The sequence below is a fragment of the Haemaphysalis longicornis genome, unplaced genomic scaffold (genome assembly GCF_048455015.1).
Source record: "Haemaphysalis longicornis isolate Haplotype H1 unplaced genomic scaffold, Haemaphysalis longicornis Haplotype H1 scaffold_8, whole genome shotgun sequence".
Lineage (NCBI taxonomy): Eukaryota > Metazoa > Arthropoda > Arachnida > Ixodida > Ixodidae > Haemaphysalis > Haemaphysalis longicornis.
The window spans coordinates 35,065,759-35,137,847 of NW_027526445.1; the positions used below are offsets into that span (position 1 = coordinate 35,065,759).

Sequence of the window (72,089 nt, forward strand, 5' to 3'; positions counted from 1 at the left end):
AGAGCAAGCGATCGCACGTACGTTGTGGGGCGATGCGAGTAACGAGGCTGATTGGCTCCCATTGTGGCGTAATATGGGGCGACACTGTTGCGTGCGCATCCATGCCAGGAGGGGGCGGGGAGCTCCAACAATATATCTGTAACCTCCAAACAGGGTCACATGTCATAGTTTATCGCTGGCCAATCCCCCCTAGTGGGGTGGGTACCTGCCAATCACTTCAAGGGCATCATCGTTATCATCGTCGTCATTAGAGGGTGAACGCGTTTCGGTGTAACCCGCCAAAGACGCCGCAAGTCAGCCAATACAGCCTTCGATCGAATACCCCGTCGTAACTCTTCGATATATATGCAACAGCATGTGGAATTCCAAGCAACACACCTAAAGGGGTGTCGGCGTGCAGCAAAATGCTAGACCAGAACAAAAAAACTGAATAGCACCAAACTATAAAGAATATTCAAATACATACCTCGCAACAGATAGGCCTCGAACAGATAGTCCTTTATTTTTTGAAACCGTACTGTTCTCAGGAGAGCGCCGTGTGGGCCTGTCGGAAGGAGGGGGGGGGGGGGGACAAACTATTGATCGTCATAGTCGATATCGTCTCCGTATACGTAGAACATTTTGGCAGAAAATTAGATGAGGAAAACGCGCAGTTAAAAAACAAATCTTTACGCCCCCCTAGAGATAGGAGATTGATGGAGCGGGGGGAAGGTGCTGTAGTGGGTGAGGCGTACAGAGATTGGTAGCTGTCCTGGAAGAAGCAGGTTGTTCAGACTGATGCACTGGGTTAGCGTGTGGCGAAACCTGACTGCTTTCATTGTTTTTAGACCCCGTTGGACAAATAATTAAAACAGAAAAGCTAACAAACTATATAATTGCCACAGTCCAATTCTCCGGCTTGTTGGCCGATGGTAAGCGAAGAAGTCATTGCCAGTGCGGTCGTTATCATCGAGCACTACGGCAGCAATAAAAGGAAACAAACGGAAGTTATAATAAGTGGAACAGAAATCACATGGGATGTCGTGATGTTTATCTGGGACTTTAGGGGCGGCGTAAAAAGGACGTGTGCTGTTCTGCACATCGCAGTAAATGTTTGCGCAAATTGAAGAGCGTCAAATTCCTCAGGCGTTAACTCCCAACCCATGTTCTCTGATCATCTGCAAGTCCATCTCTTCCAGACGAAGTATTCGGTAGAGAAGAATGACACTTCGAGAACCCTAACTGCGCCCTCAAGCGCTTCATTTCCTAGTGACGGTAACCTCGCTAGCCACAAACGAACCGCCTTGTCATTTTCATAGGTGCGAATTGTGACGCGAGAACTAGGGTAAATACTTGTCGAGGACGTGTTTGCACACCATTCCCGAGAAAAGTTACTAGGGCCACAACACGTGCATGCTGACATTTTCTACTGTGTTCTCCACACACGTTCTCTTACATTCTGTTGAAAAATAGGTGACATCGTGAGTCGAAAAGGATAACCGAACTGCAGAAACGTACTTTGGCATGACTCAGTGTTAATATTTCCCAATTGGTAGTAGCTATTCGTAGCCCGACATTTTTTTTCAAGGTTAGGTGGTTGGCATGGCCTTTCTAAGGCGTGGCCATGGCTGAAAGTGTTCGAATGAACGCAGATGCATCGAATGAACGCAGACGCAGATGAACGCGGCCACCTCTCCCGTGCTCCGTTTACTTCTGCGTGGACCTGTACATCACATGCAACGGGCCCATTCCATGGGCCATGGTAAATCCAGGTTTACGCGAAACAATGGGATTTTTTTCTCAAATAATAAAAAGACCGCAACAAATTGGTAATTATAATCAGCTTTCTTTCGTCTTTTGCCTAAAAAGTGGATGTACCGAAAAGTGTTGAACGCCAAATACCGAGCCCAGACTTGCGGTTCCGATTGAGTTTAGCTGGAAGGGATCATTTGAAAGTAAAGCGATGTGGAGACGGAACTGATATAGTGAAAGCTATTCAGGCTTTGCAATGGGGTAGGAATATTTTCGGATTCGGGATTGTCGACAAAATAGGAATGTTTTCTCTTTTAAATCAAATAAGGCACTACATTAAAATCAGCATCGGGGTTTCCTTTAGAAAAGCTTGTGAAGTCAATTTTAGTTCTGCAAAAAGCTCTAATGGAGGACCTTCGCGGTTGTCTCAAGCAGCTTCGACAGCCTTCGCCCTGGTTAAAATATCGCCAAGATGGTTGCAGACGCCATATCAATTTGGATCTGGGAGGCAGCGAGATGGGATAGGCGGATCTTTCTCTTTCTGTTCTGCCTACCCTACGAGGTACAAGTTATGGCCGCGACTGGCTTAGAATAAAGGGACTGAGTTTTGGACTCCACGCCAGCTTAACGGTTGAATGTCGGTGTAGCCGATTTTTGGCGTGCATGTATGCACGCCCGCCGCAGCGACGATGGAGAATCCAGGTACTCTGGTCAATTTCGCCTGTCGCTGTCATGTAGGAACAGCAGCAGCAGCAAAAAAAAAACGGGGGCGTAAATTCCCATCCTTTTGAATGGCAGTCGTAAGTACGACATTAGGCAACGCAGTGAACACGACACTGCACTGTGGCAGAAAAAGTCCTCGCGGGACGTGGTAAGCAGGGCCAATAGCTCCAACAGTGACATTCATCAAAAGCGTTTGAATACGCATCCAGAGGTTCTCGCCCGAGTTGTAAAACAAAAAGCGTGTATATTTCAGGACTATGGAATGGAGGGGCATGCATTTATTGTGCTTATGATAAGCAGTCCCCGTTCCCTTTTGCGTTAAACACAAAGATAGACCGCGGGGTATGTTATGGTAATAAACAGAACTTTGTTCCTTAGAGTCACGGCCTTGCAGCTTTAGAAAAGCTCCGCAGAAAAAGTAAATGTAGGTTCCGAACCCCAGCAGCATCTTCCGAGCAGTATGTTTCGCAGAAGCAAACGCACAGACGCCGGCCTCTCGGACACATTACACACGCCCCTTGAGTGTCTCAGCAACTGCCGTATGGCGGGTGCTGAGCCACTCTTGGGATGGACAATGTAGGTCCGAAATTCGTCCGAATTTCGTCCGAAATTCGACTTCGGTTTTTCAGGCGAAGTGCAACGGGCAGAATTTGCACGGTGAAGGCTTCCAAGGTGGCTGATTTTATAGTTCCTACTTGGGGTCCCACTGAAGAAAGCCCAACAGAAGCGTCCCCTCCCTTGTATTGACATTGGGATCGCAGTGAGGAAAATAGAAAAATTCTTATCACCAAGGTAAGCGGAGGAACAAGCAAGCCCTAATGTAGCAGTGGGGATAAGGAAGAGTTCGAAAGGAGGGAGAGCTCTTGCGGTTTGGGGGGGAAGAGGGGTCACGTGCCCCTTTGCACCCCCTTGCCGATACCCATGCTCTTGTATAGGTATTGTACCAGTTTTTGCCATCAGTACGCTCTACATATATTTCGCGCTCTTTAAGCACGTATGAGCTACTGCTGTAGTCAAGTAAACAGATACGCACCTCATGTTTTACCTGCGTCAAGAAGTTAGAACCAGTGATAGAACGACAAGCATGCCAAAAATTTAGCTTAAGGCTCTGCGAAGGAATACTATGTTTCATGTCGCTTCCGGATTTTCACCTGAGTTTCACTACAGCACCACCAACACTCCCCAATCGACTAATGCAATAGACATGTACAACGGAAAAGTTTATCTTGTCTTTAACCACACTTTGCCCATTTCGGTATACTGCCAAAAAAAAGTATAATAATAACTAATGCAAAGACCCTAGCAGCCATATATTAGACGGCTCGCCAAAAATAACAATACAGTGGACTCTCGTGAAACGGGACATCTAGGGACCGGGAAAATATGTTCCGTTTATCAGGAGATTTGTTTAGAGAGAGAATAGATCCTGCATTGTACAATCTTCTTCACGCCCCTTGGTCTCGACGCGGCGGTCGTGCGTGCAATCTAAGCAATGAGGAGAGCGATATATTATGGGCACAAACTTTATTGCACAAAAGTCCCCAGCGAACTTTTTTTTTCAAAACCTACTACTGGGTTTAAAAAAAATTGTCAATAGTTGACTCACTCATTCCCACTGTAAGTGGTAGATTACCTTCATCTTCCTCGCAACACAAGGGCATTCTGCGGTCTTTTCTGCGCTGCCACCATATTCTCTCTTTGCGACGAAATGTCGCATACGACACCGCACAAGGTCAGAAACAGTCGCACGAAGGTAGGTACGCCGCACAAATTCCGAAACAAACAGAAACCGCAGGAGACGGAAACCTGAAAATATTCGGGACGAGAGGGGCGGACCAGTGATGCCTACCGTGATTGCGCTGCATGTGCCCAGACGATTGTGGTTTCAAGTATGTTTTCGGTTCCGTTTACGTGGTGAGCGGAAAATCTGAGTTGCGATTAACGAATTTTTTTGACACTGCCTTAATACAAAATCAGCTAATTGTGAAGTGTTTGTTCCGTTTAAAAGGTAGTTCCGTTGAACCGATTTCCGTTTACCGAGATTACACTGTAGTTTAAATGAATGAAATCCTTAACATATTTTTGAGACAGAAAACCCCGCTGAACATCACCACCACTTATTAGTAGAAACTACTACCCCTATTGCTTGCTAAAATTGGAGCATTGACTAGGAAATTCGGAGTTGGAAATGTACACTTATATAACAAATATTTCTGCCATTGTCACATTCATGTCGAATTATTACACGCCATGCTTAAATTTATTAATTTTTGTGCATTGCTATTCAAATTGCTACAATGCCAGCAAGCTCTGCAGCTTTCTTTTAACTTACAATACGCATAAAACTATTGCTACAAAAACACTATAAAAAACCGATGTAAAGTAAACCTAACATAAAGCGCGGTCCCGGGAATTACGTTCCGCCTCGCGGACGCGGGTGCAGAGAAGCCTTCTGCTTTTCTTGTTTATCTGGTGTATAGCGCCTTCTTCGCTGTTTTCTCAGTGATCGGCAGCTCGCTTTTCATGGGTACCATAGCGTGGCCTTGACCTGTCTTTCCATAGTAATTACGTAGGCTCCTCCTCAGTAAATGGGAAGGGGGAGTTGGTGTGGTGTTCCTTCTGTTAAAGAGAAGTGGATCATGACTGAGAAGCGGAATTTCTGGGTGTCTTTCCGTCAGCCCAGTACAATACGAGGAAAAACCAACTTTCTCGCGTTGCCCAGTAACTCTCCATCTAATGTAGATATCTTAGAAGAAGTGATACTAAGATTTGCCCCTACAACCAGAAGCCGAAGTTCCTTTAGCGGTCATAAGTACCTTGAAGGTGCAAAAAATTACGAATTATTTCCGGCTGTAAATACATAAGCGTAAACGGGAGATTTGCACTTACAAATAACTGACGTAACTCGTGTTTACGGCATGATTCCGAAAGAAATCATACGACATTGCACCGCTCAAACGACGGCATAGGAACAATAAACGATATCATATCAGAGACTGTGTGTAATACTATTAGTCGTACACTTATTTCAGATAACACGTAACCAGCGTCTAATACGGAGCTGTTCTTAAGCTTAAGTTCCAGCAGTGCCACGCGTCACTCGGTAGTCGGTGCGTCAAAGTGGAGAGGATATACATGCTATGCCAAGAAATGTGAGGGGAAGACGCGAGGAGGTGTGGATCCGGAGAGTAGGTGTGCGGTGTGCGCATGGCAGCACAAATCTTTGAGTGGGCAGAGGCACGTCGGGAATCGGCTGCGCCTACTGACGTCGTACACTCGGATGTTCAGGTGTTAGACTAGTTGATAGAGACCGTGTGCACTCTGTGGCATATCAGTGTCGGATCTTGCGATAAGATTGGCGGTGCGAAATAAGGCTCTGTCCCGGATATGAAGGGGAGCGTCGGCAAAGGAACTCGAAAGCCGATCGTGTTACTGTCAAGCGGCATCACTGTAAGCTATTAAAAAAATTACACCGTCTTCCCGCGTAGGAACCCTGAGGGGATTCAAAGGCGCGGAGTAGTAGCGTGTAAATACGTTGTTAGAATAAAGACGCGTGTAGTAGCGTAATAAATGTCTTCTTTATTTTTCGAGTAGTGGGGAGCGTTTTGCGGCTTCTCGTTCTCGAAGCAAAGAATCCGCGGTTCGGCGCTGCCGAACAGCGCTGTTTCGAAGCGTTTCGAATCCGCTGTTTCGAAGCGTTGTCACGTTCCTGAACGCCATCTGGATCAGCTACTCTCCGCTGGCGTTTCAAAGCGGCTTATCATTGTCGAAGGGAGGAATCCGCTGCTCGGCGCTGCCGTTTACGTTCGGTGTCGCGAGCTCTCCTCCGTGCAGCCTTGTCTTCGGAGCTGCTCGCTGTTGTGACAATGTGCTGGCTGGCGCTAGTGGAAGGTGTGCCAGCCAGATCACTGACGGAATCGTTGGCGTCCATTTGCAGTCATCGGACGGCGCAGTACCGAAGAAGCAACTGAGCGGAGCGCGGACGGGTTTATTTGCAGAGCAGAGGGAGTGGAGAGGACGAGCAGCGTGCATGCCCTTGATTTGAGAGCTGGTGTGCAAAGGGGAGAGGAGGAGCAGCACGCGCTAGCGCACAGGTGGTGTAGAGAGGAGGGGAGAGAGAGCGGCGTTATCACAGCTGTTGTGGAGAGGAGGAGAGGTGCGGACGCGGGACGACGAAGGGTCGCCTAAGAGATGCTTTGCATCTAAAAGCAACTTGAAAGATGGTGAAGACCACCAGCTCCAACGTTTTCTCTGTCTTCGCATCTAAAGCGCCAAAGAGGCTTGACTAATTCATTCCGAATTCATTCCAGTTCAATCACAAAGGTGCGGTGATAAGGTATTCCCGACGTTTGCTGCTACGGTAAAAGAGGAAACCTTCCAAATTCACTAGCTCACTAACCAAAACGTATGCGAACTGCGGAAAACAAACTGCCGTGTTTGCTGCAGTCGTTAGGACCGCGCCTTGACAATCGCATTTCGTGTCTTGGACTCGTTTGCTTCGCTACCCCAGAACGTTCTCAGCGTGGATTGGGAACGAGGGCTGGGGCCTAGTAGGCGTTGCCAAGTCTTCCCCCTCGGCTAGGTATCCCAGTGTGACTCCTTCATCGCAACTGAAGGTGAGAGCAGTATTGTTACACCAGCAGCAATAATGCTAGCGTTTTTTTATGTCTACCCGTGATCATTGTCAGTTACGAAATGATAATAATGGTTCATATAAAGTAATCCATTTTTCGCATCTGCCTATTCATTTAGCTGTGCGAAACCGAGTCCAGCTTGCATTCCAATAGAAGTGAACGCTGGTACTTTCGGATAATTAATTTGCCTCCTAAGGTGTCTTTTGCGCTGCAAAGTGGGGACCTCTAGCGACCACGCTGGAAGATGATTTTCCGCGAAACTAATGTACTCGTGGCCAATTTTATGTCCTAGTGGCAAGTGGTTGAAGAGAGTGAGAGATAAAAAGAGAGATCATGCACCAATAGGGATTAAAAAAATTCAGGGAAACACTTAAAACTGATGGTGTCTGGGATTACGAAAGCCCGAAATTTTTACCGTAAGCTATGCGAGTTTGTATGTCTTATGATAGGCCTGTCGTTTTTAAGTCAACAAATATGTGTCTGGAATGTAATATTTGGTTTGGAATGTTCTCAGTGATGCAAGCTCGTAATTGTTTTAGCTATTATTGAGGGAAATGTGTCAGGTATACTGACGTGTCTCACGCATGCGGAGGTGTTATTTACGTGTGTTACTGAAGTAGATGTCTCAGGGTCCATTGCAATAGAGACGTCACCTTCCGCTCAAACGTATTGTGTGGAACTCTTGTGTCCGGTCATATCTGCAGTCATTACCCATTTTCTGCTGCATCGCCTCCTTCACTCTGTTACTGCGACTGACAGGTTTGGCCAATAGCCCTTTTTGGCCCAAGAAATATTTGATGCGGGTAGGCATGCCTTGCAACTTTCCAAATTAGGAAGCTCCGAATACTTCTGGAGTCATCCGCTGGAGCTATTGTCCTTTCATTACCATTGTCATCCTTTTTTTCCCTTAACGTCAATGACATCACTAGAGGAGCACGATGAATTAACGGAAGCTGACGCGTGTGCCAGTATGCTTACTGGCGTATTCCACGCCGTAAGACAAAGGAACGAAACCGAAGAAAGACGCAAACTCGGTCGATCGGAAAAGAGACCACTCGAAGTAATTCGGTCAAAAATAAAACGACAAGGAAGAAATCCACGCAAATACAAGGTAGTACCAAAGAAGTTGTTAAAATGGGTATCGCAAGGTGCTCGCCTTCAAAGCATATAAGCAGACTAAAGTGACCCGAGGAATCTTCTTCTTGGGCCTTAACGCTGCTACTTTCACGCATAACAAAACACCGTGATTCGAATTCTGCTCACCAAACGGACCAGGTTACCGTGATCAAGCAATATACATGTCAACATTAGTCGCCAGCAATATACTATGGCAACTGCTTCATGACTTTCCCGCATATCCCTTGCGTGCGGTCCTTTGCTGCTGATGCGGACAATGAAGGCCAATTGCATTCTAGTGGCTTCGCCTTGAGTGACAGAACAATGGAGGCATAAGAAATATTTAAAAATAACATGCATCAGCTCGCGCCACTGCGTATAGCAGGTTTCATTCAATTGAAAAATAAATAAAATAAAACTACTTTTAGAAGGATACGAGAAAAAGAAAGGGAAAAGAATGAAAAAACTACAATCGGCGAAACCCAGCCCAGCGACAGGAGGATAATCAGCAGCTTTTATTGTGAAACATTCATAATAGTCGTGTATTGAAGCCTTGACTTCATCACTTCTTACTATATATGTGCTGTTGTGTTTGGCGTTACCTGATCATGGTTTTTTTGTATTAAATGAGAAAACAATGGTCAGGGGGCCATCCACAAAAGGAAACCATAACACGCTGGGTGGAAATTTTCCGTGACTGCAGAAAGTACTACGCTTAATTACTGAGAGCTTCACGCTATATTTTATTCTTACTCTTTTATTTATTTCTTTATTAAAATATTTCATTCTTCATGGTTTCTTAACCACAGACGCGTTCATAGGTATCGCCGTTTGAACGTTTAGGTTGATTGAGACGTCCACGGAGCACGTTGTAAAGGTCGTTGCAGTGGAGAAGAAAAAGCAAACGGGGTATAATCATACACAACGTACAGGTTGCCCACAGTTTCGCTACCGTTTAGCCTTATGGGTTAGTGTAAGCTTCCTCCACTTTGTGTAGCGTACTTCCGGAAGTATCATTTAAAGGTTTCGTCCACAGTCTGTGGACACGGAAGCATCGTCTGCAAATCTAAAATGGCTGAACTAAACGTTCACGCCGGATTTTATATTGTTGAAGGTTCAACCTGTAAATAATAAGGAGATACGTTTATGCGCGGTTATGCTCCGAGGCTTGGGCGTTTTCTGCGTGGTATCGTCATAAGCACCCCCCCCCCAAATTAAAAAGCAATGAAACTCGGTAATTAAGGTATGTACCTTGTACGTGCGCCGGTTCGCTTTGTGGTCAAGCTCCAAAAATAGCGGAGGGGGCATCGGGATCAGCGTTTGCTCAAAATTTTTGAACTAGTCAGGTGGCCACCGTTTGGCTTGTGGGGTACGGCGTGTGTGACGCTAATTAGACACTAGATTAACGTTATCGCAGCTTCGCCTGTTGTCTTCTACAATTTCAATTCTGGCATTGATTACTTATGTACAGCGTCAAAACTGAAACATTTGCGATAACAAGCGATATAGCGAGCCACTCCACGAGACGTGTCGAAGCCGTGTTTATACCAGTTGTATCGCCGTCTCCCTCCGATGCGTTTCCAAGGCCATGCTCGGGCAAGTTGTGCCACGCCGCCGACTGGTTGAGACACGACTCGCACCCAAGTTCGCGAGGAGAAGCTACGGTAAATCTGCCGCGCCGGCGCGCGCGATGACGTCAAACCCCCGCCAGGTTTCTCTTTTCTGCGCACGTTTGTCTGCCCAACCACTAGCTCAAACAGCCTTCCTATTAAAACATTTTCAATGTAAGTTGGTATTGGGTCTTAACAGCTGTGGCTAAACCATACAAGTTCCAGGGTTTCAACGTCTCAAGAGAACCGCCATGAATGCAGTTTTCCATTGACACATACGTCTTCGAAATTCTTATGCACAGCTGCCATCAGACTTTTCAGTGAACATCGACTCATCAACGAGGACTAATTAGCCCTCTTATCTGATAAAAAATGGGCGGCTTTACAAACTAAACTTCCGGCAATTGTCTTTTACGATGCCTCTCCTCCACCCGTCGTACGGGACCTCCACACATCTGCCTCATCGGAAAGGAAATGTTGCTGTTCAGCTTACGTCACACACAGCGTTGAGATTAGAACTACCGTCCTTGATCGGTTGCGACGCCACGAGAAATGCCGATGCGGGAAATTCAACCAAAGAAGAAATCCGAGCCGACGTCTTCTGTAGCAGTACTATCGAGAGGTCATATCTCAGGCCATCGAGTGTAACTGTCAATGATGGTGAGGCAATGCTTGAAATCCGGCTTGGTGAAGGGGCTAATAATATCGATGTGAACGTGTAAAAATTGTTACCAAAGCAGGGGAACGGCCGGAAAGCGAAGTTGTGTAACACGTAATTTTGCTGTGGTGGCCATAGAGGCAAGTGCGTGCCCATGCAGTAGCGGCAGTCACTCTGCACAGCGTGCCAAACAAAGCGGTCAGTCCCGACTCCCGAGGCAGGTACACGTTGGAATGCCGGGATGGCTGAGGTAGGGTAAATGGTTGGCAAGGCTGCGGTCAGCGAACCCATTGTAATGTAGTAGTTGACGCACTTACTGGTCTTCCGAAAGAGAAAATCGTCCGTTCAAGTTCCGTGTTAAGATAAGATACCTGTTGTTAACCACGCGACTTGCGAGAATATCGTGGACTTCGGTCGCGTAGCGTGGGTCAGATGGGCGGCCACGTAATCGTATTACGTCCGCTCCTGAGTGATAAATTCCGCAGAAATGTGAGCCTCTACTTGTTCGAACCACACATCAGGTGAGTCTGCGAAAACGGTGGAAGCTTGACGGTGACGCCACAGACGATCGTGTTAGCGACGGCCGCAGGCGTAGCATCGCAGGTGTTGACAGGGACCGTTCTTCGAGCGGGGCCGTGCAGAATCGTCGGAGGAGTGCAGCTCATAATGGATGCGCTGCTGCTGTTCTTGAAGCTGCTGGTCTGGCTGTAGCCCGAAACAACCCATTATCATTTAAACCTGTACCATTTAAACCCATTCCCAAAACGCCCTTCCAGTTTGACCCGTCCCGTGTGCATCAGTTCGAAACGACCTTCTGGTTTTTGCGCTTCCCGTTTCAAGCCGCTCCCAAGATGACGTTCCCATTTGGACCCGCATCGTTTCAACCCATTCAAATGCATTAAAATATGCGTTACCATTTCTGAAAGCGTTCCCCAATATACGCATCCAGGGAAGGGTCATGCATTGCTGTAAAAACTTCTATGCAGCAATTCATCTCTATTTCAGCATATGGCCGACATATCCGGCGGACAAAAGTTTGCGAATGCCTGAGGCCGATACTGTGCCCTTGAAGCTTTTCTAAGGAGGAAAATGCGTTCGTCTTGCTTCTGTACGGAGCCAAAAGTTTTTCAGGCACTCATGGCTCTACTCAGACACGGAACAATCGCGTTGAAACAATTATTATGCTCTCCAGATACCTTTTTCTAGTACCTGCAGTGCTCCTAGCGGCCACCACGGAGAAATAATCAGTCAGGGCTTCACTCTTTCCACTGTCAAAAACCTTCTGAACGAAACATCCTCCATCGATGTGGGTTCAAATCCCTACAGTTGCACGGTTGTTTTATAACCAAGAAGCGGGCACTCACGTGCAAATGTAAATACTGCAAGGCCCATTCGACGAAAGTGCGCGCATTTTATGGGATGCACGGGATGCACGTGTACGTTGTCAGTCAGACAACCACGATACAAGCACTACAATGCACTACGCACCTAGCACCTGATGCATAGGCCCGTGAGTGTGTGCCCAGCCCGTAGTCGGGCTGGGCACACGCTGACATAGCTTTTACTTTTCACCAAACCGCACCTGCTGGGTATACCAGCCTAGGAGCGGTAAACCTCTTCTCCCATTCTATTCAGCTCACTCAAAACTTCTTAAAAGGGGCATTGTGAGCTTCTGCTTCCGCAATGCCCTACATAAGTCGTGCCCCAACCTAATGGTCAATAGTTTCAACGAGCAGTCTTGGGGCTCTCAAATGCTGGTTATCCCACGCATATAGAGATATCGGTACCGGAAGCTTTGGTCAATAAGCATATGTCAAAACAATATCTTCCACAAGAAACGTCATTACCCCCGGCTAAATTCGCCGTAGTTCCGCGTATTCATGGCGTACATCACACAACCTAAAAAAAGATTAGGCACGTGGCAGTGTAAAAGTAGTCTTTTCAGCGGCGAAAAAATTCGCCACCTCATTCAAGATGAAATCATCAGACGCAAAAGTAAACCGAGGATGTTGCAAGAAGCACAAAAATTCCTTAGTTTCGTGTGCACAAATGCGGTGTATCAAATCCCTCTCTCTTCTGGTACGCAATATGTTTAGACAGACCGGGCGCTGTTTAAATAATAGGATCCTCGAACACGCACGCAAAGTCATGAATGGTCGCGATAGTTTCCTCGCACCCCCCTGCAGCGCATGTATTGTAAAGGGTTGTAAGCCAGATTTTCAAAACACTTTGTGATCGGGAAAGCAAAAGGAGGCTCACGTGCGAAATTATTGAAGCGGAAAAGATTTGTAGAGTGGGGCCGGAACGTGTCAGCCCCCCCCCCCCCCCCCCCCTCGCCTTTTGTGATAAAGAGGTGCAATTCCTGAGGCTATTGAATGTTCGCGCATGGCTAGCGTGTTATCTCTTTATGATTGTGTGTAATTTTTAACTTTTTTGTCAACGGGTATATATTCGTCTGCTTCTCGAAACAAACTTTGTTGGAAGTTAGCGCTCATCCTCGCCCGATCTCTTGACTCGTCCTGTGTCTGCCTCGCGCTTTGCCTACAAGAATGCATCACCAACAAGCCTAATTTTACACTCTCGTCGGGCAGCAGTTACCGTCCGCCTGCGTTGGCCCGCCGAAGCGCTAGCTGATATAGGGGAAGGGGGATCTCTGTGGCCGCTACACATTTCAAACCAGTGGACTCGACCGGGCGGCATCGGCGCTCGTCCGCTGATCCAAGACGCAGCGAGCCGTCACAGTGCGGACGCGGGGGCAGCCCACCAAGGAGTGGAATATGCCCGCGGAGACTCGCCGGACATCCTAGATAAACGCACTGACGCAAATCAAGACACGGGGAAAGCGACACGGCGAGTGCTGTGACCCACGGAAGTGGGAAACAACGGCCAATGCAAGAAACGGCCAAAAGTGGCCGAAAGGTATTTACGTACCGTGCGATCGCTGCGCGTCCAAAGGCCGGCCTCCCCGGGGAGTCTCCCGCGCGCATCCTCCGTCACCTCGTAGGGAGTGGAGGGAGGCGCTCGAGGATCACCCTCCACCCACCAAGGAGGAGGACGTCGCTAGCGCCTCCTCACCCTAATTGAGGCTTGGACCCCACATCCCTCTCTCCTCAAACGCCCACGCCGACGGGAGATCGGGAGCGGCATTTTGCAGGGGTTCGCGGGAGCTTTTGTCGTCTCATCTGTTGTTTTGTGCGTGTTCAATTTGTGTGTGTCGTAAGTGAGTTACTAGCCGTCGGTTCGTTCGCCGCCCATTCAGGGCCGTTAAGACGTTTTCCTCCGGCCAGGTGCACCGGGGATTATTTCTGTATTTTTCTAGCTCCTCAGAACTGTGTTTAATACCAGGTATTCCACGGAACAGCAACCAGCCCTTGTGTAACACTCCTAGCCCTGGGGCAGAGAGGAGGGTACCCGCCGACCGTACGCTTCAAGCCACAGAGCCTGACGCGCAGGGCTGGTCATCGGCAGCTGTTGGTCCAGTGCCGTAAGCCACCGAAGCGCTGCGGGTGATGGGCCCGGCTACCACCAGAACCGACCACCCGATTGACTGAGCAACGAATAACAACTCAAGTCCCCTGCGGAAGCAGGGAGCGCAAAGCCAGAGGGTGCATGCAAATCGGACTCCCGGTACTGTGGCCGACCTCACGAAGGTGAGAAAATGGCGGCCGCTGAAGCCGTGGCCAGCGAGCAGCGTTCGAGCACGAAGTACCTCACGGAGCCGGCACCCAGCCAGTCTCAACCGGGTGAGCCGAAGCGCGCGCCCACCGCCGCGAGCCCTTGGGCGTCATGCCCCACGTGGTCCACGGACCGGCGCGCATTGGTCAATCCGTACCCCATTATAGGGAAGGGCGCGAGGGGCTATCCTCGCCTCTCTGGAAGAGGGGATCACAGGCTAGCGTGCTCGCGGCGCAATTGGGAGTAGCCCCAATTATTATCCCCACCAAGCAATTCCATAACGCTTCGGGTGTTCTTAGCGCCTAGATATAAGATGCGTGCGAACCATTTCCTCCAACAAAACATTTGAGCTTTAAACTTCAATGGCCACTTTTTTACAGACATTTTCATATAAAGTGACTGTTAGCCCCTCATTAAAATGGATAATAAAACCACGGGCTTGGTCCATAAAGATTAGGTTTCCATAAAATGCCTGTTTTTCAGCTAGCTAGACATTGTATCTGAATTCCGCGATATTTTTGTGCCGCGTAAACGGTAGCCTTTTACTACATAATAAATTATTGTATTTGTTGAAAGAGGCTAGTTCGTTGTCGGCAAGATTCGAACGCTACAAACTGAAATTTCCCCCACGGAAAGAGGTTGTACTTTGTTAATTCCCGTATTTTCCCCTTTCTTTTGGGTGTTACATATAGAAAAAAGTGCATGCGTATTCGTATATGAAAAATTTAATACTTTGAAACTCCCATGCAACCCTCGCTACTTGAACCCGCACCGCTGCCGGAGTACGCATGTGAGCAACACGCTCAAGGCATCTCGACCAACGAGGAAGCACACGAAAGGATGCGGTTTCTGCTATAATTTACCAACGCTATCGTATACCATGGCCGACACAACGCAGAAAAATACGTGTTGTTTTTTTTAATCGACGCCAGGCATTATAAAACGAATATGGCCACAAGTGTATGTAAATTAATAGGTCATGTCAGTGTGGTGGTTTCGCCAACCGTAACTTTTTAACAGCGAAGCTGCGTAGCACACCGTAATTTTTGTGTCCGCTGTTAAAAATACAAAAAAACTCGGAGCGCATGCACGTGAGCGCGTGCCTCACGGCTACCGCCCGGCAGTTAATAAAACTAAAAAAAATTCCTAGCGCTCCTGTGTTCGTGCCCCACGACGACAGCACAGCGTCCCTGCGCAGATTGTCAAGCCAAGCATACCCAGGGAAAGGAGATGGCCAAGATTGCGGCGACTTCCTGACAGTTAAAAACCAAGAAAATGCCACGCACCCGTTTGTGGGCTTTGCGGCGACAGCCGAGCGTCCCTGGCGCACGCTTGTCAAGCCAAGCATACCGACTAAGGCAGAGTGGCTAAGACTTTTCCCAAAAACTGCAGCGTTCGCCGTAATCGGTGCAACACTTGCTCGGGACGAAAACGACACGTCCTAACGTATGACATCCTAGGCGATGTCCAATAATAATCGGTTAAAAAAATGAAAGAAGCTCACACTTTTAGCAAAACTGATGGAATAAAGGTCGTTGCGGCAGCGAAGAAGCAGCAAATAGGTTGCAATCGTCGAATTGAACCTCCGTGAAAGTCGTGAAGTTAACGGAGAGCTTAGTTATCTTCAAGTCTTAGGAGTTGGTGTGAGCTTCCTTAATTTTTTTACTGCGGAATACGTTTTACGTACCTTCAATTTATTTTCAGGTAATGTCAGACGTAAGTGTAATTTTTTATTTTGGGTCATGTCGGCCGTAACTTAAAACATTTTGCTGAAATACACTAGGTCATAACTTTAAATTAGAAACATCGCATCGCACGCATTCGAAGAATGAAGCCCGAACCGGCATTGGCGGGGTATTAAATAGCAACTAGGCGAAACCTCTGAGATCGCACAGCTAGCGCTGCTAGGCTTGTCGCCACGGGTTGATCCTGTGATCATCGCTTCAGGGGATGGCGTGTTTGTTAATTAGTACGCACTAAGCATGCAGGCGCACAGACAGGTAGCCTCCAGAAACAGGTAAAATTTCTTCGGAGCTAAAACAGCTACTCGTAGCTAGATTACATTTTTGGCAGCTAGATGAGTCCAAAAGGAGCTAGATCTAGCTACAAAATAGCCAAATTGGCAACACTGCCTGCCTCGTACGCCAGTCATTTATTTTACGTGTTGAAGGTTTTCGAGATGTGGTCTCAGCTGACACATTTGGGCAGCTGGGCACCCAGTGCTTTGAGTTTCACAAATCCCTTTTCTGAAAGAGAGTTTCTAAACTAACACTGAGACAACATCAAAATAAAAAAGTTTATTCTGCATAAATATTTATTTTACCAAGCCCCGACCATCTGTAGGAAGCCTCGCCATTTCTCTCAAGTACAATGGTAATGCCCGTCAGGTGCCCTATCGAGGGGGCCGGAGCACGTACAGCCATCTGGGCACCGTCCGTCGTCGCATATCTAAATGGGAAGCAATGGGTTGGAAATGTGATAAAAATAAAAACATGTTTACAAAGTGCAACATAGTTTTGCATTGCTGTTGTAATTCGGGATTGTTTTTACGCTCCCGTTGCTTTAACTAAAGCTACATTTGATTGCGCGGAGTAAATTCTTGAGCTGCACCCTGAAGAGTTCCCACTTTACGCTCTTTTGCTCTAAGTAATTCTTGTTTTGAACTCCCGACAACTCAAAACTATGCCTAAGCTTCTGTTCACAACTTTTTTGTTTAGTTGTGAACATGCCTCATCTGCCCACACTATCTGCACGCAAGCTCTGCTGGTCCCATTCCCTGGAAAGGATGCGGCAATTCTCGCCTCATCAACCGCATAAAAGCGCTGATGTCTTTCTTGACTGGTGCAAAGCACCTCTTCACGTGATTGATCCTAAGTGCACCTTTAGAATGCCACCTGGGCTCAGCCAGCGTGAGGAAGCTATTCTGCATATACTTCGCTTGAATGTGGCATACACGGGGTATTTCTTGTACAAAACGCAACAGGCTTATTCAATTTTTTGTTCCACATGTGACTCACGAAAAGATGGGCATCATGTTTAGGCGCGTGACGGAAACTACTATTATGTTTGTGCCGGTCGCTTGTTGCGGGATTTGGTGCGGCTGTTTTCGGTCCTCAGTCGGGTTTCCGTAAGGCTACACGTGCAACGAAAGCTTTCTTGGAGCTTCTTCGGAGCAGAGAACTTGTCAGATATTTGATTGAAAATATTGGTCACATAAAATTATTACAGGTTTTGTTTACTTTATTTTCTTTTTGTTTTACATCTATCATCTAGTGTACCAAGCCAGCGCGATGGCTCAGCTAGCATCGCTTGTCGCCATCAAGGATGCGGAACACCATCAACCTGGCCTTTTTTTTAAATTTCACAACAACAATCGAACGTACCCACTTCCCGTCGTATTTCACTTCACAAGACGGCGACCATGATAGATCTCAGCGAAAATGTTTGACATTATGGCCTCTGCTAGCACAAAAAATATATTCGGGGATTACATAAGGTCCTCGCGGGCATTCCCACAGTAAAATAGCCCCAACTTATACTTTGGGTGAGCTGGACGCAGTGCCGTTCCAAATAAAAGAGCGGGTACGCGTTCAATGGTGAATATATGAGATTTTAGGGGTATACATTTACAGAATACGTATTTATAGATTTATTTATTGAACACCTCTGCATAACCCTTTGTCGCCACTGCCGGTGGCGCAATTGAAAAAAAACTCGTTTTTAATTAAGTCATTTCCTTTAGAAAGTGGTTCGCATGGCCCTTAGGGGAGCCCTCTTCTTCATGTCTGACGCGGCGTTGTGTGGGTGCGGCTTCCACTCGCCTGCTCGCATTACAAGATCGCACCTGGCGCAGATCGGTGGCGCTATCCACCGGTAGACAAAGCGCTATGTACATTCGGCCATCCTGCATTACCGACAGCCCCGGTCGGAACTTTTGTCTTCGTCCGATTCGGAGCTTTCCGAGTCAATGTCGTTTGTCCAAAGTATACGTTTTTTAACTGGAGCTATGCTGGCATATGCTCTTCGTGTCCTCCGGCTGTGGTGGACGTCTCCGATGCGTTGGCGGTAATTGGGAATGTTCTCGGCTATGGCGTACTGTGACTCGTATATGGCTTTAGGTTTTCAGGATTCTACGTGGGCACGTGGGTTCTCGCTCAACTAGAAATATGTCTCCCGGCTGAAACTCAGACGGTTAAGCGCGTTTCTTGTTGTAACGTGTTTGCTGCTTACGTTGGGCGTTACGGATGTTTTCCGTTGTTGACGCCCTCTTCTCCTCCAACTCTTTATCGAAATGTTCCGTGAGGGCGTCTTCCCCGCCGTCACCCGTAACGCTCCATGATCTGAGTTCAACAGAAATACAAACGGTATCGTCTTCGTCGCCTGGTGCACGGTGTTATTAATACCAAACGCATAAGAGGCAATGTCGATTCCCTATCCTGGCCGTCTTCTGTTTTGGTCATGCTTGCTATCGCCGGCTTTATCATGTGGTTGTACCGTTCCACTTGACCGTTTGCTCGTGGCGTGGCACTTTCGGTCTTCGCGTTCGGGATTCGAAAGCTTTCACACATTGCCCTGAACTTCACACTAGTAAATGCAGTCCCTGTGTCTTTTATTACTACATTTGTCGGCCCAAAAACGCTGGCAGTGTCCTCAAGAAACAGCGCCGCTGGTCCAGCCGAGGTGTCACGAACAGCTCCCAACATGGCGAACTTCTCGAAGCCAACAACCGCCACAATTATGTACGCGTTGCCAGACTTGACCCGGACAAAAGGGCCAAGGTGGGCGATTTTGATCATATGAAATGGCTTGCTTACCTTCTCGATGCTATGAAGCTTGCCTGGTTTTCTTCCGGCGGGCGTCTTGTGGAAAAGCCAATCAACACAAGCGCCTTTGTATCGTTTAGCGTAGCGCTTTATGCCTGGAAACCAGTAGGTCTCTCTTAATATTGACAGCATTTTGTCCGATGCGAAATGCTCGATGTCGTCATGACAAGCCTTGACTACCCTTTAACGTGTCTGACTGGGGACCACGCAGAGGAGCCATTCCTGTGAACCTCCGCCTTCAAACTTGTTGAACACCTTGCCGTTATGCAAATCATATTCGCCTTGCCCGCGCCAATATTTTTTCGTGAGGCATCGTCTTTTTTTTTATGAGCTCTCCTACAGTGCAGTTATTTTCAGATGGTTAGTCAGAGCGATAGTCGGGCGGTGTTCTACTTTCATGCACGTAGAGAGGATCTGGATGCTGCCAATGGCATTGGTTTCTTCGGGAGCGTCGTGGGGTTAGTGGCTGAATGCGTCGACATGCGCCATGGCCGTGCCATTTCGACAGTCAATATCGAAGGCAAACTCTTCCAGTCGAAACCGCCACCTGCCGATCCCAGGTAGAAGTGTTCTTTCTCTCATTGTTGCCCGTCCGGCGTTGCAGTCAGTCGCCACTTTGAAGTTTAGTTCTATTAGGTAGGACCGGAACTTCTCCAGCGCCCACACCATTGCCGATGTTTCCAGCTCGTAGGAATGGTATCTCTCCTCACGCTCGGTTGTCCGTCTGTCTGGCATACAGATGGAATGAAGCTCCCCGTTCACTTGCTCTTCTAAGAGAATAGGCCCGACCCCTTCTCTGTTGGCATCTGTGTGAACTTCCGTTCTTCCGCCGAACGAGAACTGAGCGAAAAAGTTTTTTAAATAATCACCTTTTTAGCTCAACGAACGCGAAGTCTTGATCTGCAGCCAACTTCCATGTTTCGTTCGTGGATGTCAGTTTCGTAGCGGCTTAGCAATGGTGGTGAAACGCTTGACAAATCGTCGGAAGAAGCTTTCGAGTCACAGGAAGGATTAAACTCTACTCATGTAGTCAAGTGCTACATGGTCGGTTCCCTTGGTGTACTCCACGGTAAAGGAGTATTCCTGGAGCAGCGGGATCCAACGCAATACACGGCTGTTGATGTGCTTAGCTGACTGCAAGTATTTAAACGGGAGGTGGCCACACTATCCCAGTCGAAAAACACAACAGTAATTTCTGTCGCACAACAGAAATTTCTGTCGCAAGACGGGGATTTCCGTTGGGACTACAGGTTGGTCTGTCGTGCGACAGGAATTTCTGTAGTACAACTACCGAAAATCTGTCGTACGACAGGCATTTCTGACGCACGACAGGGATTTCTGTTGAGACTACAGGATGGTCAGTCGTGCGAGAGGAATTTCTGTAGTACAACTACAGAAAATCTGTCGTACGCGAGGCATTTCTGTCGCACAACAGGAATTTCTGTTGGGAATGCAGGATGGTCTGTTGTGAGACAGGAATCTCTTTAGTAGGACTACAGAATGTCTGTCGTACGACAGACATTTATGTAGTACAACACACGTATCTATCATGCGACAGACATTGTGTAGCCCCACTACAAAAAACATTGTAGTAGAACTACAAAATGTCTGTCGCATGAGACTTTTCTGTTGTACTACAGAAACTTCTGTTGTGGAACACCCTGTAGGCACAACACAAATTTCTGTTGCACCACAGACTGTCCTTCAGCCACTACGAGGAGATTCCGTAATTACTATTATTATCTGCCATGCAACCGAACATTTTGTAGTCCCTGCAGATTTTTATAGTCTAAAAGAGAATTTTAGATTCATTGCAAAATATTCACATGACAGACCGTTCAGTATTGCTACAAAATCTCTGGCGTACCCTGTCGGAAAAGCCCGAGTTTTCCAGCATTAGGAGAGCGATGGAATCTGCTGGAAAGAACGGAATACACTAGAAAACGCAGAGCTCGACAACGTCAACGCGGGGACCATATTTTATCGAGAGAGCGATGGAATACGCTGGAGACAACAGAAAACATGGGAAAACGCCGCTCTGAACGACAGCAACGCGGGGTGGTTGATGGAGAGCATCGAATAACACGGGGCCATTGCCTATGAGGACAGAGCTTCAGACAAAGCGAACGGGATAGCGCGCGGGAATGCCGCGCGCTGCTTTATGGGTGAACTGTTTGTGTTTCAGCGCCGCGATCGACGCAGATGCTCCGAATCTTGGTGTTTGCGGCCCGTGCGGTGGCGCAAATGTCCACTTTTTTAGCGTGCGCTGCACGAAAACAATGGTGCGTGCGAGTGACGGTCATCTTGTTGAATTGCATCGCAAGCGTCTGTTGTAATGAACGTTTGTTGCATTACTGCCATTATCATTCCGGCCGTGTTTAAAAAAGCTTCGCTACAAATTTGCAAATAACAACGCAACTTACCACAAATCACTGTAATGTTGTAACATCTAAAGGTAGCCCCATAACCAAAAAAATGGATACATAAAGAACTTCGCAAATTCCTTTGGTTCTTTGAGAGAATTGCAATTGCATATATTGTACTGCGGACAATCTTTGATAAAAGAATGAGGCAATAAGGGCAGCCCCTCGGCAAAGCGGACGCATAAAGGACAAGCAAGACGTGCTTTTTGAAGGTGTGGTGTAATAATTGCAGTGCACATTGTGACACGTATTTCTGGGTGTCTTTGAGAACCCCATTGTTTCAATCTGCGTGGTGTTTTATTTTTTTAGCACGCAGTTTGTTTATTTTAATGCGAAACATGTGTCCAATCAAGCCTAAATAGTTAAAATAAGATTTAAAAACAGCGAACCAGCTGCCGCTACCTGTGTGAAAAAAAAAGAAACGGTGCCAGTGAACTCGTTGCATTACCGAGATGTGTTAAAAAAATAAATGTAGCAAGAAAGAAAACGCCCGCCTTCCCTCTAGAGCCGCCCTTCAGAAAAAGTTCGGGGAAGCATCGTCCCCACTGAAGGCATGTCTCGGCGCGACAGCATTCGCGGGACGGATGACCACAATACAAAGAATCGAGAGGGGTGAGGAGGGGTCGCGAAACAAGTTCTCGTGATCGGCCGGTTCCCTCCTTACCCTCCCTTTCTTCCCTCCTGCTTTGTTCCCTCCTGCTTTTCGTCTTTCGGTCAAAACTTGGTGGTAGCAGCGTGGCCGAGTGGCTCGTTCACTTTTCACATCGGCGCTTTGCCTAGTTGAAGTTACGCGTAACTTTTTGTAAAAGCGTGCATCTTAAGTCTTAATGGCACTTTGATGCGAGTGAATACGACGAATCTTTCAGGCAGTGTGATTTAGAATTCGTGCGATGTGCTTCGAGAATCGACTGAACGTGCAATGACCCCTGCGTGACTGCGGCAGGTATCGTGCGTGCGTACTCTTCGAGATAGTGCAGCACCACAGAGACGTGCGCATTTCGCTACAGGATACCCTTCCACGCCTTGCTCTGCGAATGCATTGTCGACGGATCAAGGTTCACCAAGGCAAGCATTACAGCTAAAGATTGAGTTTCCATTTTAATTCTCTCACTTTCTCTCACGTTTTGCTGCCTAAATAAAACAGGTTCAAGAAACATTTGTTTACTTTTTTTAATGGCCATAACTAATGCAACGAACGAACTTTTGAATGGTAATTGTCCATGTTCGTTTAATATATTTCTTTTTCTATCCGGGAGAATAAATTTGCTTTCATGAGCAGATTGAGCGCCACTGACGGAACGTGATGATGGAACGCGATTTGGCCCTGCTTCAGAAGCACGGCCAAATCATCTCAACAGTGCCGAAATTAGTCTGGCTAAATTTTGTAGCGCTATTTAGGTTTCTCTGACAGAAAGACTTCTGTATTTCTTGTTAACAGCTACGCGGGTTTGTAATTACACGACTGTTAAAGAAAAAAGGCCCAGCGCAAGCATTGGCCACGCTATTCGCTGGAGACGGCGTGGTCTCCGGCGAGTTCCAGCGTCACGTTCCAGCGGCTGTCGGATCCACGAGTTTCCGCGTGTGCAGTGTGCATGTGCACGAGTTTACGCGACTGCACCTGCATCAGGCATGTGCAGTCTGCGTAACATCAAACTTTTGTATTGCATGCATGAATGTACCACTCGTTGCATTGCTTACATCGCACCGCAGAAATTTGGGCTAGTTGGTGATACGACTTCGACATGGTGAAAGGCTCACTAGACGGGGACATACGAAAATACAGTGACACAGTACGAGCGCTAATGACACGGGATTAGCGCTCGTCTTGTGTCACTCTCTTTTCTTGTGTCCCCGTCTCGTGCGCCTTTTACCATGTCGAAGCTTGCACTCCCTTTTGGTGCAGCTTCCTGAAATCAGTTATTTCCTGAAAACAATTTAAGCTTGTTCCAGAAAGGAAAGAATGCCCCCAAATGCTTATGTTTGTTGGTCATATTTTTATTAAAATGGTTACGCACATCCTGCATACTTCATGTACTTAATAGAAAAACATCACGGGAAGTAAATTTTTTTTGCAAAACAAGTTGAAATTCTAGACATGACAGGATTCACTACAGACTACAGAACGGGATTTACTACAGACTACAGAACAGGATTTACTACAGACTACAGGACAGGATTTACTACAGACTACAGAATGTCCCATTACCTCACAGGATCATTCTGTCGTATTTTTTTGTTGCGTTTTTCGACTGGAATATGATAAAAGGCTTTTCACATAGGTAAATATGAAATTTGTGTACCACCCGAATTAGAGCCAAGCACTCGCGCTCTATGGTGGATTAGCGCATCACTCTCGGCAATAGGTTGCGGCTCTCGTAAGCAATAGGGTGCAAGACATTTTCGTTGCGACTTTGTAGAAGAACGCGCCTAGGCTCATGCGGGAAGCGTCCGTGTGAAGTATGGAAAGCTTGGTAAGATCAGGAGCTTGCAAAATTGTTGCGGACGCAAGAAGCGTTTTCAAAGTTATGATTGCATGTTCTTGTTCTTCGCCCCACCACAACAGTGTGGCTTTGCATCTTCTTCGTCAGGTTTGTAAGTGGTTTTGTGAGAGCGGCATAGTCAGGGAGGAATTTCCGGTGGTACCCGGTTAATCCCAGGAAGGACTGTACCACTTTCTTCGTGCTTAGCCACTTCGAGTCCAGGATCTAGTCCAAGGTCTTCAGGAGGGGTTTAACTTTAAACTGTCCAATGTGGTGTCCTAATAATGAAATAGTGCGCTCTCCAATTTCGCACTCGGTAGGCTTGATAGTAAGGTTGGACGTTTTGATTTTCTCAGACACTGGCCGGAGTGTGTCTAAGTGCACTTGCCACATGTCCGTGGCAACGATGAAGTCATCAAAGTATATAGTGGACATTTTTTGGCCTACCTAACACAGCTCCCATTGGACGTGCAAAGACGACTGGCGCTGCGTTTATACCAAAAGGAATATACCGGAAATGTTACATCCCTGGAAAGCTCAAAAAGGCGGTCTTCTCGCGGCTGTCAGCAGTCATTGGAACCTGCCAATGGCCTGTGGTGAAGTCGAACTTGGAGAAGGAATTTTTTTCTTGCTGGCGAGGGCAAGAACGACGTCAATGCATGGAATTGGCTCACGATCAGAGACGAGAACTTTGTTGAGTCCCCTAAAATCAATACAAAGCTGGAGGGTGCCGTCAACTTTCTTTATAGCCACCATGGGTGTATTGGAGGGAGACAGGGATTTCTCGATGATGCCCATCTCCAACATTTCTTGAACTTCGTTTTCGATCGTCTTGTGAAGTGCGAGCGGAAGCGGATTTTGTGAAACGTGTACAGACGTGTCGGCCATTAAGTTCGACAGCCACTGTACAAGGTCTGTTTTCCCAGGCAGGTCTCAGAAGGTCAGGCTATACTCGTGTACTATGTCTTGCACTTGCGCCCGTTCGTCTGAATCGAGGTCAGGTGTATACTTGGCGTCTCTCCAGGACTGCGTCTGACGAAGTGGAAGGGTGGGTTGGATGACGACCATTGGTTTGTCGTCAAGCTCGTCCGTCGTATCTGTGGTGTCATCAATTGTAGCGGCAACTGATGCGTGCGGAGGTGGTGAGGGCTGGCGTTCTTCGTGCAGCTTTAATACATTTATGTTGAAAACCTGCCTCTTTGCGCCGAGCTGATCTCCTAGTCAACGTCATTTTTCTTTCCGGTAACCTCAAACGGCCCCTTCCACGTAACTTTATCACACCCGTTACGTCCTGGCTCGAGGCGATGGAAAACGGGTGTCGGTGTTTTAGTACCGTGACTACATGAGACGAGATACGACGACGATGACGATGGAGACGCCGACACCCCAAACCCGTAATGGTCTTCGCCCGTCAAATTCATCGTCCCTTCATATAGAAAGTAGAAAGAAGCGCAAAAGGTAAATGTGTGTGCTACCTTCACTGAAGCTGCTTTCAATCGTTCGTCAAACTACGAAGTCCAAATCGTATACGAGCAACGAAGCCATGCGACGACTGTTAGCGCACTAAATAAATGCATATCTTAGAGCGATGCAAACGCATACGGATGCGTGGTTTATGAGACTGCGGTGTACTCTTGTACTCATTATTCATCATCGATGCGTGTATTGTTTTATCTGCAACAGTTCCTCTTTGGCGAATTTCGATTCACCATTTTGACATAATGGTAGCCCAGTTATGCGCATGCGCCATGGTTCCGTACACCGTATCAGAGCTCATCGGTCGTTCTAGCGATCTGTAGGGAAACGCACTAATTTTTTTGACAGAACGCCATCGGTCATACTAACAAAGCTTTCTCTTTAAAATATTGTGCACTACAAGGCTGCTTCGACAGCAAAACAGATCACAGCTGTAATTCGTCAGTGAAATGTTAGCGGCCACGTTGATTCCTTTGCAGGTACCAAGGCCGGGTACACACTGTTGTCGGAACTTTCGTAATTTCCTTGAACTGATATTGTCATTTCACATCTCAGCCAACCGAACTGCGTGAAACGCCGCTTTTTTACTTCCATAGCGCCCGATTTGGCTGTTGCGTGGTAGCCTGAACAGGACATAACGGCATGGGTACCCAGAGGAATGCCGTTCATGGTGCCCGCGCTGTTTCTTTTTCCGCAACAGATGCTATCCTAGCCTTCTACGAGAGATTTGGACGTTATTTAATCGCCCAAGGAAGCCAAGGTTTTCCATCTCGTATTGTTTATTTTTCGTGGCGCTCACTTTGAAGATTCGGGTCTCGCGAAGTCTCGCTGTCTTATGCCAGGGATGAATGCGCCAGTGGGAACGAACATAAATGGTTGTTCGGCAACGCCGTTCTGCTAAAGTGTGCACCATCTCTAACAAGGTCGTAGAAAAAAAAAGGCCCATCTCCCCGCGAGGGGGACTGGAGTAAATGCGTCGCATAGGGGGTGGGTGTATTGCGTTAACGTTTAGTGTTTGGGGAGTTGGTGGTAGTTAATGCGTTGTATCAGCAGCTTCTTGACGTAGTTTAAATGAGTCAAGGATATAAGGCGCGTTCGTAGCCTTCCATTCTGTGTCGGCTTTGTGGCGCAATGGGTAGAGCAGCATGTACCTTGCGTTCCGCCCGCAGGGTCGTGGGATCGAAACCAGGCGCCGGTAAGTAATATTTTTTTATATATTGTAGGGGGAGGGGTGCGGACCTGCTGTTGAGAGCGAAGAGGGTAGCGTGATGCGGGAGAGGAGGAGTGGGGGAGAGCGCGCACCTGGAATGGCTGTTGCGGACGCCGAGGCACGCCAACGCCGGGTGACATCATGAGTTAAAGAAATGCTCCGCATTTAAAACGAGTGTCACGTGATACAGACCACACCTTGCTAGGTAGCCACACTGTAGTCGCTTTGCTGGGCGCCGGCGGCAGCGACCTAAACCGTGTTGTTCTACCGGGCATAACTAGGTAAGCATCAGTCCCCAACCTATAATTGTGAAGATGGTAACTCTGCAGAGGAAGCTCCGCCCACGGGCGTGATGCGGTCGCCTTGGGAGACTTGCTGCGATTCAGATGTTCGCTCCGTAATGATAATGTTTTTTTGCGTGTAAATGATCACCACAACCAAGAGAATAATATCCCAATCGAATTATTTTTTCGGTATGAAGGACTATTACGTTAGAAGGTACGCCCACACAACAAAAAACAAACTTTATGGAAAGCATGGTGCGGTAGAAAAAAACGAACCTAACTTTAGGCAGAGCGTGTGTAATTGTATTCATTTTTTAGTTAACATCACTGCATAACGGAATGTTTTTAGCCATTTTCCTTTAAAAAGGTGTCTGGTAAGATAAGCGCCCTTTAGGTCCTGCGTCAGGTTTCGACGCATACTCGTATGCATAGTGTGCCGCCAACACCTCTTGCAACGCGCGTCCCCCCATCGGTTCTTTGATTGCGCTGTGTGGCTTTTCTTCCGTGATGGATCCCCACGTGGTAACATCAGCATGCGATTGTTTCTTGCCTGGTGAGTCTGGTGGGGCTTCAACCGCTACACCGGGGACCCTAAGCCAGAACAAGAGCGGCAATTTTCTCAACAGCACTGCGCGGAAATTGATCTTGCACTGCTACGAGTTCTGGCGGGTCAGGGAGCCGAAATGCACCATGGAAGATACTGCCGCATTTGTCGCCGATATGCTAGGAATGCGATGCCGTACCGTGTTAGCGGTCAAGAAGAAGGCACAAGCCACTAGTCGAGTGCTGTCAACGTCGTCTCGCAAACGACCGCGGAATTCCGAGAAAAAACGAAGCAGTGCCTTGTACGACAGCTTCACGTTGAACGCGCTGAGGTCTTCCGTGCACGACTTTTTTCGCCGCAACAAGATACCGACGGTGGCAAAGATCACAAAGGAGTTCTCGGCGCCTACAGGTGACCCGTCGCTAAATTCATAGACTGTTCGTCGTGTACTTCGAAAGATCGGGTTCAATGGGGAGAAAAGAAGCCCGAAAAATCTGCTGCTTGACCGGGAAGACATCCTCGCATGGCGGCACCAGTACCTGCGTGATATTCGGTGGTACCGCGCGGAAAATTGGCAGATTTTTTACTTGGATGAGACCTGGTTGACGGTAGGACACACGACCTCGACTGTGTGGACTGACACCACTGTGAAGTACAGTGCAGACGCCTGCAGGCGCAGCCTGGCGACGGGACTGAAGCAGTCTTGAGGTAAAGGTCAGCTTCTCATTGTAATGCACATAGGCATCAAAGATGGCTTCATTGATGGATGTCTGGACGTGTTCCGTGGCAAAAAGCCCGGGACTACCACGAAGAAATGGACGGCCCCCACTCTGAGAGCTCGTTTGACGGTGGGCTGCTGATGCTCCCAAGTGGTAGCGTCATAGCGATGAACAATGCCTCCCACCACTCATGGCGTAACGAGGCAGTGCCAACGACGATTTTCCTCAAGGGAACGATCACAGAGTTTTTGTACAGCATAGGCATACAGTAAAGATCGAAGCTGACCAAGAAGCAGCTGCTGGATATAGTTGCGCGAGTGAAGCCACGTTTAATGAGGTACCGAGTGGACACGGCTGCACGGAGGGCAGGTTTTATCGTAGTAAGGCTGCCTTCCTTATTACTGTTAGTTCAATCTTAGTGCACCAACCTGGACGCTATTGAAAAACGCTGTGGCAGCAGCCAACACGATGTTCAACCTTACACACGTGGAACAGCTGCTGAAGGATACGGTTGCAGAAGTCACAACCAAACATTGTTGGAAGGCTCTGAGGCATGTGCAAACAGTGGAGGCAAAGCTAAAGCAAGTGACGTGCAGTAGTGACCACATTGACCCAATCGTCATCACGCTTGAGGAAGACTAGCAGAGCACTTCCATCGACACCACCACTTTTGGCAGCGAAATTTAAGGTGTTTGTCCTGTAAACAAGCTTTGAAGCCGATTACGACAGCACTTCCAATGGCACAACCGCCTTCGATGTAGTATGTGGTTGATGGCGATTAACACGCCGAAGCAACACGCGGGCTATGAGGCCCGCTGTAGTGGAGAGCTCTGGAATAATTTTGACCAACTGGGGATCTTTAACGTTCGCCGAAGTCTTGACACATGAACGTTTTCGCTTTTTGCCTCCGTCAGAAAAGCAGCCACCGTGGCTGTGATTGACCCCACAATCCTGGGCTGTAGCGTGTCGACGTTTCCGGTGTTTGCCCTCATCAGCACCCGACCATGGTGAAACAGCCTTTTTAAAAGGTACGAAAATTTTGTTTGGCGGGATTGCGCCTTGGTGACACCCATTCCTGTCTGCTCTCAAAAAATTAATGCTCTAGGACCTAAAAATCACACGAAAAACCGTGTCTTATAAAATAGCAACAGGGTACTTTGATACGCTTTTACACCACAGAAAGGTAAAAGATAACCATACCTCTAGTTGAAGAAAAGGGTGTAATATCTAGACATCTAACCATGGCACTAGCAGCAGCAATGCCAGGAGTTTGGGCTGTGATGGCGCGAAGCACAATGCCTTAACGGTGTGCTGAAGTGTAAAAGCAAGTTGCCCTATATACGTAGTAGCAAAGCGTCGTTAAAACAAACATACCACTCACAGCAGCAGCAGAATCATATCATCGCAGAAAAAGCAAAAAGCAATAAAACTGGTATTACACTCGTGCGCTTCAGTTTAAGGATGGAAATCTCAGCTGCTAAACATAAAACAGGATGCCTCAGTCCAAGCGGTTAGCGTTGTTTCAGTTTTTTAATGCATTTCGCCTTGCATACAAGCACAGCCAAAAGATGCATGCATGCGGGTCAACGTCAAAGCCTACTGTACCTATCTTATCACTGGCGCACACGTGCAATAGAAAGAAGCAAAATAAAACTGACTGCAATCAGTTCGAAAAAATGGATGGGGAATAGTAGAGGGAAACGTCAGGTTTAATTGCCAAAAAACAAGTTCTTCTTAGTGATAAAATAACAGCTGAGAGAGATATAAAAGGTACGATCTTTCAGTTAAAACACAAAAATATTTACCGTTTAGTGCTTCTTGAAAGACAATCAATGGCGTTTTTTGTTATTTGTTACTTATTATTTTATTATTATCATTTATCATTTATTACATTATATTGTGTAGTAAATTGCCTCTCTCTCATGTGCGAGTCCAGAATAGTTCTGAGCAGTTCGCGAGCATGCCAGGCCTGACGGTTGATCTCGCAGTACGTATTCCAAGGTCAGATATAAAGTACGGAGCTACTGGATAGTGAATAGTCCTGAATAGTGTTTACCTCTCACCGCTGTTTCACGGCCAGAAGCAAGAGTGTGTGCGTGAGAAGCAGCTGCTTAACAGCATGAAGGCCTGAATTCATTTTAACGTATTATACCAGTGTCTTCAACTCTCATTGCAGCTTCACGGCCAGATGCAACAGTGTGTGTATGAGACGTAGGAAATGAAGGCGTGATTTCATTTTTACGTACTACATAAGAGCCCTTCATTCTTGCGTAGCTTTCTAGCCAGAAGCAACAACCCACCCTTGCGAAGGAGTGACACAGCAAATACCTTAAAATGTAACATCTATACGTCGCAACTAGCTAAGCAAACGTTTCCCATTTTTACATCCAGGAACAAGAGAGTCTGGTTGAAAAGCAGTGACATGGCACTCCGAAGGCTTGAACTGAAACCATCTTGATATGCTGCATCGCTGTCTTCTATTCGTAACACAGCTGTATAACCAGAAGCTACAGTGAGTGCATGGAAATCAGTAGCATGGCACCCTCAAGGGGTGATGTAAACCATTTCTCTCAGCTACAGATGTCTTTGTAATTCTCCCTACAGCTCTTCAACCTCAACAACCTTCAGCCACTCTATGAAGCGTATCCCGCTCTTGTCACCATTTCTGAAGCACTAACAACATTCAAGTGTGGGGAAGAGGTGTTGAATCAAAATGAACAAAAGCGCTATGGAAAGTCTCTCGAACATGTGCCCCACCCTGTAGAATAACAATGGTCTATCATGACTCAGACATTAGGAGTCTCAACGTCTTCCACTATACATTGTAAACACTTTTGTCTTGAATGTAAACTCTGTAGAAAAACTCAGTAAAATAATTAATGCAGGAGCACCAGAAAGTACGCATTAAACAGCCATCACTAGGAAACCAAACTGCAAGAAACAAATTTTTATTGCAGGTGAAGGCCATCCCACAAACTCTGCTTAAAGATAATGACAAGATAAAGTTTTGGTTTACTCCTCTGAAATCCGGAATATATGGAGCAATTTTAAAACGGGTTTAACGGCTTACACTTCTGCGAAATTTCAACACTGCAGACACAATACAAGGCAATTTCAGCTCAATCCACGCAATCGGTTTCTTTGATGCCGCTTTGATTAGCAACGGTCCCATTACAGACCAACAGCACATAAGAGCACATGAGCATTTTTCGCAAATAACTGAAAAGACTGAACTCCTACCGCGGGGTCAAACATTTCCAACTTTCTACAATGGCGGGCTTCATTATTAGGCAATGTTACGTTGCGAATGTTTAGTTACCCTATTACAAACAGCCGCAATCCAGTCACTGCATTTGATTACCTGATCAATATTGCCGCTGGTGCATACTATTTCTTTTTGGCTGTAAAGCTACACAGTTTCAGACGAACGTGTACAAACATCTTGTTCTTCTCACGTCTCTCCAATATTGCTTGAATCATGCCTGCTCACGCTAAGTAAAAAAAAAACATCATTGTAAAAATAAATCGTTGCTCCGTCTGTAAACCAACCAGCCAGAGCAACATGCGCAGCCGATGCGAGTGAGTAAAGAACGGTACCTTCCGCTGTTATTAGTAAAGTATAACGCGACACTCAATGACGCGAAAAGCTGTACGGCCAGCCGCGCATATGCGAGAAAAAAAACATGCAACACAAGCGAGAAAAACCTGGCACGGCGTCTGGCCAGACGGGCACAAACTACGTAGGCCTAGCGCTCAACATCGGGCGCAGCTTACGCTCACAGCACAAAAAAAGAACCCTTGCAACTGGTCACCCCTACTCTCGTAGAAGAAGGGCACTGATATTATTACATCGGAGCGGTTGCGTTATGAATTGCTCAGAATGTGCGGTCGAACCAGTTAATCAAGCCATGCCAAGGAAGCGCAGAATGGACGTGAAGCTGTGCCAAAACAGGCGAAAGCAAACGACAAAGTCATACCGCCACCGCGCCCGCCTCGAACAGGTGCCCCCGCGCCAGGAAGGCTGGGTAAATTCGTCACGCATTACACAGTGTGCTCCAGGAGTGAAACCCTCTGCTCCCCCGACCCTCCCGCCGCCACCGCCTCATTTGGAGTTTATTGTCCCACACGCCGCGAAAGAACCGTTGGCTGGTAGACGTAGAAAGCTTTGCTTTAAAATGCACTAACAATTACAATACTCCCTAATGCCAAATTTGCGCGCACCACGAACTGCAATCTTTCGGGCCGCGGCGCATATTTGCGGCGTCTCCGGAAGTCATCACGTGGTAAGCGAACGCACGGCGGCGTGCTCTACTCTGCTGTTATCTGGCAGCGCGTTGACTCCACCGGCCAGCGTATTGTTGTCATCCGTGTTTTAACTTTCCTCCAAAATGTAACATGGTTCGGATGAGTGGCGAAAGGAGCAGCTCCTGCGCAAAGTGTGAGGAACAGGCTGGTCCTTGGATGAGGCGTTGCTCCTTGGCGTCGACGTATGGTGAAAGTGGAAAGGGGAGGCAGTGAGAGAGATGGCGCCGTAGCCGCGCGTGCCGCCATCCCCGTCACTTTCGTCAAAAGCTTCTGTCCGTTTTCTTTTTGCCTTCGCTAATTCGTTCACTCACTCGGTTACGCAGACGGCGAAAGGGGCCACCACCGCCGTTAAAAAGAGGTACCGGGAGCAAAAGTGTTTCGCCCTAAAATAAAGAGCGTACTCACGTGTTTGTAGCAATCCCGATGTTTCGCGCTCGGTGCTCCAGTCGGCTGAAAGCTGAAAGAACGAAAACTACTTCTTAATTTGAATTTATAGAGGTACTTTTTTGGGCGATTACGACAGACAGACTAAAGCAGTATACGGTGACGGAAAGCAACGCCACTTGGTAAAAGTGCAATCGAACCACGTGTATTATTTTGTTGTTTCTGGAAGCCTCTTAGTCTTATTCCGATATTGCCATATCGCAATTATGCATATCTTTATCCCATACCAGGAACTCTTACTGCTTTCGAAGACGCATCTGCTGTCATCTTTGAAGAAACGTTTCACATTAACTCCAGGCCGGATTGAGTAAGGTATAGCAGATGCAGAAGGCAAACGAATAATTAGAGCACCCGTATATTAATTGGCATATGTCTATTGAAAGCTCGCAGACTCACAATATTGCGAAAGAGAATTTTTTGGAGAAATTAAACAAGGACTCTCAACAACAAATAGAATTTAAAATAGTAGGCATGCAAAAACGTTTTTTCCTATACCTTTCTATGCTGTCATTTGGTGACATAATCGGACAAAAACTGTTCCACACCTTTCAGATTCTGCATGAGTTATTTCGGAAATTGGAAAACGAAACCTTGTTTACACAGGATGTACATATACAGGATATATTGTGTGTATACTCCTTAGGGGTTATTTTCATTCGACGGCGGAATGTGTTGTGCCTTTATTGTGTTCTTTTTTCCAACCCACTTCCCTGTCCCTCATAAAAGCAGTTTGCTTACGCGGGCTGACAGTTGTATCGGTTTCTTCTGAACATGAAATAAAATGTATGTGCGTGTGTATGTATGTATGTATGTATGTATGTATATATGTATGTATGTATGTATGTATGTATGTATGTATGTATGTATGTACGTATGTACGTATGTACGTATGTATGTATGTATGTATGTATGTATGTATGTATGTATGTATGTATGTATGTATGTATGTATGTATGTATGCATGCATGCATACGTAGTTTTTTTATGCAGACAAATGGATTCCCATAGGAAAATGTTATAAAATGCGTGATGTGAGCCTATAGCTTGTATTCCCTAGCGAGGCAAGCATGCAGGCAAACCTGTGTGTGCGCCGTCACTGGTAACGTCGGGCTCCGCGGGATTACGGATCTTGAACGTGCTAAGCACAAGGTACGGGTTCGATGTTCGACGCTCTATCCCAGCGAACGCAAAGTAATGTCTAGACTCCAACGTGAGTACGATTAATAACCTCTCTGTTGACATCATCGTTGAGAAGGAGGAACAAACGTTTAATGAAAACGAGCAAATTTGGTGCTGGATGGCAGAGGCACGAGCCCTGTGGGGGGCATCCTTAGTCCGGGATGCCCTGGCCCTGGCTGGCTGTACAGGCTCTAGCGACGACTTCTAGTTGCGGCGCAAGGTCCGAGCTGGTCGGCTGGTCCACCGACTGCTCATAAGTAGGGTTGGCGACTACCCTTCGAAGGCTACAAACGAACTCTAACTCCCACCGTACCCAGCTCCACACAATATACCCTACACGATACAACATTATCTGAGCCTACTGCCCACCTCCTGGCAGCATATACACCTGGTATGGGAATGCCGTTGATAATCGGGTTGAAACGGAATATACGACGTACGCCAGGGTTTTTTTCTACGGCATGCGGGCTCAGTAGCACAAGACGCACCATGTCCGTGGCGCTTCGGCCATGTCCGTGGCTGTTTCCAGTGTTGCCAGGAAAGAACATTGACAGCTAAACTTTTCAATGAATACCACCTATACGTGTAAACATACTTGCATACGTGTAAACGTAATTCGTTGCAAGCACCATAATACATTGCTGCAAACTTGAAACGATCATATATGTAGAAAGGTAGGCCATCAGTCGACAAGGCAAATGGAAGCACAGGAAAATGGGCAGATTCTCTTTACTTTGACTAGTGAAGTTAATGTTTTTTTACCTATTGTAGGCAAGAAAGTGAAGAAAAACAAGTGTTAAGAATGGGGAACGAAGCCACGCCACCCGATTGATCTTCGATGCCTTAAAAATTCGGCTGTCTGGTGGAATATGTTCTGTGTCACCTTCTCAGATATTTAAATTTTACAAATCTGCAGCTGACGCGTGATGGTGGTAGCCAGCGTTACTCTAACACGACGTAAAAAGGGGCTTCGTTTTAAACCCTGGGCCGTGACTCGAGTGTGTACAGCCTATTATGAGCAGTGGAATGGCGACGAATCCTCTTATGATACCTTTACAATTCAGCGTGCTGCTACTCTGTGCCGCGTGATATACATTTGGTGCACATCGGTGCAGCAGTCTCTGTTTGCGGTGATGTCAACTCATTCCACAGAGCAAAGAAATCTCGACAATTCAGAGACTGGCCACCAAATGCGACACGGACAGTGGTGCGGCAGCTGTAGAAACCGGCGGATTGCAGTTCTAGCAGCGTTGTGTTCGGGCTCGACTCTGGAATTGTCTCCCGTTCGTTGGAATCTTTCTTTCCTCTCTATATCTGGTACAGCATACACTGACGTCAACGAACACTTTAAACGACCTGTGGAGGGCATTCTTGTGGGTTTGCACTACATTCGCCTTATGCGCAAAGCGCTGGAAGGCTGTGGAACGTCGGCAAATTTGTATATGCATTCTCGCCTTTCGCCGAGCCAAGTTAGTTTGAATAGAAAGCTGGACTGAGAGCGTTCCTCTGCCCGTTCTTCTGTAATGCTGTGAGCACTGCAGCTGGCTGCTCTTCTTGTATTATCACTAATCCCGTATGTCATGCAATAAACCAGCTAAGTTTTGCGCTTGGGTATGCATCGTCGCTCAAAGCAGAGGCAATTCTTATGGTCGCCGCTAGTCCACCACGCTACCACTTCTTGGCGCGGGCGGCAGAGCTCGTTGAAAGACGCTTTCAAATGAGTGACCTAGAGAGAGGAAATAGTATTTATGGCACTGGTTAGGTTATGCAGGCAAAGGCACCTTGCATGAGACCCCAGATGTATGAGGAAAAAATAAATTGCTGAATTGATGATTATGAGATTGATGGCGTGTGTGATGAGTGGCTCGGAGGGGGCACGGTGAAAGTAGTGAAAGAAGATTTCACATCGCGGGAGACACCAAGTGGCCGCTGGGAAAAAGACGCCACGAAGAAGAAGAAGACGAGGGCGTGGTGCGAGCAAGCGCTGCGAACCCGAGAAGTGCAGGGCGACCGAGACAGGGCACGGTTGGACTGGGCATTCCCACGTCAGACGTCCGGTCGACGTGCCGTCCGCTACGAGACCGTCGCCATCGGTGACCAGGCGAGCTTCCGTCTGGGTGCGGCTCGGGCACGAGTGATCGCAAGGCTCTGCCGCGTCGTCACGTTCCGGCTCGAGCCAGGGTTCCTGCTGCTGCGAGGCCGACGTTCGTGGTGTGTCAGCGGCTCCATGCTCCTGCTCGGACCGCCGGGTTGCTAAGTCCTGGCCACGGCTTCCGGGCCTGGTGTGCTTGGTCGCGGAGGTGTTCCGGAGCGTCCCACACCAGCTCGTTGGTGACCTGTCCGTGAAGCGGCCGGTCAAGTTAGCGAGCCTCACCCTCGACGACCACTTCGCCCCAACGAGACATACCTGTGAGCCATGCTCAACGCAACTGTTTTGCGGGTCTAGCGACAGCCACTACCGTGGAAAGCTAACCGAACCCGTTTTGCGAACATTTCTTTTTTTGAGTGACCTTCATCTCCTTGAGTGGCTAAATATGTTGTAAATACATTCCGTCCTGTGTGTGCGTCCGGCATTCTTCTCATTGGGTTCTGCACGATCCTAGCGTAACAAAAGTGGCCAGCCTGCCAGGATCCGCCCATTAACAACCGCAGAACTGAGTTGGATGCCGAGCGCATATTCGTGACGTGAGTGTACAAACAACATGGATGTGGAGAAATTATTGGAGATAGGGACGCAGCTAGGACTCTCGGGGTCGGAACTTCGGGCGTGGATCGACACGCAGCGTGCGGAGCAGCGTGCTGAGAGGGCGGCTGAGAGAGAGAGGCTTAAGGAAGCTGCAGAACGAGAAAGAGAGGAAAGGCGAGAAGCCGACGAAAGAGCTAGAGAAGCCGCCGAGAGGGCAAAAGAAGCTGCTGAGAGGGAGAAAGAAGCTGCTGAGAGGGCAAAAGAAGCTGCGGAGAATGAGATGCGAATCCTCGAGCTGAAGATCCGTCTTCAAGAAGGATCGCGAAACACGGCAAATGCCACTGGCGACAGTGAAACTAGCCCAATGTATCAGTGATGAATCCGCAAAAGCTCCTACCCCTATTTGACGAAAGGCGCGATGATCTTCACGCGTATCTTCAGCGCTTCGAGCGCGTGGCAGCCGGACAGGGGTGGGCCCAGGACAAATGGGCCGTTGCACTTAGTATGTGCTTGTCCGGAGAAGCACTCACTGTGATTGGGAGGATGACTGCGGAGGAATCACTGGACTACAGCAAGGTCAAAAAGGCATTGCTGCAACGGTTCAGATTCACTGCCCAAGGATACCAAGAAAAGTTCCGCAAAGCCCGGGCAGAAGACGGCGAAACGGGAAAACAGTTTGCAGCCAGGCTGTCGAGCTACTTCGACCATTGGGTGGAAATGACCAACATTTCTAAAACCTACGAAGGTCTCCGCGATTTGGTACTGTCGGAGCAATTTTACAGTTGTTGCCACCCCAAACTCGTCGTCTTCCTCAAGGAACGCGAATGTGTCACCCTGAATGCCTTGGCAGACGTCACGGACCGTTTCCTGGAGGCGCAAAACCTTGCGAACTTAGGGAAGGTTCCTGCTGACGTGCGAGATGATCCCAAGGGGGCAACTGATACCCAAAAAAGGACACCGCAGAAGTGCTTTCTATGTGATCGACCCGGACACCGCGCACAGGACTGTCCCACTGTGGCCAGAGGAAACACCACCTGTTCTCAGTGTGGCAGATCAGGTCATAGTGCCGGTAACTGTCGAGGTGGATCGGGAGGCAAAGACACGGTAGCTGCGTGTGTCATTTACGAGCCTCCAAGGAGGTTCGCCAAAACCAAGTCCTACAAAGCCCAGTCGTCGGACGCGAGAGCAAGTGGTCCCAACTCTAAGGACGTCAGCGACAGGAATTCACCTTTTCTGGTAAAGGGGCTGCCAGTGGTTCCAGGACGAGTGCTCGGTAAAGCCGCTAGAGTCCTCAGAGACACCGGGAGCAACACCGCCATCGTCCGCCGTGATCTGGTCGACGAAGACTGTTTTACTGGGAAGACACGCCGTGTTGTCCTTCTAGACGGGACCGCTAAGGAACTACCGGAGGAGAAAATCCAAGTACAGACGCCGTATTTTGTAGGAGAGATTAGCGCTGCCTGCATGGCCTGTCCCCTTTACGACCTGGTTCTTGGCAACATTCCAGGCGTAAGGGAACCTCACGATCCAGATCTTGAGTGGGAGTACGGAGTTATTGGCGACAGTGAAACGGGTACGAGCAGCCTAGGGCGAACGCTGCCTTCGGAACCGCACTACCTGTTTTCCGCCGTGGCAAGCGCTGAAGCCCTGCAGGACATACGCTTAAGAGCACCACTCCTCCGGCAGCCTAACCTCAACCGTGTAAAACTAGCCCAGGAACAGCACGAAGACCCCACTTTGAGGTCTATTTACCGGAAAGTTGGAAAGGAGTCTCGCTCTGCAAGAGGCCACCACTACACTTTCCTCGAAAGTGAGGACCTCTTGTATCGGGTCTGTCGCCTTTCAAATGGAAATGAGTTCAAGCAAATAGTGATGCCCCAGACCTTCAGAGAGTCAGTCCTTCGAGCCGCGCATGAGCGCCTCATGCCTCGACACGCCGGCATCTGGAAAACGACTTATCGGATTTTAGAAGAATTCTACTGGCCGGATTTGGGACGAGATGTGAAGCGTTTCGTGCGATCATGCAACGTCTGCAACCGGAAAACGCCTGAACCGCAAGTTGCTGCGGCATTTCTGCTCAACGCTCCCAATGCCGCAACTTGCGACAACCCAGGAGGTGATGCAAGCAGGCACGATACACAATCTAGACTCCGACACCTGGATACGCAACCTTGTTTCTGGTGGCATACTCCATGCACCTACCAGAGAAGCCGACGACACAAAGTTTCTCGCAAGTGAACAGGCGTCCAGCAGTGTCGTGTTGTGTGGGCGCGTGTGTAACTTGACGGTGACATAACGTCGTTCATCGTAGTTTATTGTTAAGTGACGGCATCCTGCCCGTGATTGCATTGTTATCAGTGCCACTTTTTTTTGCCCTGCCTAGGGATTAGTAGAATAGTTGTTTGGTCCCCTAACAACTTTCTTAAGGTGGGGGTGATGTGATGAGTGGCTCGGAGGGGGCACGGTGAAAGTCGTGAAAGAAGATTTCACATCGCGGGAGACACCAAGTGGCCGCTGGGAAAAAGACGCCACGAAGAAGAAGAAGACGAGGGCGTGGTGCGAGCAAGCGCTGCGAACCCGAGAAGTGCAGGGCGACCGAGACAGGGCACGGTTGGACTGGGCATTCCCACGTCAGACGTCCGGTCGACGTGCCGTCCGCTACGAGACCGTCGCCATCGGTGACCATGCGAGCTTCCGTCTGGGTGCGGCTCGGGCACGAGTGATCGCAAGGCTCTGCCGCGTCGTCACGTTCCGGCTCGAGCCAGGGTTCCTGCTGCTGCGAGGCCGACGTTCGTGGTGTGTCAGCGGCTCCATGCTCCTGCTCGGACCGCCGGGTTGCTAAGTCCTGGCCACGGCTTCCGGGCCTGGTGTGCTTGGTCGCGGAGGTGTTCCGGAGTGTCCCACACCAGCTCGTTGGTGACCTGTCCGTGAAGCGGCCGGCCAAGTTAGCGAGCCTCACCCTCGACGACCACTTCGCCCCAACGAGACATACCTGTGAGCCGTGCTCAACGCAACTGTTTTGCGGGTCTAGCGACAGCCACTACCGTGGTAAGCTAACCGAACCCGTTTTGCGAACATTTCTTTTTTTGAGTGACCTTCATCTCCTTGAGTGGCTAAATATGTTGTAAATACATTCCGTCCTGTGTGTGCGTCCGGCATTCTTCTCATTGGGTTCTGCACGATCCTAGCGTAACAGCGTGATGCACTCACTTCTGAATCATATATCACCTCCTTTCATATATCTTACTGGATTGTCTATATGGAGAGCCATTCAACCGAGAAATTTGTTGCCCGGTGTGGTCACTATAGTCTGCTCTCACTGAGGAACTCGATGGGAATATCGCATATCGCAGCGACCTTATAGAGGCTATGATATGAGCGAGAGGTTCCTTTAGTACATTTTTCCGGGTACCCTCGAGGTTCTCTGTGGCGGCTGCGGAGAACCAGAGGCTCAACGCGTTGCGTAGCAGTGTTAAAAGGTGTACTGATAAAATATGAACATCTGAAGATATACGAGTCGTTACACGCACCAAAACGCACGTACACCACATATTAAGACATTGGCTCAGAGGAAACGGCAGCCGTTCCGCTCAAAATTAGACCCGCGAAAACCTCCCAAGGGGATTTGGAGCAAAGTGCCTAGTCTACGGACCGCGCCTGCAGCGCTGCTCCCTTTCTACTCTATTGCTCTGCGGCAGAACTCTCGTGACCTAGACGTCGCTGAAGATTTCTACGCAAAAGTCACCTCCTCTTCCGCTCCAGTCCTTCCTGCCAGCCTGACAGCTGGTCTCTTGGCCCTCTGAAAATATGACCTTTATAGACAAGTCGTTCACAATGGCAGAACTACTTGTTTCCTTGACTTCCGTAAAAAAGGCTTTTGCACCTAGGTCCAGATGGCATAAGCTTTCTTTCTTTCTTTATTGTTTCTTTCTATACAGAAAAAGGAGCAGAGGCTAAAGGCCTGAAGCATGACTAGGACCCCTGCTCCTGGTGCAGGTACCATGCGGGCACAGTATATTATATTGCACACTTTCCCTCGTGTGTACAAAAACCAAAAACAAAAGAAAAAAATCCAAACAAAAAATAACAAAAAACTGCAGAGAATACATTTGCCGTCATGCTCTTCAAACGCTCAATGTGTGACTAGTTTGCACCAAACGAAATAATGCAGAACAAGATTTTCGCTCAGGATGTTTCACAACACTCGCACGTTTTTCAGTGCAGTCCAAGGAGTGAACGGGCAACCAGATACACTCGAAACAGACGTATTACAGCATAGATATCTGCAATTTCGCACCTACAATTTATTTGATGCTTCAGTGAATTTTAGCTACATGCAATTAACTGCTCTAACAGGACATTATTAATCCGTGTATTTGCCAACCGTTGGCGAAAATAGTATCTTTCTGAACCTCGTTCAATGACGAAGGGATTTGATAATCCGTGTGGTGCCGGCCGTAATTTGCTCTTGTAGAAGGCATTTGGCGATGTCGTCTGCGCGAGGTTTATTATGTGGCAGTTAGAGAATTGGAAGTATTAAATAAATTGTTGTCCGTAATGTACTGAAGTAATTTGTAGTGGTTTATTTGATTTTCCTCGAGAAGTGAGTGCTTTAGAAATAGTTCAACTGTGGCTAGATAATAAGGCCTGCCGTAGTAATTTTCGAATTTTTGTGCAGCTTTGTCGCACTTTGAGACAAAGCTGGAAGTTTCATACTCACTCGGCACATGCAACCACAGCTGGGAAACAGGTTGCCTAGAACAAGGCTAGAAGCGTGGTGGCATTGCTCCTGTACTCCAACTCGGAGAAATTCCTACGGAAACTGCGCCTTCGCGGCTCATTGTGCTGCTGAGTTGCGTGGGGAAGCGGATGGAGGAAATGGCCTTGGCTTGACGAGACAGGGACTTGACAAACCGTAACGTGTATGCCCAACAGATGTCTGGATTGAGACAGTGTCGCAATAGTATGGACAACGTGATTGCCCTTGTAAACGACGTAAAAAGTGCTACAGCGCAGCGTAGGAGTCTAGCAGTGTTCATTGACATTAGAGCAGCCCTTGATTGTGCGGAACCTGAGGTAATAAGATCTCTAATGGTAACGGTTAGCTTCGGAGGTCTCGTGTATACATCGATATCCAATTTCCCCTTCGAAAGATCAGTCTTTGTGTTCACTAACGACGCCAAAACAGCCTCTCACAATTTTATGCGTAGAATGCCACCCCACACGGTGGTATTTTACGCCCAACCCTCTTTAACATTTGCCACATTAGAAGTGAGAAGTGCACCCCATGCACTGCTGAAATATTGCTAATGCCGATAATGTCTGCATCTGTGGATCTGGCCGCAACAGGCAAGTTAACAAGCTCGCCTCCAAAAAAAAACATCAATCGATGAGCAGACTTCTTGTCAGCATGCGGCCTCTAGATCTTGGCTAGAAAATTTGCGGCAATAGCACTTACAAAGCGTGATGTCTCCTGCTATCACCTTTCAACGGCAGGGGTGCTTATATCCTTTGTCGAGTCACACCGATTCCTTGGGGGAACACTTGATAGGTCGACGATGTGGTTCACAATCGTCCATCTCCTGGAGGAGAGCCTGAGCTCCTTTGGTCAGGTGTTACGCATGCTGAGCAGCAGATCAGGAGGCTGCTCTGTTGGACCCCTCCTACATCCTCACACAGCACGTGGCAAAAAACTACTCCAATACAGCCTCCCAGCACTCAGCCCCCTGTCCAAGACCTATACAAGGCTGGTAGAAGGTACGCAGGCCCGTGCTCTGTGGATTTTTCTTTGCCGTCCGAAGACAACACCTACGATAGGGGCCAGTCCGGAGTCTAGGTACTTTCACCCAGTGTACTGATCAAAGACTATCAGCTTAGCGCACATCTGCGGCTCACGAGTAGGGCTCCTGGACACCCATTCAGCCTTAGAGGTACAAGACGCTCTACCCCCTTGCTGAGCACGAGGACGCGGGTTCCATTCTCGGTTGCGGTGGCCGCTTTTTTGATGGAGGCAAAAAGTCAAAACGCCCGTGTGTACAAGATTTCGGAGCACGTTAAAGATCCCCAAGTGTCAAAATTGCTTCGTAGCCATCCGCTACGGCGCACCTCCTCGCCTGCGTTGCATCCGCTAACAGCATGTTTAAACGCATATTTCCACCAATGCATCGGTGCGGGACGCCTCATCTATGATTGCAATATGAATTCTATCGACGCGGATCACAATTGTGGGCAAGGTAAACCAAAAAATAACGTCGACGACCTCAGAACTTGCTGCTTTACGGTCTGGTTTTCAATACGTCACCGGCCAAGAAGCTTCTTTGCGGGGAGTGTTTGGAAATTCACAGGCGGCGCTTCAATACCTAGCCTCATTTCTAAACAAAAACAACTGGTACACAAGCTGCCAGCTTACTTCACGACGTTGGGCAATGGAGGCCACCTGGAAAGCGTGGGGTGAATGGGAATGGGGTGGCCGACGAAACAGCTAGCGCGGACTGCATCTAATCTGACATCATCGTCCCAAATATTTTCTCTCGACGTGACGCCGCGACACTTGCGTACTCTGTGGCACGGCAGTTACAACTCTTACTATAGACGGACGGAACAAATCATTATAAACCATTGCACAGTATTGATTGCGCCTGCAGTCTCCGAATGGCGTGTGGGTTGGGAAAGCACGACGAAGCGATTGCTCACCTCATTCTCCTCAACGTCGCTTTTAACAGGCACTGCTTGCACAAGACGCGCCGAGTTGCCTCATCTCACTCTCATGCTTACAGTCTTTGTGAAGACATATGACATGTACGCTTTGTGTGTGCCCGTTATTACACCCCACGGCTAACATTGAAGGCAACTTTGGGACTGTGTGCTGATGCACCACTGAAGCATTGCGAAGTCATTAGTCCATGGAACTCAACTGCCTCGGCAACACGGAATTCAAGGGCCTTAGTGTCATTTCTTTGAGAGTCCGGGCTGAACGAAATTGTGTACGTTTGCTTTAACTTTAGTATAGCGCGTGTGCCGTATGTGTGTTCTTGCCTTTGTGAGCTTCTGTGTGCATATTTGCGTTTGTTAGTGCTTCTATGAGTTTTTCTGTTTTCGCTTGCTTTCATTTTCGCAGCTCTCATGTGAGGAGTAGCATGCTAAGCCCGCTATCAGGCAGAGTTCTCGTCATAAAAGGTTCAGCTTTGCTGTTTGGTACTTTTTTTCTGCGTTTTGCATACGGGTACCTTAGACAATTTAACTGTTGATAGTATGGGTATGATCATCATTAAGAGCAGCAGTTTACTTTTACTTATACACTCTTTTGAATGTAATGGAAAAGCCACTGTCTTTAACGTATTGAACTGTCCAGTTTTTTGACAGACAAGGAGGAAGACACCTCATTCTTCTTGAACAAGGTGTAATGAACATCGGGCCGGACCGCGTTTGCGAGACCGCCGGACGTTCTCGCAAACGCCTAGAGAATAAGTTATAAAGACGATGGTAAATTTTGTGTAACCTAAACGCAGAAATTTCGGTCTTCTGTCTGTTTGTGACTCGATTAAGCCAGCCGGGCAGACTAAAATGAAATTTGCGCAATATTCTTATATACTCACCGCCAAATCTAAACGTGTATGTCCGGTTTCAGTGTTCATACTTGTGAACATCATTGGACACAATCAAGATATTACACCAATATCAGGCAGAAAATCAATATACAAAAGGTATTTACACTCTTCCTTTATTTAAAAATTCATGAATGCTTGGTTTTTGATATAGCTAATCGAATAATACATCAACGGCAGAAAACCGCGCTGCAGTTGCCACCGCTACCTCCTGACGCCATATAAGAAGTCAAAGGGCAATAGCAACGAAATTTTCCGCTTGGAACGCTCCGCGCGAGCGTTCCGCTTGGAACGCTTGCGCATTAGAGAATCGTGGTTATAAAATTGTTGTAGTAGGGTACCTCAATTCAGGAGCGTCTCCGCCGTATGGCAGCGCTAGCATCAAGGCACCCGACTTAGAGCAAAAAAAGACGGTCAATTTAAATGGACTTGAGCAGACCTCTAGCGTGTTGTCTTGGCTGGAACGAGATGGCAAAGGAACAGCATGATAGTTGAGTGGGAAAGAGAATGGAGGCCTTTACATGGCAGCGACGCCAGTCGACTATGGTCATTCGCCGACATTTGCAATGATAGGATCAGATACGCGGCGGATTTTATTAGCTGAATAATCTATAAAGCAAGCATGGGTATTTAAGCACACAGAGGAACTAGATGCGGAAACAGGCTCAAGGACGGACGATAGTGGATAAAGGTAAAAAGCACGAGTCATACTCTTCCGACGATCCTAGAGGCGAGACCGTATTGAAGTGATGAATCGTAGAGGCACTTCTCTGTAGTCGCCGATGTGTAGCGATGGGCTAACGGAGCAGGTTACCGTGGGTATTTGAAGACGGGTTGCCCCACTGGCCAGGAACGGGATGGTGCCCCATGGCTAGCGGAGGGAGGGAAGAGCTTAGGCCTGCTCAGCAGTGGCACCTCGCTGCCCGCGCTCAAAGCTCCCGGAACACCGCTCACTTGCGGGCGCACCAGCTTCTTGTGGTAGCGTCCGAGATATTCGTCAGGACTGCACGTCGACGGATAGCCGTCGTCTCGTTGACAGCCCGGGTGGTACCTCATACGGGAGAACCGGTGACGGTCCTCGGGTCTACACCACGAGGGTGGCCGTCTTGCTGCCTCCCTGACCAAACAGCTCCTCTCGTCTTCATCGAAACTTCCGTCCTTTTTGGGGTACCCCAGTAGAATTTGATGGATTGGCCTCTCTTTATTTCTTGCAGTGACACCTGATCACAATATCCCGGTCTTAAGAAAGTTTTCCGGAGAACTATTCGAAATGTCGCAGTCGGAGAACTAGTCTTTGTTGTGAGAGGACATAAGTGCAAAGTTCAAAAATGAGTCCAAAAAGGGAAGTTACAAATGCACAGTACTGCCAGTCAGGGAATGTTTGCAAATGTTCACCAGACCAGTTCCCGAAATATAACTCTTTTTTGATCAGTTCGATAATATATTGTCCTAAAACAGGAAATGTCCTATGGGCACCACAATAAAAAACGCATCTAGAGTAGGCGAAACCACTAAGGGGGTTTCCTGTCTGTGTGTAAAGGCTTACTAAAATATTTCCAGTATACGCGTGAGACTTACGGGAAAGCAAACGGCTGTTCGAGGTGTACTACAGTGCCGCTTTCGTTTGGGCAGCAGAAACCCTCATAGTGGAAAACGCTACGGTATCGGTTCCGGCGCCTTCTTAAAGAGCGTTCGGGTTCAAGTCTTCAGCAACGTAAGGGATTGCACCTGTCGCAAAAGTCGGAAAAAACATTTATTTTCCACTTTAGATGGTTTCCCCGGAGTTCTTGTCTGCGTTTCTTTCGCTTACGCTAATTCCTTACAGGAGCATTTTCAACTACGTTGCATTTCGCGCGCTGCCGCGGACACCATCACTTACCTTTCTGGACTGGTTCAATAGAAGCTATGAGCATCGCCAAGTTTGTGTGGCGCTGTGGACGGCTTTGTATACAGTTTTCTGCCTGAGCTTTTCTAAGTGCTGTGCCTTGGGGTGGCTACAAAGCCTACTACGCACTGTCAGCTGGCGCAGGCTGCTATTGCTCCCACGAACGGACATCTGTCTCTTCCCCATTCTATATTTTCTCCTTTTTCGTAGAAACGTTTGCCGCACAGGACCATTAGTACAAGAGGTACGAGAGAATTTGGTATGGATGGATTTGACATCTTTTCTGTTATAATTAACCGCGGTTGGGGAATGCTGAGGTTCTTCAGCCTGAAATCCTGGCATGCCCTCGTCCCTAGGCTCGCATTTTGTGTAATGTCTACCATGAAGTGAACATTGTTCTGCTTTGACATCAGATTGTTTCACACTATCAGTCTTACACTCACAAAGAATCTCTGCTAAATGGATGTTTCCAGCATTACGAGCGCTAGTAAGATGGAACCCACTCGTCTTTTGAGGCAGTAGCCTGTTTTTATCTTCTACTGAGTCTTTGGGTCGCAGATGACGTTTTGCTTCGTGACATACAACTTCCACTGGGAACACCGACCTGTTCTACTGAGGTTCCCTTTCGTCAGAATCTGTTTCCTGAGCCACGTCCCATGCTTTAGCGGACTCCCCTTTCTCGTGGTCCTCAAATAGGCCATTAGGTATCGGAATACGTGTACTCGACACTAAAGCACGAAGTCGTTTTTGAGTGCTGTGATTTCTTTTTCCTGCTCGTTCTTTTGCATCTAAAATTCCCTGAGGGCCTTTCTGTCTCTTTCAGCATTGTCCTGCTGACTTTGTCGCAAGATCATTTCTGCTTCCGCACTGCCCTCGTAACGTATTTCTACATCAGTACCAAGTTCCCTGGCCTCTCTCTTCAGAAGTAGCTCTGCCCTGAGCTTCACGTGCTCAGGTGTCGATATAATTTTGACGCTCTGTACCAGGCAGTCATAGCTCTTGCCCATGCTTCATTATTTTTTTCCTATCCGGCTGTATATATTTTGAATTAGCGGTGGAAGGCGAACAGAAACAATACCAAGGCTCCTATATATAGACGGATAAATGCGGATCCTCGCAGGTTCGCCAATACAGGTTGTAATTAATGTTGGGCCTGACCACGTAGAGTCACGAACCCAGACTACGCTCTCGCAAACGCACACATAACACATATATTAACTGGATAAAGTACAAAGCGAGAATGAGCACTTCAGCACACAGACGAACTAGCTACGGAAACACACACAAGGACGGGCGATAGTGTACAAATTTAAAAAGCAGAAGTCATACTCTTGCGATCATCATAGATGCGAGACCGTCTTGAAGTGCTGAATCGTAGAGCATTTCTCTGTAGCCGACGATGAGTAATGACGGACCAACGGAGCAGGTTACCGTAGTTATATGAAGAGGGTTTGACCCACTGGCCAGGAACAGGATGATGGCCGGTGCCTAGCGGCTGGAGGAAAGAACCTTGGCCTGCTCCGCACTGAGGCCTCATCACCCGCACTCCATGCCACTGGAACACCGCTCACTCGCCGGGTGCCCCAGCTTCTTGCGGTATCGTCCGAGGCATTCATCGGGACTATGCCTCAATAGATGGCCGTCGTCTCGTTCACAGCCGGAATGGTGGCCCAGACGGCAGAGCTGCCGACTGTCCTCGGCCCTACACCACGAGGATGGCCATCTTGCTGCCTCCCAGACCTAGCAGCCCTTCTCGTATTCTGCCTCGGAACTTGCGTCTTTTTGGGGGTACACCAGTAGAAGTCGGTGGATTGGCCTCTTTTTGTTTGTCGGAGCGACACCTCATGACACATGGGAGGACACCCTGGCCAGCGATGCCTTGAAAGACCACCACAAGCTGACAGATAGGCCTGGGCTGGTGTAGAAGCTTTTGGGTCCTAAAAACGGGAACCCGGCCGCATTTCGTACTCTAACCTCATCCCCGACTTCAATAATATTTTACTTAACGCAACTTTTCTCTCTAATGAAGACCTATCCTTTATTTTCGAACCATTTCTATCTTGCGTTGCCTTAGCCCTTTCTACCTTGTGAAACGCCGATGGTCGCTCCTCCGCTAGGCTCTCATGTAGTTTTTCTTTCTACAGCTATAACTACATCCCTGTGCAACAATAATGACGAGGCCACCGACCCCGAAAGACGCGGCCATTCTCCAGTCAAAATTTTCAGCCTCCGGTAAGCGCCTGTTTTTCGTATACATCGGTCAAGCTGGCACTGCCAGGTAGTCCTAACTGGCTCTTCGGCGGCGAAAACGGCTGCCGTGCAATTGTAGCGTGCCCCTTCTTTGATCAATCCGCCTTCCCGCAACAGGTACTATCCACAGTTCCCAGACCGATTCTCACGGGCAAACCATTTAAAAACTCCCGCTGACGCAACCAAGACCTCGCAACATATATAATACGTCCTTCAAACATCTACGTTGCGAGTATCAAAACGCTGAACTCATTCATGCCTTCCCGGCTGTCGCCGCCTTACCTCAATGGAAATTACCCACTCGATTCTCCAAGCGAGGGCACTGCAAAATTTATTTGCCGTCAAAACTTTCCTCCCATCACCTCAACAGAACCTCCTAGCCATTCGCTCCTTTCTCCTTGCTTCAACGCAAGTCTGCAACGACGTACGAAGTGCCTCCCACAGTCTTCTACCAGGGTGCCCACACGGCGTCTTAGCTGGGGCCTCCCCACAAGCACTACACTGCCATCTCGTCTACACCGGGGCTGCCGTCAAGGCCCAAATGATGGGCAGCTTCTAAACAGCGTTGATCACTTTTGAAAGATACTTGTTCATCCCGCGCTACGTCCTCTACCGCCAGGGCTCATATGGATGCCACCCAGGAAGCCCGAAAGCTCAATCCTGCCAACGTTGCCATTACATATGTCACCGCAAAGATCTGCGCACTTTGCCCCCTTCTACGGAGCTAAGCCAAATTGTTTCAAGATTTTACGAAGCTTCTGCCCAGCCAAGAGCATGATTGCAACGTCACAATCCGCGACTGCAAGTGCTTCCATTCCAGCACCTGGTTAGAGTGCCCTGAGAAACATAAAGCGGGCACCAAAATCTCCCAACAAGCATACCGCCGGCGTCTCACTTTCCACAAAACAGTCAACCAATCACCTCCTTCTTCGCAAGCATCGGACAACCATTGTCCAAGATCCCAGAGTTACATTTCGCCTCTCCGTATTCTTGGTGAACGATGAAGATGAAATAGTGAGGTTCTTTTGATGTTCCAGCCGAGAGGACAATCTCGACTCGCTACAATGACCGACGTCCGATGCTTGAAGCAGGTGAGCGATTAGGACTGCCTTTGTTGCTGGATATCAGTTTTATTTACCCTATTTACATTACTCCAAGTATTTATATCAGGAGCGAATGAGATTACATTTTCATTCGGCCCGCATTCTTTTCGCCCATGATCTATACTTAACTAGATCCCTCTCGACCGACCGACCCCGGAAAAAATTTGACACTCTTGTTTTGGTTCCAAAAACCACCCCTGCAAATGGGTCATTCAAGAAAGAGCGAAAGCCCTTTTCAACATGCTTCATATAAACCACGGATTAGTCACAAGAACCAAACAATCCTAAACATGTCCCTACCTACGGGTACATGACCCCACACACTCTCTCTCTCTCTATGTTGCGTGCTCAAGACTAGACAACCGCAATGAGGACCAGGAAAACACGCTAAAATGGAATAATTTAAAGGTTGTGGCTAAAAAGATGACACAAATTAAACTTGGGCCGAACCTGAGTCTAGTGTTGTTGCGTTTTGCTCAGAATGACTAAATGTTTCAGTCGATTTTGCCGCTATTGAAAGGGCTCAACGACTAGGACGTTTCACTGCTACAAAAGAAAGGCCCCTAATTGTGAAGTTTCTATGTTTAAAAGACAAGTAAAAAGTGTTTACAGTGGCCGCTAAACTAAAAGGAACGACGTTTGAAATAAGCGAGGAGTTTTCGGCTAAGTTTAGGCGGGAAATGCACAAGCTGCTTTGCTTTGCCGAGAACAGGGAGGGGATTACAAATTACAGTTTAATAAACTAAAGATGGGTAAGGAAACTTTTGTAAACCGCGCAAAGGATGCTGTGAACCCGTGTTGTCCGCAGCCACGTCAGACAATTCATTCCTCAGGCAGGGGTCGTTAGGTAAACATTACCTTGTTTGTGGTGTCGTTAACTGCGGCAGCCTCACGACTAATATCACCGAATTCAGCTCTCTACTTGAAATTTTGAAGCCACATGTCATTACTGGAACGGAATCCTGGCTCAACAGCACCATAATGTACCGCAAAATGTTCCCTTCTAATTACTCTCTGAACAGAAGGGATCGCGATTCCCGCGCTGTTGGCGTGTTAATTATTGTTCATGATAGCATAGTAAGCCAACCTGAGTACATGGAGACAGAATCTTTCGAAACTGTCTGGTGCAAGATACTGCTGGAAAAAGGTGTCTGGCTTGCCGTGGGCTCCTTTCAGCTCCTCAACCTCTGTTGAATCGGAGTAACACGTTATTAGGTTAGCAAAAAAGTTACGTAAGTCAGGATGGAGACTTTAATTTGCCCGATGTAGAATAGCAGTTCACGAGGCCGGTACTGCGCAATACATCTCTCTTGTATTGAGCCGTGTGGCTAAGGCGTTGCACTGCTCAACACGAGCTCGTGGGTTCGATTCCCGGCAGCGGCGGCCGCTTTTTTGATGGTAAAAATTAATTAAGGTGGTAAAAATTAAGGCGGTAAAAATTAATCCGGAGCCCCCAACTACGGCACACCTCATCGCCTGCGTTTCGTCGGCGCGTTAAACCATGCAATCAATCAATCAATCAATCAATCAATCAATCAATCAATCAATCAATCGATCAATCAATCAATCAATCAATCAATGTGAATTCAGTTTCTGGTCCAGACGGCATATCAAATTTTACTTTAAAGCATTGTGCAGTGTCCATACCCTCTTTTCTGACCCTCATGTTCCAAACATCACTTCGACTAGGTGTTCTGCCCAATGATTGGTAGAATTCAAATGTAGATCCGATATTTAAACGTGGTGACAAAACGTTTTCTAACTACAGACCTATCTCGCTAAAAAGCGCTTGCTCTAAAATAGTTGAACACATAATTTATACAAACATAATGACGCATCTACAAAACAGTAATTTTTTTTCACAATGCAACATGGTTTTAGGGCGGGCTTCACGTGCGACACGCAGCTTGAATTTGGGCATGAAATCGCTACTTACATTACCCAAGCACTCGGGCTGTTTGTATATTTCTAAATGTTCGCAAAGTTTTTGATTCCGTTCCACATTCCTTGTTCGTACGCAGGCTATCTGTTATCAACATGCCGACGGAAGTCCTGAAGTGGCCGGATGCCTGTCTTTTCGAGAGAAAACAGTCTGTGGTGTTTGAAGGCCTGAGTTCTTCAAGTATTTGTGTAATGTCCGGTGTACCGCAGGGATTCGTTTTTAGGCCCACTCCTTTTTTGAATGCCTAATAATGATCTTGTAAACCGCCCTTGTAGTCCTACTAGATTGTACGCCGATGACGGCTGCATCTGTCGTGATATAACCTGCCTAGCAGACGCTTAGTTGTTCCAACACAATCTTAACTCCGTTATTTCTATGTGTTAGTCGTGGGGTATGACGCTAAATCTGACCAAATGTAATCTGGTAAGGTTCACTAACAAAAATTAGCAGTGGCTTAGCTCGGCTATGCCAGGATATACATAGGTTAAGTTACGGTTCAGCCGGTTATTCTCAGCTGTTCTGGTTGTTTAGGATTACCTCGATTATTATGCTTACTGCTGCTTTAATACCACGCATATGATATACGTAATTACGTATTATGTCAAACATGCATATTTATCCAGCAACTCCGGCGCAGCGTCAGCAATCGTCCCAGAGCTAACCTGGTTCCACAGGCGCACAGCCGTGTTGCTGCGGCGCACGAGCCATCCGTTCCGCACCCCGCCACCCCTTGCACGATCATCAAGTGGAACGGGCCGCCACGTGCCGCGCTTGCTCAGGATGGTGTTGCTGTGACGCACGAGCTATCTGTTCAACACCCGGCCACTCCTCGCATGATCATCAAGTGGACCTGGCCGCCACGTTCCGCGCTTGCGCAGCACTGCTCTCCAGTAGCTACGCGATACTGCTGAACCTCGGCCAGTGTTACATGGGGGAAGCATGTTAGCTGGTAGCCACAGAATGTACATACATCGGAATCGTATTCTCCAGTACCTATCCTTGAACCATCACGTGAATAATTTGATAATAAAAGCGAGCCGCGTCCTTAATTTCTTAAGACGCAATTTTAGGCAAGCTCCGGCTAGGTTCAAGGAGACTGTGTATGTGGCAAATCTGCACCTTATTTTGGAATATGTTTGCACTGTCTGGGGCACCTTCCCAAACACAATCGTTGATGCACTCGAAAAAATACAGGCTCGCGACACCCGCTTCCAAACAGGCGACTATGATTTCTCTAAACGATGAGCTGACATTTGCAAATGATTGGAATGGCCTCTACTCGAAGAAAGACCTCATATACCAAAGACTCTCGTTATTTTTAATATATTCCGCTCGAGAACTGGTAGTAACAAGAAAACATACCTAAAACTAGCAACGTACGTGTCCCCTGCGCACCGATCATTGTTTGAAGATTCGCGAGTATATCTTGAGTATTAACATATTTAAGCAGGCTTTCTTTCCCGGAACAATACATGACTTGAACGCTTTGCCAGAAGAAATGGTCTGTGCTCCCCCGCATTGTTTTAGAAAGCATTTGCAAAATTTTATGTTTACGTAACGTCCCGCCATTTTGTCTGCCAGGCCTACACATCGTTAACCCTTGCAAGGTGGTTGTTGCCTGTATATGCTTTTTTAATATATTCCTGTTGTGAAATGCTGTTTTTCAAACATTCAATCCGTAATCCCCCTCCTTTGATATAATATTGTTTAAAAAAAACCATCTGTTCCATTGTTTGATAAGCGCATTCGTACATTTGTATTTTTTTGCTTCCCCTCGTCCCTACACTAATGCCTTTAAGGGCGATGTAGGTATTTGCATAAATACACAATAAAAATAGCAGGCAAATGATGTTCGAAGTATATATACACCCCTGGCACGTTCCACTACTCCTCATGGTCTGTAAAATGTGTTCTCCGCTGTCTACGTAATTCTGTTTCTTTGCACTGAAGTTGATAAAGTGTAATTTAAATATAGTTGACATTTTTTCCACCTGTCATTTAAACCGATTTGATGCATCTTGTTCCAGCATACAGTAATAAAAACGACCTACAGGAGAAAAACTGTGGCCACTATAGGCGAGGCAGGGAAACATTGGTTACGCATAAGTTCTTTAAGTCAAGCGCTACCTCTCTACTTGTCTTTCTTCCTTGAGCACCCAGAACAAGAGCCGTAGATTTCTTGGAAACGCGTTCTACAGGTGCATTCTTACCTTGAAATAAACACGGTCAGGAGAAGTGCAACAAATATGGCATTCTGCATTCTTCAAAATTTTTGTCTGCCCTAGTGCGAAAACAATCAATTTGGGCTAGATCTGCACTATGGTAAAATCTCGGTGCTTCTTGAACAGTATAGTGCAATAGCGTGCCATTCGTCAGAATGGGAAACTGCTTCTTTATAGCCCCTTGCGAGCTTGCCTTTCTTTTTTGTCATATGGAATGATGCGATACACGTGTAAACAGTGAGCCTCAATTTCATTGTTATCCCTATTGTCTGGGTCTCAAAACACAGGATAAATATTTTTGAGCGGTAACTGAAAAACAAGCAGCTGTGGTAGCTTGTTGTACGTTTGCGGCAGTTGTGCTTTGTTCCCAACTTGCTATTTTCTGCAGCCAGTAATACCCTCAATCGGGACCTATTGTGGTGATTTCAGCTGGTTTTATTTGTTTACATTTATGGAAAAGCTAGACGAATCTCAATAAGATGCGCATGAAAGTCTCAAAAACAGTACGTTCTGTTATGAACGTGAATAACCAGGTCCACAAAGCCCTGCCCTTAACGGTGGCGTTCCATTGTTCTTTTACAGGGGACAGGCAGGTGAAGTTCCGCATTTCGCCGGTCATTTCGTCTTTAAATAGCAAAACGCCAAAAACTTCGTTATCCCAGTGAATAACCAAGCGGATACACTGGGGGCCTACCCTAGCCAACGAAACGTAGCTAAACAAAGCAGAAAGCTAGAAGGCATAACCCAGGTGCGCAATATGTTACACGTTTTCTTTTAATGTTTATGTGTCCAGTTTACAATGCAAACCAAATTGTTTATGGGTTTTCTTTCGTGTGTTGCCGACATAATTTTCATCAGTTGCCGCCTCGGCAAACATTTATTCCCCTTCTTCCCCCTTACGTTGTCTCCGATCATGTTGAGTACATTTCAACACGCAAAACAAAGGAACTGAAATGCATGAATAAAGTTAGCTTACCTCTTTTTTGGCTAAAAATATAGTGATTGTGTTCGCAGTTACGTCGCAGTTGTGCCTACGTAAACATTCGCATTAATCACTCACTGTCGCGGACTTGCCTTTTCTAAGCGCTTGTTGAAAGAATAATAATAATGGGAACTAACGTATTGCACCTAGACACGAGTTGGTGAAACAAGTACTTGGTAACGTTTAAGCTCATAAGCTTACCCAAAGAAACCGCTGTGGTACTAAACTGAATAAAGTTACTATTTTCTTCGCTTTATTTTCTTCGCATAAGTTTATTTAAAACTGCTCGAGAAGTCAGGAATGCCTATGTGGGAGAATGGGCCTGTTGGTTCATTGTGTTCAGGAAAAAAACAATTAAAACACGCTACACAAGAGGTGAGACAAGGTACAAGGACAGTTGCTAGACATACAATAAAGGCTTATTAAAAGAACTTCCATAAATACTTATTCATCCAAAACGACACAAGGGGAGCTGGGTCACCTCTTACCCTTCTAAAACTCAAGATTGACTCAGAACTGCTGGTCGCACACTCGTCATGAAAATGCAAGCACTAATGCTTGCCGTGCGCTTGCTATTGTCGACCCCCAGAAATCTTTCAGGCTTGTTTGATCGCATTGACAAGGAGCCCACGGGGGCACGGGTGCCTGACGTATGCAGCTCCGCCCTTAAGTCGCTGACTGCGCACAAGGGGGGGGGGGAGGTTATTCGATTTCCTTGTCGTGGAAAAGGGTTTCCATCAGACAAATGGGTCGCTGTGTTAACAAACACATGCGCTAGATCCGTAGGAGCCTCATTATGGCGAAGAAAGTCACTTGGTGTATGACGTGCGTGAGTGCAAGCGCACTCCGAATTGGGATATGTGGCCATTGTGGAGCGCGGTGCATCGAAGAATGAACGAGTACTAGTAGCGCCCTATTTGATCAAAAAAAGAGAAGATAAAAGCATCAGTCAGCCTTCAGGGGCATTAACTGGTCAAGAGATAGCGTCCCGTAATTCAGCCTAAAACGACAGTTGGCGAGAGCGTGTTCTGTGACGATCTTTGGTTATGACAAAGGGTACGTGGTGACCCATCTGCGCCTGTTCGGTTTAGGTGAAAAAGTATTTATTGGAGTTCTATCAATAAACTTTTCCGGGACGTCAAGTGACTGTCCTTGTACCTTGTCTCGCTTCTTTGGTAACGTGTTTTCACTGTCTTCCGGACCATCACAAGTGTGATTTTTGGTGCCCACCCCTATTTACTAAAACGTAGTACAGCCCGGAATCACTGAGATCGCGTTAAGGAAGAAACAGGCCTCTATGACATTTACATGAAGTAACCTGGAACAGAATAAGGAAATAAAATCATTTACCCCCCGTTCAATGGTTGCGAGTAAGAAAGTAATAAACCAGGTTGTTAACCCTCTTGTGTCAGCATATCCGTCATGTGTGAGTATCTAAATAGGAGATTCTAGCATTAGCAAACTCGTCAAGACATCTCTGTGCATTATATAGATTATGTTACGTTCGTGCGCTTTGTAACTTGACGTTTAGTGTGTTCAGGCTGTAGAGTTCACTAGAATGGTTATTTCCGTTTTGCTGGTGGCTTTTACTTGTAGTGTTGGCGAAGTACTTGTTTTTCTTCGTCGGAATAACAATCCTGCCAATTTTATTGTGAATTTAACAAATTTTACTGTGAACCTAACTATGAATAGAGACCACCCCGGAAATCCTTTAATAGTTCCTAACTAACGCAAAGCATTTTCTAATCATTGTATTGTGTCTGCCTTCACATGATGCGATGTCCAGTATAGTGGCGAGAAACATCGCCAACGATTTGTGAGATCTGTGACACTCGGTTACAACGCAGAAATGTTACTTATATATACTGCCACAAGAGGACGGAGAAATTGCGATTCATGGCAATGTTAACGAATCATAGAACTTTCCAGGCAAACAAGGCGGGATTGGAATGGATAGAGACATCTGTGTGCTACGCCTGCTAAATTTAACAATAATATATATATTAGGTAGATGGTGCTGTGCATTGTAGTTCTTGTGGTATTGTGATTCTCCTTCAATCTGAATCATCTCGAAAAGGTTTGCATAGCTTTTCGAGTGATGCGACAGCGCTTTTGCGACGCCGAACCGAAAACATAATCTGCCGCAGGCGTTGCAAAAGCTTGCAAATTTATCGTTGCAAAACTTTTCCTTTGTTTTTTCGTAAAGGTGGGGGGGGGTGAGGGGGGTCCTTGTTGTTACTGTTGTTTGCGGTGGCATTCTGCGTCCAAAGCGCACATAAACTTTACGTTTGGAGCTTCCAAATGAGCTGTTAGTTCCTCGTGGCGATTAAAATTTTGCAATCGCATAACTCGTGGTTTGTCCTCATCTAGGTGACGTCTTTTGCTATGACGATGATTGATATTTCACTCTTGTATTTGCCGCGCTTGTTCTGCATTGCGGCTTTCCTTGCAGGATCACTGCTTTGCTCAATAATGACGCCGCCATTTCTCTTTTTCGTATCCTCATTGCTACAAGAAGCCCCAACACTTTGTAACTCCTTCAAGGAACCCTGCGCACACTTAGATAACTTTTTTGTCGTTTACCACATACGGGCGTCCTGGAAGTACCAAGCAGGAGGGCAGAAAAGAATCCTACAATACGCACAAGGCGGCGATGAATATATACCAATTACCATGTTTTTGTCACACAGAAGAATATGAGTAACGGCGAGAGCACTTATTTAAGCGAAACCTGTGATACAATAAAAACTCAGTCTACGACCAAAAAAGACACATCCGAAAAACCACGCCACATGTTTCCAAATGAAGGCAAACTAAAAGGATCCGCCGCATACCCAAACGTCTCAAAAGAAATGTCTCTGAATTCTTTGAGAGGTAAAGGTACCCAGAAGAACGCTAACATTCAGTCGGCAAACCGCTGCAAAAAACATGCTTATGATTCTAGGGCAGCACACACATCGGCTACACTTCGGCTACAGTTCGAGCAGTACACCAAATTCCGCAATGCATTAGACTCCATAATTGCGCTTGGAAATCAAGACGATTTAAATTGATTTGTGCTGGCTTTGTATGAACCTGATACCTGAACGCTCGAAGCAAGTACAATTTAATGTGTGTTCGTTGAGCTTAAGGTGCCTATGAAATAGTCAAAATAAGGCCTTCAACCGAACTAGTGTACGTCGTCGCTATAATCTTGACAGTTTATGTGGCGCCATAAACAAGATGGGAAAACGGTGGGCTTGTACATATTCAACACAAAATGCACTGCTCGTCCTTGCAGCATGTGTACCGTTTGCTTGTTTTTCTTATAAAATGGTTCCCAAGCAATGTTTGTGTTTCAGGTTTCGGTAACACCAAACTTTTAGAAGCTATCGTTTTTGCTTCTGTAGTAGCAGCCTTAGGTTTCCACCTAATGAACTCAACCTTGCGCGTGGCGGCTGCGCAGAAATTTTCATTGTGCTTGAACAATGAACAATCGTTAGTAAAAGTCACCTCGAAATATTGGTAGTAAGGTGGTACATTGATAGTTTCCGCATGAATGCGTAGGAATATATAAACGACTCTTTTTGTTTGTCATTCGAGTAGAAAAGTTTATCTTAGTTTAACTTCATGGACCACAACGTTCCCCACTGGCCCGTATGCCTCATTCCACTATTTATTGTTATTTAATACTCACGGCATGCAACTGCTCTGAAACGATGGAGTCAACCGCAAATATTCGCATATTGACGTCAGAGGGACAACGGAAGTTATATAATTAGCGACGAAAAATATACAATCGGTCCCAAGGCACTCCCCCGCGAAACGCCTGGTAAGACAGGTAAAACCACGTAACGAGCATTTGGAGACCTCATCATATTGAGTCCTGTTCAACGGGTAAGATTTACTGTAACTAACAAGAAAACTGACTGTACCAGTGTGTAGTAGTTCGCCTAAAATTGTACCATAAAGAACACGATAGAAGGACTTACTGCAGTCAATCTGTCGTGTATAGGCTCGCATTGAAGTCGTGTATAAGCTCGCATTGTCTTGTCATAGGGCTTACGTTGGACAAACAGGACGGTGTCTTAATCTACACCTCCGTGAGCATGCCAATTGAGCGGAAAAAGGCACCGACGGGAACCTCGCCAGTCATTGCCAGAAATGCAAATGTTCTTCTCTGTTTGATGAATGTGCGGTTGTCTTTCGCGATCTCGATCAGCGCACACGGGATATTGTGGAGGCGGCTGAGATGCATCGTGATGGGGAAGATTGCGTGAGCATGACCTCCATATCTTTGACAGCGAAAGAGCTGGCCTTCCTGGGTACGCCCATGACATAAGGAACGTGTGCGCGCCTGTACAGTGCGGACATACTCTGGTTTCAAACAGTGCGCACATGCTCTGGTTTATTTTTTTGTATTTTTTATCACCATTTCTCATATATGTCGTTTTTGTAAACAAAATTTTAGTTGGAACTATCGCTTCTCATTATCTCGTTCGTCCCCAGTCTAAATTTTTGCGCTTTAAATTTTTAATTTGTAATCCTTGTGAAAGATGCGGAAAAACTAACGTAACTACGCTCTCTCCAATATCCGTCATTACGCATCGCTTTATTACGTTATTACAGCTGTGGCAGCATTATTCTTTCTTGCTGACGAGTGTTACGGTTATTTAAGGTGATATATTCATAGTATAATTACATATATTCTAAATTTTTCTTTGACCCACAAAACTTGTTTAAAAATCATAAAACGTTCAAGAGAGATATTTTTCTCTCGAATTTCCGGTGAAAATCTGCAGTCGTCGGCGCTGTGCACCCAAATCTTCAATGTAGGGTGACCACCTTTATAAACTAGGAAAATGCCGGACACGCTGAGCGTAACGCCGGGGTCAGCACGATAAAAATTAACTAGATATTCGGCTTAAGCTTGGATAGTAAATTTTCCCTTGAAATATTTTTCATATTTGCGACACCCAAATACAGTTGCTGATGCCGGCTTAAAATATGAATGTCCCAAGTCTGGTCAAGCAGCTTTCAATCATACTCACCTACAAGCAATTTTACAATCTGCCGTGCCTAATGCTAGGCGGGTGCGACCATGAGCGAGCTCCGAGTGAGACGTTACGGGGTTACGGGAGAGTAGATGCATTGGTGCGTGTAAATATCGCGCCTCTGGCGCTGCAATTAACGACAAATGTGTTACCACCCAATATCAAGCGGTCCGTGCGACATTTCCGCCCACAAGTGGTGCGGCTACCGCTGCCACTCGGACGACCACACTGAGCCTTCTGGCATCTCTGCGCACGAGGATCGATTGAGCGCGTCGCTTCACAGCACTGGCAATCAACGCTCCTCCAGACCTAACATCGCCCCTTCCAGTTGGCCCGCACAGCGTGCTTTTCTATCGGCTGACCGCACAAATGACCTCAGTTTTGGGCAGGATATTTTTGAAGATTTTTGTGCCACAGCACTGATAAAGAAAACCCGCTAAATATGAGAAATAGCATGTGACGGGGCCTCCGCGAGCATTGTAAAGCAGCGTCCCCAAATAAGCTAATGGAAAGCAACTGCTTCGCTTCTCCCCCTCCCGAAGAGACAGCGCATCACCTTGATAATGGAATGAACGGAAGGAGCAGCAACACCAAGATTCGCGGAGCGCGTGTGCAGATAAGGCACAAACTCGGTCGCGATTTCTTCTTTCTGTCTTTTTTATTTCCTTGTGGCTAACTTAGCGGCATCATGTTTGAGGTCATTGCTTTGGGATGCACGCGGAGGGGCCGTCTCGTGTTATTTATATTTCGCGGATTTTCTTTATTAGACAGAATAAATCACTTCGCAATTAGTTCGTCGCTGAAAATACTGGAGTTAGTTGCCTCACCTGGGTACCTACAAGTGCCTCATTGACACTTCAGTGTTATGGACAGTAATTGTCCAGTTAAAACATTAATTAAAATAATTAGTTAAGGCTCAATAATGAAATAAACGCTGCCTGCTTCCCCGCAGTGCTGCAAACATTATGCACTTGGTTTTGTTTAAGATACAACCTGTATAATATTATCAACCACTGGAGCACTGCTTCATGTTACACCTCGCCGTGCTCAAGTGTCCCGATCATATCTTCAGTAATAAATTCATGATGTTCCAATATGCACTACATGTAAATAACCCTATATGTAGGAGGATTGATTAAAACCAACATCAAGTTTCTCTTTCACCAGCCTTTGGCCATTGTTCTTATTCAATTCAGGCTTCTACATTTTATCTAGTGGATTAGACAACAGATTAAACCTAATTTTCCTAATTCCTGCATAAGACAGCACATAGCTAGATAGAAGCTATACAGAATCAAATTAAAAATAAAACACTCAAGCAATTTTTTTTACCCTCAACACTGTATAAGAATTCACATTTGGCTGAGACAGCTAAGCAGATGCACTGCTGAATTATGCAGAGAAAATGAACTGAGCAATAACACACTGAAGCAGATTTACTTGTTCTAATGAGAAGAAAACTTGGCTCAGCCAGCCACTTGGGAACACAATGTTTAGTTACAACCTCTCGGGTAAGAATTTCATTTGCAATTTCGTTTCTGCCTCCCATACATGCATCATATGTGTCAAAAAAATGTAAGTAACTTGCGTTGAACAATCGAACTGGCGTCTTTTTTTGTAGGTGAAACTTTATTTTATCACAGTTTACATAGTCTCGTACAAGGAGCCCTAGATCCCCATGACGCAAGTGGTTCTTCTTCAAGTGAATTTGTGAACTCGCTTGACTCGGCTTGCATACACCTCATGCTATGCATGCAAACGTCACCGTTCATGTTCAGCGATAACTCTCGCACAGTGCAAGCGTGGCTTTACTTCCAGAAAATAGTTTGGACCAGTGTTGGTTCTCCTTAGTTCGAGATGTACGATTTGCTTTTATGGATACATCGGCCACGCAATATCCTGTCAGGACCATACTTTTTCAGCAAATTCCTCCGCTACACTCCCAACAAGCGAGATCAGCAATCAAGCACTGCAACAGCCTTTTCTGATTATCATAACTACATATCAAGGCAATAAACCATGAGTCATCACCGCACAACACACCCCTTCGTGCACTACATCAAATGAGATCATAAATCGATTGACCTTCGCAGCGCACAAATGACAGGACAAAGGGTAGGAAAACACCGGACAAGCGCTGAATCGAAACTCAAACTTTTATTGAAGAGACACACAAATATAAAGCCATTGAAGGTGTAAAACAAAGATAAAAAGTTGACACATGAACCCATTAAAACAATTGCGAAGGTGCATTTGCCCATGTACCGCACTCACCAAGATTTCTTTATTCAAAAGCAACAAAGACGGAGCGCTAACAGACGAGTCAGACATTTTTCGACTTTTGTATGCTTCCATCACTTGCCTCGCTTTTTGATCACCGTGCCGAAACAGCGCTACGAAGATTATTGAAATTGCCTCTGCCGCCCTCAGTGTTATACTGGAAGGTCACGGTTGAGTGTACGACCCAGCACACAACACTGAGTAATGGCCAATGAGATCCCAAACAAAACACTGCAATTGCCTCTTCGGATGCTCATAGCTACATGACGAACGCATCAATCCTGTGCGAGTTACGCACCACACACGGGTTGCTCAGTTAACTCCAGAAATAAATCTTACTAAAACACACAAACAGCATGTCTGGTTTTCTATGCGGTCTGAAGAAGTTACTTGCTCCTGCAGGTGTTGAAACACAGATACTTAAAATAAATTCAGCACTCCACACTAAATGAAAGGTGCAAAAGCGGCACTGGCGAATAGATGGGAGCCTTACACATCTTGTAAGGACGCGATAGCAGATAGCTCCGCCGGACTGCATGTAATCTTCACCCAGATGTATTATAATAGGTTAAACATACGCACTTGCTCCACCGTCTCCTCCAAACTTTGTTTCAATGTTGATGACATTCCGAAAAGCGTTTGCCCAGAGTTGAGCTGTTGCTTTGGCCGCTTCTTCCCTCAGGAGCACATCTACTTCGGCCAGCCTAAATGTGCCATTTCTGGCTTCGACTCCTCTGTTTCATCTGTGCCCATATGAACTCAGGGGGACTGAGCACAGAATGGAAGGGCGGGAGCCTTAGCACAATACATCCTGTACTTTCAGCTGCACCGTAAATACGATACCTGATGTATCGTGTCTTCACATAAGCCACAAGGCTTAGGAGCTCCTTGTTAAGCATTTTTTCATCCCACGCAAGTCCCTTGGACGCCAGCCAGTCCTGAAAAACATTTCTGCGAGAAGACGTTGTAGGTACTGCTTCTTCCAGCCGCAAGTGGTACGAGGCATTGTCCATGACAATTACACTACCTTGTGGCAGTTGTGGCCAAACGGCCCCACACCACCTTTCAAAGCCGGTGCCGTCCACCTCCACGTGGTAGTTGCCGGTCTTCGTACCCCGAAAGATCTCCAGGCAACCACCGAGGAAGCCGTCCTCGCTGCCGATGGGCGTTACAATTAGGCGCTGCCCCTTCCCTGACGGCTGCTTCAAACCTGTCGTTAGACCACTCATAAAGGCGTCGTGGTGGGAAGCAACGGTCGTGTCCGTCCAAACAGTCGATATCGGGTGTCCCGCATTCCCCCAGGTTTCATCGAAGTAGAAGGTTTTTTTCATCTTCAATCCTGTAACCAGCGATGTCGTAGAGGTACTTCTTCTCCCACGCCACTTTGTCGTCTCGCTCGATCAGGAGCAAGTTTCGGCCCCTCTTCTCATACCTGAACCCGATGTTATTCAGCAGGCGGCGCACAGTCCAGGCCTTGAGAGGAGTAACATCACCGCTAGCGTTGACATCCACAGCAATTGCCTTCGGTGTCAAGAACCCAGTGCGGCGGAAAAGGCGATGCAAGCACGACGGGAATTCGCACTTAGTAAGGTCGTCGTGCACTTCTGTTCAGCGTCTCTCTAGAGCCCTTTGCGGACGCTTTCGGGATGGCGACACAACGTTTCCATCACTATTTTTCACCTCTTTTTTATTTCTTTTTTATTTATTTGGCATCTTTATCTTACATCACTATTTTTTATGTGTTTTGCTATTTTTCAAACTGTACACATGACTTTTACAATAAAAAGAAATGCCCTGAAAAGTGTTTAAGCAACAGACGGGTACAAGTTGCAAACGATCAGTCAATTTAAGTATCTAGGTGTTTTCCTTACTCCGACACTAAGCTGGCATCTGCTTGTTGATTTTATAACTTCAAAAGGATGTCGTATGTTGGCATTTCTGCGTAGAAACACATGAGAGTTGTCCCGAAGTTGTCGAGAGCTATTATATAAACCTACGTCAGAACGGCATTGGAATATGCATGCACCGTATGGGACCTCCGAAGAGCAAAGGATACAACAAAATTACAAAAAGTACAGATTATAGCAGCTCTTTATGCTTATGGAAATTACGCGAGTCTTCAAAGTATGACGAAAATAAAAGAGTCCTTGGAGTGGGAATTGCTTCAACTAAGAAGGAAGAAGTTGCAGTTAAAGTTATTTCATAATATTGTTACAGTGTGTCAGTAGCCAAACAACGAAATGTCAGTACATAGCCCCAAGCATTGCGGACATGTGCTGGGGCTCATCTGGGAAGAAGAGGTTCGGGCTAGGTCCAACGCGGTGCTCGCTTCCCTGTGCATGCGTGTGTGAAATACACCTTCATTTTTACGTAATCCTTTCCGTAACATCTTGGTGCAGGTACCCCGACATCTCTTATCCCTCGTCTTGGCTCTGAAATCCTCGACGCTTCGTGACCCTTCATCACGTTACTCCGCAGCGGGCGTCATATTCACCCTGCCACCATGGCTCCGTCCATCGAGTCGGCGACTCCGCTGGTCATCGTTACACAGCCCCGCGATCCTGGTTTCTTCACCGGCACTGACAACGTCGACTTCGAAGATTGGATCAAGCACTACGAGCGGATCAGCACCCACAACCGTTGGGACCCCACAATCATCCTCGCCAACCTCCCTTGCTGCTTCAGAGGTACGGCCCTCGCTTGGTATGAGACGAATGAATCCACGCTCACCAGCTGGGAGGAATCTAAAGCCAGGCTTTTGGAAGAGCAAAGTGCAGTATTGGGCGAGTTGGTTATCCATCATTACTAAACAGCGCAACAAAAACACGGACTATAGCTGAGGTATAGCTGAGGAGGGGTACAAATATGTTTTTTTCAATAAAAGATCAGCTGGAAGTCAGCGCTCGTCCTGTGTACCTCAGCTATAGTCCGTGTTTTTGTTCCGCTGTTTAGTAATTTTGGAAGAGTTCCACAACCCTGTCGCCCACCAGCTACGCGCAAAAAGTGAACTTGCCTCCTGTGCCCAAACGTCGACCGAGTCGTACGTCACTTACATCCACGACGTTCTGGCTCTCTGACGTAAGGTCGATGCGAGCATGAACGAGCAGGACAACGTCGGGCATGTGCTCAAAGGAATAGCTGACGATGCCGTTCACTTGCTAATATGTAAGGACTGTACGACAGTCGATGCTATCCTGAAAGAATGCCGGCGCTTCGAGCATACGAAGAGCCGCCGCATCACGCAGCAGTTCCAACGGATGCCCAACACCGCTGCTACTTCTTGCGACGCACCAGCCCCGGAGTCGTTTTCGCCCGCGCCTTCTTACCGCGACGCCCTAGAGCACACCGTCCGAAAGATCGTACGCCGAGAACTTGAAGCGACAGCTCCTGCCGAAACCATGCCCCATGCCGTCACAAGCCCTGTTCCAGCCATTTCGCTTATTCAAGCTGTCGTTCGTGACGAAATTACCAACATGGGCTTCCAGCCAGTATGCGCCGTAACTCCTGCTCTCCGCCGCAGTTATGCCCCGCCCGGACCACGCAATGTGTACGGCCCTACGCGCTATCGAAACCCCGCTGTATGGAGAACTCCGGATGACAGGCCGAATTTTTTCACGTGCAGGCGTGTTGGGCACGTCGCGCGCTACTGTCGGAAGCGCTGGTCCTCCAGGAGTACCTTTTGGGACGCATCCCGCCGCAACGATGGACACCGCCCAACCTACTATCACTCGCAGCCCCACGTTGAGACCCAATTACCAGTAGATGCTCCACCGGAGAGTACAACCTCCCAACGCCGTCGCCCATCTCACTCTCCGGAACCTCGTCGACTTTCGCCACACCACTCTCGCCGTTCGTCTCCGGGAAACTAGCTGATGCAGCTCCCAGAGGTGACGCTGCATCAACGGCGGGAAACTAGCTGATGCAGCTCCCGGAGGTGACGCTGCATCAAAGACCAACCACCCTAACCCTCTCTTGACGTTGCCGACTGAAGACAATTTGCTAGCAGTTGAAATTGATGGCGTCCCTGTTAATGCCCTAATCGACACTGGTGCCAACATTTCCGTCATGAGTGCACAGCTGCGCTCTCGTCTCTGCAAGGTACTCACCCCTGCCATTTCGCACGTTCGCGTTGCTGACGGAGGAACTTCGGCTGTCGCGGGTATGTGCACCGCCCGAGTGAGCAAGCTGACCACCCCGTCACTATTATGTTCTTTGGTCTGGACAAATGCCTTCATCATGTCATTCTCGGCCGTGATTTCCTCTCGCCATTCCGCACTAATCGACTGTTCGACGGGTCTGCTTCGACTTGAGCTCCCACTTTCCTCCGACGACCACGCCCCACCTTCCCTCCACTTACGCTCTGATGAGCACGTTCGCCTGCCGCCTCAAGTCGCTACTTATGTCCCTCTCTCTTCAAGCATGCCCGTCCCCGATGGAGACTACGTCGTTGCGCCCGTCCTTGACGTTCTACTCACCCTAAACGTCGCCCTTCCCCATACTATTGTCTCCATACAGCAGAACCACGTCTCCTTGCCTCTCCTGAACTTCGCATTCCACACCCAGGTTCTTCCTCAAGGGGTGACTGTCGCTACTTTTTGTCCACTCTACGATTTCCATATTTCTGCTTTTAACGTAGACCCCATATCCCATTCGCCCGCTTCGCCTGCTACACCTCCGCCCACCACTCAATTCGATGGTATGATTAGCCCTGACCTTTCTCCAGATTAGGTACACCATCTGCGTGAGCTCTTGGCTTTGTAGGTGACATCTTCGACTTGGACAATCCAGTGTTGGGTCGAACTAGCCTCGTGACTCATCGAATCGACACCGGTGACGCCATCCCCATACACAGGCGCCCGTATCGGGTATCTCGCGCTGAACGGGACGCCATCCAAGCCGAAGTTGACAAGATGCTCTCGAAGGATATTATCGAGCCTTCGTGCAGCCCCTGGGCCTCACCAGTGGTGCTGGTAAAAAAGAAAGACGGCACCTGGCGATTCTGCGTTGATTACCGGCATCTTAAGCATAATACAAAAAAACACGTCTACCTCCTACCCAGGATTGACGATGATCTCGACTCTTTACACGGTGCTAAATATTTCTCTTCTATTGACCTTCCATCTGACTACTGGCAGATAGCTGTTGATGAGTTGGACCGAGAGAAGAGCACTTTCGTCACACCAGACAGCCTTTACCAGTTCAAAGTAATGCCATTCGAACTATGCAATGCTCCCGCAACGTTCGAGTGAATGATGGACTCTCTCCTTCGCGATTTCAATTGGTCAACATGCTTATGCTACCTGGACGATGTGATATTGTTTTCACCCTCTTTTGAAACGCATCTTCATCACCTTTCAGACATCCTCATAATATTTCGACATGCGGGCCTCCAGCTGAACTAAAAAAATGTCGCTTTGGCCGCCGCAAGGTAACCATCCTTGGCCATCTTGTTGGCAATAACGGCGTTCAACCCGACCCTGACAAAGTACGCGTAGTCAAGAAATTCCCCGAGCCTCGCCCATTCATGGACGTCCGCAGTTTTATTGGCTTATGCTCTTACTTCCGGCGTTTTATGCGGGGGTTTGCTGACATTGCGCGCCTTCTGACAGACCTTAAAAAGGACACTGAGCTCCATTGGGGTGCTTCTCAAACAGAAGCGTTTGCTAAATTGATATCCGCTCTCACAACTTCACCTAACCTGGCCCACTTCGATCCCACTGCCGCCACCGAAGTCCGGACTGACGCTAGCGGACATGGCTTTGGCGCTATCCTCCCTCAGCGACAGAACGGTAGAGCCCGTGTTATTGCATACGTCAACCGCCTCCTGACGTCCGCTGAGCAGAACTACTCATTCACGGAGAGGGAGTGCTTGGCACTGGTGTGGGCTGTAGCAACATTTCGCCCGTATCTTTATGGACGCCCCTTTTCAATAATAACCGACCACCTGGCGCTCTGTTGCCTTTCTTCTGTGAAAGATCCTACAGGACGCCTAGGTCGCTGGGCTCTGCGTCTGCAGGAGTATCCGTACACCATAGTGTATAATTCTGGCCGCTTGCATCAAGACGCCGATTGGATTTCCCGTTACCCGGTTGACAACCTCGACCTTGCTGTTTCGAGAAACTCAAGTAGTGTGCTCGCCATAACGGATTTGTTACGCCTTGAGGACGAGCAGCGCCGCGATCCATCTCTCAGCGCAATTATGAACCGTCTCAACTGTGGCTCCCATGACCCTTCACTGCGCCTATTTAAATTACGCAATGGGGCCCTCCATCGCTACAATATCCACCCCGAGGGTCCAGAGTTGCTTCCGGTCCTTCCTGAACGTCTGCGCTCGGACGTTCTCCAGCAACTCTATGACGTACCCTCTGCAGGCCACCTCGGAGTTTCCCGCACCTACGACCATGTGCGTGGTCGCTACTTCTGGCCAGGCCTTTATCGCTCTGTACGGCGTTATGTGGCCTCTTGCGACCTCTGCCAACGCCGTAACAAGCCTACGACATCTCCAGCAGGCCTTCTCCAACCGGTGGACATACCCACCGAACCATTTTTTCGTGTAGGCGTCGATCTCCTTAATCCTTTCCCGGTATCAAGTTCGGGCCACAAGTGGATCGCGGTCGCCACTGATTACGCCACACGTTACGCAATTACACGCGCTCTTCCCACCAGCTGCGCCTCTGACGTTGCCGATTTTCTTCTCCAAGACGTCATCCTCCATCATGGCCCTCCTCGTTAGCTCCTTACTGATCGGGGCCGCTATTTCTTGTCTCGCGTTGTAGCCGATATTTTTCGTGCTTCCTCAACGCAACACAAGATGGCGACTTCTTACCACCCTCAGACGAATGGTCTTACTGAGAGACTCAATAGAACACTTGCCGACATTCTCTCAATGTATGTCTCTGACGACCATCGTGATTGGGACGTGGAATTACCGTATGTTACATTTGCGTACAATTAGTCCCGTCACGACAACGCTGGATATTCTCCCTTTTACCTGCTCTTCGGTCGCGAGCCTGTTTTGCCACTGGCCACTCTCTTGCCGCCTTCAGTTCCAACTTCCGAAAATGCCCGAGCCGCAGATGATTGTGCCGACCATGCTCGACAAGTTGCCTGCTCTCGCCTCTGCTCATCCAGTTTTCCCAACAGGTGCTTTACGATTCCCGCCACAGAGTCCTCCATTTCTCACCTGGGTCTCTTGTTCTCCTATGGTCGCCGTCCCGCCACGTGGGGCTCTCTGAAAATCTGCTGTTCCCTTACACGGGACGCTAAAATGTGGTCCGTCAAGTGACCCCAGTCACCTACGAAATCTCTCAAGCCGCCAATTCGCCAACTTACCACCTTGGCACCGGCAAAACAGATATTTTTCACGTCTCCCGCCTCAAGCCGTATCGTCGCCCTCGCACAACATCGCCCTAGGAAGCACCGAGACGGCGCTTTTTGCCGCGGGGGTTATGTTAAAGTGTGTCAGTAGCCAAAGAACGAAATGTCAGTACATAGCTCCAAGCATTGCGGACATGTGCTAGGGCTCAGCTTGGAAGAAGAAGAGGTTCGGGCTAGGTCGAACGCGGTGCTGGCTTCCCTGTGCATGCGTGTGTGAAATACACCTTCATTTTCACGTATTGCTCCCCGTAACAATATTTACTACAATCAAGTCAGGGTACCCAACGAGAAGTGCTTACTTTCTCCACACTACATATCGCAGCGACACGACCGCATTGTCACCACAACCCAGGGGAGTAAAGCGAGCTCCGAGACTGTACGAATCGTGGACGCTGACCTGATACAATTCCCATGGTAGCCAGACCAACTGTATTCAGATCTCTAGAAAGTTGTTCCGTAATTTTTTACCTAAAACAAAGAACTGAAACAGAATAGTTACAAATAATCTCTTCTGTAATTAAAACTAGCTTTGAAAAAACGTTTAGTGTAATTAAGCTCTAATTATTGAACAAAGAGTGAATCTGTAGTTCAGTTTTGGTTTCAATTTTCTTTAAAGGGGTCCTGAAATACCTTCCGCCGATGCATGGATGTACATGTAACCAAATAAGACAATGTATTAGCAATGTCCTCCCGCAAGAATTTTGTTAAAGCGATGAGTATTAGCTGAGAAATCGTAAATCAAAAACCGCGCATTATCGTCGCGCCGCGTTTCCTCCTCTTTTCAACTGTTGACGGCGCGCCAGCACTCCCTCCCATGATGCTGCGCTAGTCAGCGGTGACGTGCTTCCGCATTACGCTCCTCCGACTGCCGTCTGCTACGGGTAAGTTTTGTTGACACCATGAATTCCGCACTCCGCTCAAGGATGGATAAGCGAACGAAAAATCTGGCCGCATGTGTGCGGTGGCCTGGCCTTGCCCTTTCGCGGTGTGCGTTGCTGCAGTGCAGCACGTGGCTTTTAATCGGCGGCGAACTCGCAGCCGCTGGGGAGGATCTTGCGCTCGGTCCCTTTCATGCACCGCGCACTGTTTATCCAAAAAGCGCCGTATCAGATGGGGCCCCGCTGATGCCGGGTCTTATTTTGCGGTGGTGGTAATTACTGCCGGCGCCATGCGAAAAAGACATTTTAAACCGATACAGAACCCGTGCACAAAACGCTTCAATCATGTGACCAGTTCAGCTTGGGGCGACGCGTGGTGGAGAGCGGCAACGTTGGCGAAACATGCTCCGGCGCGGCTCTGAGCTTTCTAGCGCTGGAGCGAGCGCCTTTCTTTGACGATCTCAAACATCGGTTGCCTTGGCAACAAGGCACAAACCGCCCCAGAAGTCAGTTACGGTTGCGTGATCCCGGTTCAGCTCGGGGCCCCACCTCGCGACATGTGGGCACTGCAGGCGTACCACTCACTCTCATTAGGAAGTGTGAGATGCGTTTGGCATTACAGGAGGCGATGGTGTGTGTGTTGTGGACGCCTTTGTTTCGCGATGAAATGCGACGTTGTGCTTCTGCGGGTGGATAGTGCTTCCCATGGTCTGGATTATCTTTCTCGAGCGACGTACGACTCAACCTCGCATGGGGTATGTGCAGTGTGCGTGGCTAAAAGCCATCTCGGCTTGCGCGCCAGAGTTAAGTGACTTGCTGTTCGTCCTCGCAAACCGCGCGCGAGGTGAGTGTCGAATTTACGACGGGCAGGAGGAGCCAACCCATCGTCTGTCAATCGCGGTTCAGACTTGCAACGCATGTTGTGACGTTGTGTTCGTTCGAAACGCATCTCTGGATTGTTTTGAAGTGGAAAAAAATGTATCCGTCAAACCCGGGCATTCGGCTCAGGGCGTTCTCTGCGATTGCACGAAATAAGTGCCACGGGGCTTCAACGCTTTCTTTATGGAACGTACTCCGGTAAGAGAATATCCATGTCGTGTTATGGCCGTGTTGCATTCAATACGAACGGTTAAGCGTTTGTTTACACTTGTTTCGTTTGTCGTAAAATGTCCACACTCCGCTGGCAGATCAGCCGGCGAGCCGACGCTGAGCAGACGACTCATCTCTTTACCGGAAGTGCGTGAAAAAGCCGCCCAATAGCAGGATGTCTAGCTCATGACGAACATCTGGGAATCGATGATGTAGACATGTGAAGATGGCGGCGCCCAAAAACACGAAGGAAAGGGTGAGAAAAAAGCGACAAACTTTGCAATAAAAGTGTGAGCTTTCCGCTGCGCGTAAAAGAGTAATACTTGGCCCAGATGACCTTGACGACCCAATCTAACGATTGCGCTACTTCATTTAGTGTGCTCAAAATGCCTTTCAGGGCCCCTTTAAGTGGCGAGGCCCTTGCGCTTATATTGCGTAGTGTGTATGTGCAGTCTCGAGCTAAGGTCTGCGTGCGTGCAAAACGTGTGCAACTGGTACAACTCGGAAGCACGCGCTCAGCAACTGCCTCCCCGGGCGCCTGCGAGGCTGTCATTCGTTGCTTCACGTTAAGCACCTTATCTATTGCCCCTGAACTGACGCCGGAACAGCGATTCCAATCTGACCTTGACTACCTCACGTTCACTACAGGCTACTGGGTGGCAGCCAGCGATCGTTCCCTTTGGAAAAAGAAATAAAAGCAGCTGTAGCAATCGTTTCGTTTAAG

The 72,089-nt window shown here is 47.6% G+C and overlaps 1 long non-coding RNA gene across 1 annotated transcript; it reads right to left on the reverse strand.

Annotated features, from left to right (window-relative positions):
* Nucleotides 1–16,429: 16,429 nt before the first annotated feature.
* LOC144149491 (uncharacterized) lies at nucleotides 16,430–53,866 on the reverse strand. The gene is made up of 3 exons (XR_013318323.1): nucleotides 53,715–53,866; nucleotides 32,817–32,868; nucleotides 16,430–16,595 (listed from the first exon to the last, which is right to left on the reverse strand). It is a non-coding gene; the product is annotated as an uncharacterized LOC144149491 (long non-coding RNA).
* Between the last annotated feature and the right edge of the window lie 18,223 nt (nucleotides 53,867–72,089).